Source organism: Mangifera indica, unplaced genomic scaffold (assembly GCF_011075055.1).
Source record: "Mangifera indica cultivar Alphonso unplaced genomic scaffold, CATAS_Mindica_2.1 Un_0078, whole genome shotgun sequence".
In the NCBI taxonomy this organism is placed as follows: domain Eukaryota; kingdom Viridiplantae; phylum Streptophyta; class Magnoliopsida; order Sapindales; family Anacardiaceae; genus Mangifera; species Mangifera indica.
The window spans coordinates 37,721-109,809 of record NW_025401170.1 but is presented as its reverse complement, the minus strand read 5'-3'; the positions used below and the strand labels follow the sequence as shown (position 1 = coordinate 109,809).

General features: G+C 32.1%; 4 protein-coding genes across 4 annotated transcripts; 3 read left to right on the top strand and 1 right to left on the bottom strand.

Annotated features, from left to right (window-relative positions):
• The first annotated feature begins 542 nt into the window (after nucleotides 1-542).
• Nucleotides 543-1,536, top strand: LOC123207444. The gene has a single exon (XM_044624850.1). The coding sequence runs from the start codon at nucleotides 655-657 to the stop codon at nucleotides 1,222-1,224; it is 570 nt and encodes a 189-aa protein (XP_044480785.1). The 5' UTR covers nucleotides 543-654; the 3' UTR covers nucleotides 1,225-1,536.
• A 41,624-nt stretch (nucleotides 1,537-43,160) lies between these two features.
• Nucleotides 43,161-46,595, top strand: LOC123207442 (mucin-5AC-like). The gene is made up of 5 exons (XM_044624846.1): nucleotides 43,161-43,551; nucleotides 43,651-43,762; nucleotides 44,406-44,520; nucleotides 44,778-45,788; nucleotides 46,088-46,595. The coding sequence occupies exons 1-5, from the start codon at nucleotides 43,422-43,424 to the stop codon at nucleotides 46,349-46,351; spliced, it is 1,632 nt and encodes a 543-aa protein (XP_044480781.1). The 5' UTR covers nucleotides 43,161-43,421; the 3' UTR covers nucleotides 46,352-46,595.
• A 4,401-nt stretch (nucleotides 46,596-50,996) lies between these two features.
• Nucleotides 50,997-55,351, top strand: LOC123207448 (putative serine/threonine-protein kinase). The gene is made up of 7 exons (XM_044624855.1): nucleotides 50,997-51,157; nucleotides 51,256-51,358; nucleotides 51,541-51,653; nucleotides 51,741-51,951; nucleotides 52,079-52,316; nucleotides 53,634-53,784; nucleotides 54,704-55,351. Exons 2-7 carry the CDS (start codon nucleotides 51,295-51,297, stop codon nucleotides 54,998-55,000), a joined length of 1,074 nt encoding a protein of 357 aa, XP_044480790.1. The 5' UTR covers nucleotides 50,997-51,157; nucleotides 51,256-51,294; the 3' UTR covers nucleotides 55,001-55,351.
• A 1,551-nt stretch (nucleotides 55,352-56,902) lies between these two features.
• LOC123207447 (clathrin light chain 3-like) lies at nucleotides 56,903-59,785 on the bottom strand. The gene is made up of 3 exons (XM_044624854.1): nucleotides 59,187-59,785; nucleotides 58,203-58,356; nucleotides 56,903-57,478 (listed from the first exon to the last, which is right to left on the bottom strand). Exons 1-3 carry the CDS (start codon nucleotides 59,783-59,785, stop codon nucleotides 57,113-57,115), a joined length of 1,119 nt encoding a protein of 372 aa, XP_044480789.1. The 3' UTR covers nucleotides 56,903-57,112.
• Nucleotides 59,786-72,089: the final 12,304 nt, after the last annotated feature.

Sequence of the window (72,089 nt, the reverse complement as noted above, 5' to 3'; positions counted from 1 at the left end):
GCCTAACCAAGCGCGAATATTAACTCAAATCTTTAATAACTATGAATTTAATTTTGAATTTATTTGAATTAGTTAAAAATATTATTAAAATTTTTTGATAAAGTGAATAATATCACCAAAATAAGATTTAAACCAAATTACAAACTAAAATTTTATTCTTATAAAAAAGATTTAATCTAAATTGAATCACAATATAACTCAATTCAACCAAAGACAGATTCAAGAGAGTTAAAAAAGGTCACTAGACCCTTTATGTTCAAAAAAATATAAATTACCTTTCTTGGGTATAAAAAATAAGTATTTAATATTTGTTTAGAGTTGAAAAATTGGTAATTTAATATATTTAAAATCTCGAAATAATCTCAAAAATTGTATACTAACCTTCTTAAAATTTTATCATTTATTAATTAATTTTTTGCAAATGGGAAATAGTCAAAATAGGAAGATACAAAATCTAGGAAGTTTTTGTCATTAAGGCTTTTATCAAGGGATGCGGTCTTATCAGAAATCTTTTTATAAGAGTGAAAAATCAATGTAAGATCTATGCATTTTCACCTCTCTATATAATGTTTTCCGAGACTTCAAAAACTGGCCTAAAGCTATCTCTTCTCTTCAGAACCAAAGTCAAAACAATTACCCTGCCAATAATTCAAGATGTTTAGTAAGAGCACAGAGGTTTCACAAAATTATTCTATTCAGATAAAGGAAGATGACAAGTTCTTCTCCAGGCTTCTGTCCAAAGAGACCTCCATGGCTAACCCTTCTTTCAGAGTCTATTATGGAGGCGTTGCTGTTGCAGTTCCATTTTTGTGGGAGTCTCAACCAGGCACACCCAAATGTAACAAATTCGGTGAAAAAGCTCTCCCTCCTCTCACACCTCCTCCTTCTTATTATACTTCTAGCCCAAATATTGAACAAAAACCCATCAAGAAACGCCGCTTCAGATCCCTTAGTCTCTTGCATATCTTCTTCCCCAAGATGAATCATAAGAAAACAACCAATAATGTATCATTTTCATCCTCTTCATGCTCGTCTTCATCAACTTTCTCAATGGTGGTTCCTATAACTAGTCCTCTAAGAAAACATCGCCATGCGAGGAGCAAGTTTTCAAGTAGAGGATCATCGTTTGATTCAAGAATTATAGAAGATGAAGAACCAGCTTTTGGATCACCAACTTCACCCCTAAGCTTTAAGCTTCGAGGATGCTATGGAATGGTGAGGTGATTATAAAGTAGCTCTTTTATCATTAGTACTATCTCTCCAGTTTGCCTATGGATCTGGGAAGCGCCTCTCACCTCTCAGATTTCTCAAAGTCTTTGCCTTTTTTTATGTGTGTGTGCGTGTGCCTAGTTTAAGTAATTTACAGAAGGTCTTACTCTGTTTTCTTTGTTTATCTTCAATGGTTAGTGACCTGAACCAGCTGCAGAAGTATTAAAATCTATCTGTGTGCAACTACGTATGATGTTCGTCTACAGAAATCAATATTACTTTTACGTGTATTCAATATCAAGCAATAAAAGATGATTTTAATGGCGAGCCATGGATATATTTTTAAGTTTCTGAAACAAAAACACCATTTATTTGTGATATTGATAGTAGAACATTTAGTTGAGTACTTAATTTCTTTGAAAGGAACCCATTACAAAACTTTCGGCTATTGGTTTTCTCAATGAAATCGTTTAATTTTAATGTATCCTCTTCCCAAGATTTATATTTACAATAATACTTCATCCAGCTAAAAAATTGGAGGCCTTACATTGGATAATATGAAATTAAAACTACTCATATAATTACATATCAATATATAGATTTGAGTCAAGATGAGCTCGAATAGAGTTTGACTTAAACTCAACCTAGCGATAACATTGCTAGACAAAAGAAAAAGAGTTGTCGAAGATAAAGAAAAAGAAGAATTGTCAGAGAGAAAAAAAAATTCATCGGAAAATATTAATTGGTTAATGACTTTTCAGTAAATTGTTGAATTCAACCCCATCAAACTTGAGTTTGACTCATTCAAACCAACCATAAAACTGAGATTATTAATGATTGAACTGTATATTATATTATGTATAAAAAATCTAATTTTCTGTATCATATATCACGTATCATATCATAAGATTTTTTTAATAATAATACAAAATTATGATTATTATGTCATTATCTCATAAATTATTGTACACACCTTGTTAAGTCTAAAATTAAAAATGTTAGAAAAATCTGAAATTTTTTAGATACACTCTATCATATCATCACTTCTTTAAAAGGGTTTATTGATATGTTTTGGTAATATCTATAATATTATTCAGTACACTTACTATATTGTACCGGTAATCTATATATCTTAAAATACATATTATTTTTCTTTTATCTAGGGTTGTACCATCTAATACTGCTCATGTAACAGCATAGTAGGATACTAATGTCCAGTATCAATACTATATTTAATGCAAAAACCAAAAACAGGTAGAAGTTTTGTTTGGAATCTTTTATGGCTCCCTGCCTCCCTTGTCCTCATCCACAAAATAAATTCATCTGTGAACATCTCAGTCTCTGTTACATTAATTAATAAAGTAATTAGATAACTGCAAATAAATGAAAATCCAGCAACCCAATTATAGTAATGGGGAAGTGAAAACAGTCAAAATCTCAAAGATTTGTAGCTTCTTCTGGTTTGTGCGTCCCTAAGATGTGCAAAAAGATCTCATCCTTCTGCTTTTATGAATCAAGAAGAAGCATGAGAAGGCAGCTTTAGCAGAAGACAGACATCGGTGGTTCTCATCTGACTTGCCTAGCTGCTTCACGTGCACATGTATTTATTTAAGGGGGGTCACCACTTCAGATTTAAAGCAACTATGTCTAGCAGGAGAAATTACTGATTCAGTCATCCATCCAATAACCATTATTTTATATTAAAGGTGGATTAGTGTAGACTCAATTCGAATTTAAGTTAAAAGAATTGACTTGTTTTTTAAACTAAATTAACTCAAATTAGAGAAAGTTCAATTAGATCTAACTCATAGGTTAGATAGATGACTCGATTTGATTTGAGTTTAACTTACGACTAATTTGAATTATGTTAAGAAATTGTCAAAATGGTATCATTTTGTTATTATTGGGTAAAATGATATTATTTTATCACTATGTCACGAATCCGAGCCATAAACTTGAGTCATGACTTTGATTTTGAACTTCAGGATTAAACCAAACTTGAGTTACCATTAAATTTTATTTGACAAACTTTAACCAAACTTGAATTAAACTATTTTTTATTTAAGAAAAACTCAAGCCAAAAGTGTCCAAGTTTGGTATATATCCACCCCTAGACAAGGTATATCACTAGACTTAGGATTTACTTTTGCTTGGTGTGGTCATTTCAGGCTTTGAAAGAATTGTCCTACTCAAATTAGTGTTGCTCGTTTAAAGAAAGAAAAATCCTCCCTGTGGGTTTCAATGTATTTATTTCAATGACTCAACTAATTCTAGACTGATAAAACAGTGAAGTTCCAAGGGGGTGGTTGTGATTGATTGCCCATTCTTGGTCATCAAAATGACATTAAACTACAAAAGCATGCATTAAAGATTTACTGATATTTGATACCACATCTGATCTGCCAACAAGAGCAATGAAACTTGAAAATAACGTGGGATTTTTCATGAAAATGTTAAGAGTCTTAAGTTTCTGCCACATTCATGTGCGTTGGAGTAATTGAAATATGTAGTGTGCCTCGTATATTCACTGTTGGTGGGACAATATATGTATCCAAAATTTTGGTGTAAGAGACACTTTTGAATACATAATTAAGTATATAAATGATGTATCATTATGTGATTAGATGTTAATTTATTATTAATTCAAATACATCATCTGTGTATCTAATTGTGTATTTAAAAGTGTATATACATAGTTTTATTGAAAATAAAAAAGATTTGCTAATAGCATTGTAAACACTTCGAGCTTCTTACAGATGTTTTCTCTTATGCCTCAAAAATCTTATATTTATACTGTTAAACTTTTATAATTTATATCTTATGTGATAAATTTATTAGGCCCTCTTAACTTTTAATATTCGCACATATAACCCAACATCAAACTTTGAATATAAAAGATAATTAAAAAATATATAAATTATAATATTTAATCATACTTTATCAAACTGAGCTTGAATCAATAGTTCATATTTCAAGTTTGAGCTTTTTTCTTCTTTAACAATCTTTCTTCTTTTTATGATTTTTCACTTTCTCTTATGATTCATCACTTTTTATTTTTTCTTATGATTTTTCCTTTTTCTAGACAAGTTTTTTATTTCTCCGGGACCCTTCTTCCTCTTCTCTTACACTTTCGAATGATTTTTTTGACAATCTTATCACCAACTCAAGTTAGAGTTTTTAGATTTGAACGAGCTTGGGTCAACCCTATTTGGACTGAGCTTAGTTTAAATCTATCCTTACTTAAAAACAACATAAGAAAAACTTCAATGTTAACCACAAACCTCGTTTGTTACGTATTTCCAATTGAGAGGAGAATCTGAAATTTCAAAACTTTCCTGTAAGGCTGACCTCATTTCTGGATTAAGCAATACACCACGGGCGGGCTGCCATACATTGCCCGGCAATCTGCAGCAATTGGCTTTTATCTGCAGCCCCTTGCTTTGAATCAGTGCAAAGAATTCATGATTGTGGAGTAAAAGAATAATCATCCATTGACCATTTAGGTTAATCTTTCTTAATTAGAACCAAAAGCCAGAAGCATATTTGGAGCCTTTAAAGTCATTTTTATCTTTATTTTAGTTCCAAATGAACGTTAAATAAAAATATTAATTGATGCTCACTTATCCTAAACTCTAAAAAGGTACGTCTTGCCAACCCTTAATTTCATACCCAAGGCTACAAAAGACATACCCCACTCACTTTGCATTGAGATGAGATTTCTTTCTACAGTTTCTCAGCAGGATCCATCTCAATTAATTTTATCATTTAATTTCTTGCACGGGTTGCCGGGCACACTATTATGTAATCACGTTTTACCATCTCCAGTAGTATTGAGGTTAAAATACGCAATCAAATCAAGGATATATTTACCAAATTCAAAAGGATATGGAAAGATTTATTTAATAAAGGTAATTAAATCAAATAAAAGAGGAAGTTAGGACATTAATATTTTTCTTTTCATCCTCAATAGCAAGCCCTAATAAATCATATAAATTCCATTTCCTTTATCGTCACTTCCAAAAGTGGTCATCCCATATAATTTATGAACGATGAAAAACCCATCAACACATGATTTTCACTCATTCTATCTGACCTACGGAGGCTTTATTTATTTGATTAGATACTACTTATCTTTCATTTTTCACATCTTAGACAATTTTTTTTTTTGTAAACCGGGCAATATCATATGTTTTGCTAGTAGAAAGTATATGAATATATATTCATAGTCAATTAAAATAAACATAATTATATATTATATTCCAAGTTTGTTATTGTGATTATATTCAAAGATAACATGGAGATAGAAATTTAAATTCCTTCAGAAATTCCAGCCTAGCTACAATGAGAAAAAGATAGCTTCATTTATGGGTTTGTGAATCAAATATAAAAAGAAATTCATTGATGCACTTTTGCTTCAAAAAAGGGTGGTGAGAATTCATTGCCACCTTTCTTTTCCAAACAACATCCCAAACGTAAACTCTGTTTCATTTTGTGCAGGAAAATGAAATGATTTTACCGTACCTGTATGGCCTCCATCGCCAATTATAATGAGTATTAATATATTATCATATGATTAAGTATTATTTCATTTTGGTCAAAGAACTTATTCCCATGCAAAGTTTAGTGTTTTTCTAGTTTTCACTCATTAATTTTAAAAATCTCAAATGTTCACTTATAGATAGTTAAAATTAATGAAACTTATTAAGTTTCAGTGGTAAAATCATCATTTACTTATTAATATATTGAACTTAATAAAATATTACACATTTTTTCTTTAGGTTTAAAAAAATAACAATTTTTCCTAGAATTAAATTTTAAAAAGTTACATTTTCCCCCCATAGAGTTTCAGTCTTGTCCTTCTTTCTCCGATGATAGGACTCCAACCGAGACTGCCTTCAACCCTTCTTCTCCCTTAGCCATCGACGATGAAGGTTGACAATGAATAAAGCCGATGCATGATGTGAAATTGATGAAGTGAAGAAGCCAACAAAAAGACTCTTTGTCTCTGTAGGCAAATGAAGACGAAAAGTCTCTTTGTCAAATGAAAATCGTCCAATGAAAACACATGACGTCACCTGAAGACCACAACAGAGAGGTTGGGAAGGAGAATGCCAATGGTTGGGAAGTCGTTGTTCATCGGAGAGAGGGAGATCGAAACCTTAAGGGGGGAATTTGTCATTTTTCAAGCCTTGGGTGGGTGGGGAGAAATTGTTAGTTTTTAAACTAAGAGGGAAAATGTGATAATTTTTATTTTTTTAAAAAAGCTTTGCTAAATGATGATTTAACCCCTGACAGTAACTTTAAAAATTAACAAATGAATAAATGTTTAAGATTTTTAAAGTTAATGGGTGTAAATTTGGGAAAACACTAAACTTTGGGCGGGAATAAGTCCTTTGGCCCTCCATTTTAAATTTAAACTCACTCAATCACTTAATGATCATCATTATTGATAGAGTAGTATTATATGTACAAATAATGATATGTTATCATACGTTGAATAGTTTAAAATTAGAGAAAAAATAATATTCAATCATATGGTGATATGTCATTGTTTATGTATAAAATTATGTATATCATTTACACATATAATTTTATTTTTATATATAATTTTATTGAAAAAACCATGTGTTGCATTTTAAGGAAACAATCAAACAAAAGAACAGAAGACACATTAATAAATATAGATGCTTATAACATCAGCAAACTGACATTTCATCAATTAAGAATTCAGATATCAGAGTTTCTACTAAAGTAGGATGCACATCTTTGTGCCTTCATTATAACTTAAGAAAAGATTAAAAGGCAGTTTATATTCAGAGTACTATATTTTTATAGGAATTGGAAAACAGCTTCAGAAAGGAAACTATTTCATTAACATTGTAGCAGAATTGCTTGATATCCCATCAGTGCTTTAATGCTCTCTGAAAACAGTTTCAAGAAGGAAACTTTTTTATGAAGAGTTTTGTACACCATCAGAGCTTTTGAGTATTGAAATTCAAACAGTTTTACTAAAGTGACTTACCTCTTTTTCATTTAAGAAATGACAAAAATCACATCTCTTCATTTTTTGCGACTGATCTCATACATCAGATCATTAACTCTATAAAGTCTTGCTTGTTTAGAAGTCTTTCTTTTAATAATCTGAACCGAGCTTCTATTAATAAGCTCGTTTAAGTATTTTTCTGTAACATGCTCAAATAGAAGGTTGTTGTTGCATTGGACAAAGTTTTCATTCATCGAGAGGTGAGGTAATCTCCCAAATGTAATTTCTTAACCTTCTTAAGAAAAACCAAAGTATATATAAAAGATATGACTTTAGGTGGTGAGGGCGATCGTAATAACTTTTAGAAAAAAACTTTATTGGGAATCACTACTTAGTTTTTACCTTAAATTATCAAATATATTTCTCTATTCAAAATCAATCTTGTTTTTTCTTGAAAGAAGCCCACCTACCACAAGAATTGCTAGGGGTAGACCTCTACAATTTTCCAATGATTTGTTCAGACACGTCCTTCAAGTTTGGAGGATAACAACTATTAGAATCAAATGTCTTTCTACGAAATAGTTCTCATCCCTTTTTTGAAGACAAGGTTTCAAGTATGTGAACATGAATTATTGAGAATGGTATGAATTCAGACACATGCTTTATTTCATGTCATTAACATTACTCTACTATTTCTGTTGTTATCAATAAAGCATGCTCTACATATATCCAAACATCAATTTTCCACACACCATTGAACACAATCATGCAACACTTATCCTTTAAGTGTTCCCTCAATATCATGATCATACTCCTTTCTTCCATTATGTTTTTCTCCAATAGAGTTGATCCAATTGAACAATAAAGTTCTTGTATAATTGTCTTTAGCATATCTTTCTTCAATTATTCTTTCTCTACGGTGATCCAAGCTTGGCAATCAAAATGCTTCTTCACTACATTATCGTTATAAATTTTCCCAACAAGAGTGGTCTTGTCAAGTCCTCTTTCACCACCACCATAATCACTAACCGAATATTGGATATTCTGTTCACTAGCAAATCAATCAGTTTTTCTTTAGTAGGTTCAATACCCACAACCTCAACATCTTCAATAAAAAAATAACCAACCCTAGAGTCATGAGAATAACATGTCTCCCTCCATTGTCAGACCCTTTGATCAATACACATGAAATTGTAGAATTATCTCCTACGTTGTATTTTGACAAATGATGATTTGATATCTTGCATTTTAATGGCAATTCCATGATGGTGATTTGCTTTATAAATGTAACCAATGAGACCTCTGCCATGAGCCATGTTCATTGTTTACTCATCGATGACATCCTTTATCATTAAAGCTTCTTCCCTCAATTGTTCCACCAATGTTTTGACACTTCTAGTGCTCCCCGCTCCTTCTTCTTCTTCTTGTGCAGCTCTTTTATCAGCATCCTTGAGTAAAGATCTGATGCTTTCAAGTTCAAGTTTGATGTCTTCAACTCCTTTTTTCACACTTCCCAGTAAACTGATCTCTTAGACAAGCAAGGGACTCAACATTTGTATTACAGAGATCACTTCAACCTCTGCCATATCTCACCTTTTGTTACTCACTGCATTCGGCAAATAGAAAAGAATGAAATTTGCACTAGCCAATTTGGCCCATCTCACAAAATCCCAGCATGAATTTTACAATTATATATGCATGAAGAAATCAATATACAAATTTCATTGTAGACGTTTTGGGGTCAAAAACACTTCATTTTGACTCTAAAGAAATGGCAGATAAATGAAAAGAAACCAATTCAATACTTACATTTACCAAAGTTTGAAAGGATCCCAGTTGTGTCTATGTTTCTCCAGGCAAGAGGGGATAATATTTTATTGCTTTGTGATATTATAATATCTAATATGCACCCAAAGCCTACCGCAAACTCCTTTCTGCTTGCATATACATAAAATTAAATTGCATTAGCAAGTTGAAGAACTAGAGGGAAATAGTGATGGTGATGGAGATGAAGTAGAGTTGGTTTTCTAAGTGATCAGAGACAGGCATTAATTAATGTATTATTTGCTTTATTAATTCCACATTTAGTATCAGAACCTTATAGTTTGATGACAAAGTGTTTTAAATTTTGGAAATTGTGAATGAAAGATCTTCTTGTTGATAGGGATCTGTAGGGTGTTATTGTGACTGAGAGGCCACCAATCACAACAATTACAACGGGTAATGGAGGAATATGAGATGACAACTTCAACGAAATTTGTGGCAGATCTATAAACATCTAATGGTAACGTGCTTTTAGAATGGGACAAGATGGATAGACTGAATTCCAACTGACCTGATGGACCAGGATACAATCAAGGGCTTACAATTGAAGTTAGAATCCTTATATCTAGGGACGGACTTGGGCCTAACAGACCCAGACCCATCAATTATTCCCAACCCAAACCAATAGAGCCCAAAAGTAAAATATATATATATATATATATTTTCAAAATCACTTCCCATTTTAATAATTATTTCCAACCCAAACCAATATAGCCCACCTCCCATCTCAATAATTTTTCCAAACTCAAACCAATATATAGCCCAAAAGTAAACTTTTTTTTTTTCAAATATGAAATATAACCCAAAAGTAAAAATCACTTTATTATACATTTTTTCGCTTTTCTATTCAATCTTTTAGTCTTATCATCTAGGATTTTGATCTCATGAGTATTATATCAAGTTGATTGATTTGTTATCGTTGCAAGTTATAATATTTTATTTATTTATTTAATAAATTAATTGATTTATTTTAGATTTTCGAAGATGAATGATATGTGGATTTTTTTCCTAATAAATTATATATGTAAAGAAAGATTTTTGTTTGCAATTGTTTGCTACTACAATATTTGATTGATATTTCTGGTATTTATGGGATGAATGATAAGATTCTAATTTGAATTTTATTTAAGCGTAACTATTAGTTGGTTAGTGTTTACGTTTCCTTATAAAATTCTTCAATTAAATGTTTTTAAATTTTATGTCAAACATTCTATAGTTTGCAAACGATGAATCTGTATTAATTGTAAATGACTTTATGTACTTGTCACTACATATTATGTAGGATCAATACTATAATTATATAATTTACTATATGTTTAAGAATTCAATAAAACTATGTATACCTATTTTTGATACACAATTTGTATATACAGATGAGGTGTTATCATGTGATTGGATGTTTCTTTATCATATGATGACACATATTTTAAAATCACTTAATTACATGATGATATATCACTATGTATATGAATTGTATACCAAAAACGGGTACACATAGCATTGCTCTTGAGAATTAGGAAATATATTATGAAATAGACTTTGGCTGTAAAATAAAAAGTACCACATAGATCCAATAACAAGTTTTTACCACTTTACATTTCTTAGAATGAGATGAAAAAAGATCAATTCTATAAGATGCAAATGAAGCTTAATTTTGTTGAGTAATTCCAATATAATAAAAATTGATTAATTTTAAGTGTATTGGTAAGAATAAAGCAAAATTGTCTTCAAAACAAGAATACTATTTGGATTTTTTTATTTTTTAAAGTTCAAAAAATTATTATCAAACCCAAAAAGTTTGGTCAATTTTCAAAAATCCTCTTAAAAGTAGGTGGGGGTAAATTATACAGTTAATAGACTACTAATATTTCTACTAATAAGATAATTTTTACAGTTCACTACTTCACCTGTGTTAAAATTATGATTAAATTATAAATTTATGTAAAATATTTTTTGTATATTTATTTGGTAATTTTTTATTTACAATTATATGGTTTTTTTTTCCTCTCTTCTTAAAAGGTTTTTTCATGTAAAAAATTATTTTTGCTATTATATTTTTCACCTATATTATTTTTTCTACTCAATGTTTGGTATTTTTTTATTTTTAAGGTTTGACTTGTTAATTGACATATAATGGAAGAGCCGTAGAGGCTTCCGCTTATCAAAAGTCCTTGGTCTCCCATTGCTTATATCTAAGTAAGTCTTTGGTGAATTTTCATTGTAAGAATTTATATAATCTTCGTATGCATGAAAGGCTGAGTTTCAATACCCTGATAAATCAATCGCTAATTGTGGATGTTCAACTTACTGATGAACAGGCCACGTTGTTGAATCAACGAATGAAGCATATTGGAGAGGCAGGCTTTTCAAACTTGGTGACTGGAAATATTGTCGAAAGAAATCCTGGTTGCTCAATGGGATTGAGATTTTGTGAACAATGTTTACAAGGAAAAAAAATCGAGTTAACTTTCAGTCCACAGACATGAGGATACCTGAAATTTTGGAATTAATTCACAGCGACGTCTTTGGGCCTACACCAGTTGGTACTACTGGATTTATTTTATGTGAATAAAGTCTGAAGTATTTGACAAGTTTCGTGCGCTAAAAAATCAATTGGATAACAAGATCAAGATCTTGTGAACAAATAATGAGGGAGAATTTTGTCGTGGTAAATTTGAATAATTTTGTGTGGCACTTAGGATTGCAAGGCCAATAAAACTATAAACAGAAACAAATTGTACAAGTTAAGGTGGCGGCTTGTGATGTGATTATTTACTTTTTCTTTCACTTCAAAATCATCTAATCATATGTTACCATGTTAGATTGTATAGCAAAAGGCAAAACTATGCAAGCCTTAGCTGAACGGGTTGTTCAACATCTCAATTAGCCACTTTTTGGAGAACCTGATATGTCTGTTAAATGCGACATATTTATTGTCTGAGTTTCGGGCAGAGGCTACAACAATGGAATGTTAATTGAAGAACCTCTCATCCATATCAATAGTTAAAGACAGGACGCCATTTGAAGCCTTGTATGGGAGAAAACTGAAGCTGTCCCATGTTTGTGTTTTCCTGTGACAACAAATCTGAAAGGTGCAAGTTCATGGGGTTTAAACATGGCATCAAGTGATACAAGCTGCGGAATCCTGTGAGCAGAATCATCATCGACAATAAAGATGTTGCATTTAAAGAGACATAACGATAGATGATGACTCATTGGACGGTTTTGCTGGTGACCTGATGAAGAGAATGTGATGCCACCAAATATGAGGAGGCATCAATATCTTACTTTCTTAGTTTCTTTGAGTGAATATGGTTAGTGATGAACCAAGTAGCACAAAGGAAGCAAGAGCCATAGGATGTTGATCTGTGGGAGCTTACGATGAATGAGTAGATGCATTCACTTGATAAAATTAAGACATGGAGCCTATGTAAATTGTCCAAAGATCAAAAGGCAGTCGGAAGCGCATAAGTGTTCAAACAGAAGCTGCATGCATATGGAAGAAGAAATACAAGGTGAAGGTATACTCAAAAATTATGGATGTTGATTATGGTGAAATTTTTTCATATGTAGCCAAACCAATATCGATCCGATTCATTCTCTCTGTTGTAGTTGTATATGATCTCAAGGTTCAGCAACTAGATGTAAAGAAAACTTTCCTACATGGTGATTTGGAAGAAGAAATTTACATGAGACAACTTGGGGGATAGTTGGCAAAGGAAATGAAAACTTGGTGTATAGATTGAATCAATCTCTCTATGAACTTAAACAATCACTAAGAATGTCGTATAAAAAATTTGATACCCATATTCTTCAACATGGCTTCAACAAACAAATTAATCAAATCTGTCAAAGGTTTGTTGGCTACACAATTTCATATGAAGGATCTTGAAGCTGCGAATTTTATTTTGGGCATGCAAATTATTACAAATCATCAAAACCAAAGACTCTGGTTAAAAGTAAAAGAAGTACAATGAAAAGGTGTTGAAGAAATTCAACATGGCTGATTGTAGGCCTGTGAAGACTCTTATGGCCTTCAGAGCAAAATTATCTTTATATCAATGCCCATAATCTAAAGAAGACATTGAAAAGATGACACATGCACCGTATGTCAATGTTGTAAGAAACATTCCTTTGTCATTTATTAAAGTAGCATACATGGCATTGACATAAGCTAGCAAGCTATGTGGTTTGCAGATTGAGTTTAGAGCTTGGTTTCAACTTTCAAGCTTGATGTGTTGAAGATAGGGTGTGACAATCTATATATGGGCTATTTATTTAGCCAAAAATGAAGATCCATATTTCACGCACAAAACACAACGACATACCATACAACGTCATCAGACAAACAGTAGAATGTGATGGTGTTAGAAAAGGTCAACACAAATAGTGAGCAAGGTAAAATTCTTGACAAAAGTGGTAAGCTTGACAAAGTTTAAATGGTGTGATATTGAGGTTGGTTTTCGTTGTGCGAAATACTCATCAAGTGAGAGATTGTTAGAATTGGCAATCACTTTGTCTGTAAGATAATGTAGATGCACTAAGGGATTTTTTGGATTTATATCGAAAGGTAAAAGCCTTATTCCCCATTGAGTAAGGCCTGTAAGGCAACACCCTCAGACTTGTAAGTGGTTTAAACTTAATCTGTGAAGAACCATATTAGAATTTCTTTTAGGAGTAAAAATCCTAATAGGGTTTCTCTTATAAATTAGAATTTTAGTAGAATTTATCCTACAGATAAAAATCTTAATATACAAATACATTATTTTTTTGTATAAAGGATACAACAATTCATTCATTGTAACGAGAGAGATGAGAAAATATTGAAATAATATTGACTCCAATCAACATATTCCTTGTTATAGGTAAACTAGGATAAATCATCAATACTTTCTCTTTAAATTGGGATAATTTTTCAATGCTTGCCTTTAAAATAAAACAATTGAATAACTGTAGATAAATGAAAAGAAATCAATGCAATACTTCCACTTACCAAATTTTGGAAGGATGACAGTTGCCATACTAAACACATATTTACGATCAAAATGAAGCTATCACCAAAAATTACGCAAGAGTAGCAATATCGTACAAATATTTATTTTGAAAACCCAAGAAAAAACTAAAGTCAGAAGCTTGAGAAATATTCGTTATGAATGGAGAAGATTATAAAGTTTCAGGGTGAAAGAGAGACTAGTTGTTCTTCCTTTGTGCTCTAAATCTTAACTCAAAAACTGCACACTTTTTAAAAACATTTTATTTGTTAGACACCCTAATCATAAAAAACTAAACATAAGTAATATGCCTCTTATTTGACTAGCGTAGCACAAATCAACCTGCTCTATTGTAGAACACACATGCCTACATATCGTATCGACATTACCGTTGGTCACTCCAAGATTGCTTAGCGCAGACCACACTCGCCCTATTTAACTAAGTGAACATGCGAACAAGATCTTAGCTACTACATATACTTAAGGATAATGAGAAGTCTAACCACTGATTTGAATAACCCATTTCTGACTTCATGTCCCTGTTCACTGTTATACAACAATAGCATCAATTAATCTAGAGAAAGCCAAATCAATTATGTTCATATATTCAAGTTTAAAATCCATTCTAGCTACATCATCCTAGTTTCTCTTAAGTACAACTACTTAAAATTACAAGGAGGACAAACCAAATGTTAGTTGCAATTTTTCAATGGTTGGAAACATATTTTACTTTAGAAGAGCCCATTAATTTATATAATAGAGAAAATAGTAGGTTATGGACCCATGGAGAAAGCAAGGATTCTTTATAAAATTTTAAAGATTTGTAGACTTCATGTAGAGTTTCAAATAACTTTCAAAAAAAAATAATTCTATGTTCAATATTTTCACACTTACAGTCATAATATATCTTAGCTAATCATCACATCTCATCTGTCAATTAATAAATTAATACTATAGAAAGAATTTACTTAATTTTAGGATATTAACCTGTTGATTTAATAATTAGGCTGCTTGTTACTTGGACTCTATCTTCAAGAAGTTTCTCAAAATCTTCAGCCGAAAGAAAAGATGGATACTTACTTAGGTAATAAAAATGTCATCTCTCAATTGTGTTATAAGTGGCACATATTTGTGGAATGCGATTAGTGAGCTTCTCCTAGTTGTCATTTTTTATCATGCAATAAACCTCCTTCAACATCATAACAAATACAAGTCTCTTTAGGTTTTTGAGATACTCAATTCCAATTGGAATCTCCTTTAACAATGGGCATGGTTCAATCCACATCTAAGTAAGACTAGGCATTGCACTTTTCTCTATCACCATCTATTTTAGTTCTTCCAAGTTCTTGAGATACCACACTTGGAGCTTTGGAAACCGGCCTTCTAATAAATGCAATTCTTTATCACACTCGCTCACAGAGAGAAAAAACACCAATAAATTAGGCAAAGCTTTAAGTATTCTCACGGAATCATTGGTTCATCTAACCAAATCCAATTGTAATCTCATTGGATTTTCAAGTTTAGAAATTCAAACTGGTAGCTTTTTGATTCTCATAAACAAGTCAAATCACTGAAGACATTGAAGAGGAAATGCCATGGATTTTAGATCAACAATATTTTCTGCATTTCTCAACAATGATACACTTAAGCGTTCAAAGTTTTCCATATTCTTGACGATAGTAAACAAATCATTTAAATCTCTATATGTAACTAGAATGGCCAACTTTCTCAACTACTTTAGCATCCTAAGCTCATTAAGAGCTTCAGAATTTACTTGCACTGCAAGAAATATTTGCAACTCCACCAAAGCCCCATACCCATTTTATATTCTCACTATTGCATGATAAGAACCTTTAGTGTGCAACCGTTGAAATATTAGACAAAACAATTTTTTCAGATTCTTCATCTCAACAGAAAACTTATATATAGGAGTCCATTTCAAATTCATAGTCTTTAAGTTAAAAAGCATACCTATGGAATTGGGAAGTTCTTTCACATTTGTACTTTTCAAACTTAAGTAATGCAAATGAAAAAGCTTTCCCACCCAATCAGGAAGAGAATCTATGGGGGCATTTTCAAAATCAAGCATCTTTAAAAACTTGAAATCAATAAAAAGTGTAGTCATGAACAATTAATGTAATTTTCCTATATTAAAAAGATAAACAAAATGGATCTTTGAGTTTTTTATGCTCTCTAAAAGACCATCTATGCTTTTATGTACTAAAATGCATCGAGTTTTACTAGAGAGTCTCAAATCACTTTCATTTAAGAAACCACAAAAATCATAATCCTTCATTTTTTTGTGAATGATCTCATACATTAGATCATGAACTTTATGACGTTTAGCTTGTCCAGATTCTTTTCTCTTTGAAACCTAAACCAAGCTTCTATCATTAAGCTATTTAAAGTATTCTTCTGCAACATGTTCAGATGGAAGATAGTTGTTGCATTGGACAAAACCTTTAGCTATCCCAAGGCGAATTAATCTCCTAAATGTAATTTTGTAGCCTTTTGGAAACACACCGAAGTATAATAGACATGACTTAAGATGGTGGGGGAGATCACAATAACCTTCAGAAAAAACTTTGTTGCAATCTTTAAAATGGGAATCACTACTTAGTTTTGATCCAAAATTATTAAGTATATTTCTCCATTCAGAAACAATCTTATTTTTTCTTGAAAGAAGTCTGCCTACAAGAATAATTGCTAGGGGTAGACCCTCACATTTTTCAATGATTTGTTTCAATAATTCCGTCAAGTTTGGAGGAAAATAACCATTAGAGCCAAATGTCTTTCGACAAAAAAAGTTCTCATCCCTTCTTTGAAGATAAGGGTTCAAACATGTGAATATGAATGATTGAGAATGAAAAAAATACAGCCACTAATTTATTGCATGTTATTAGCATTACTCTACTGTTTTTGTTGTTATCAAGTAAAACATGCTCTACATCTCTCCAAAATTTAATTTTCCACACGTCATCGAACACAATGATGTAACACTTATCCTTTAATTGTTCCCTTAATATCATGAGTAAGTCCCTTTCCTCCATTTTGTCTGCTTCCATTAGAGTGGACCTTGTTGAGAAGTAAATTTTTTGTATAATTGTCTTTAATAAATCTTTCATTAAGTATTCTTTCCCAACTATGATCCAAGACTGGCAATTAAAATGTTTCTTCATTGCATCATCATTATAAATTTTCCCGATAAGAGTGGTCTTGCCACATCCTCTTTCACCCACCATCGCTATCACTAACCAAATATTGGATGTTCCCTTTCACTAACAAATTAATCAATTTTTCTTTAGCAGATTCAATACCCACAACCTCAGTGTCTTTAATGAAAGAAGAAACAACTATAGAGTCATGAGGGATGACATTTCTCCATCCACTGTCTGACCCTTGATCAAGTTCCCTAAAGTTGTAGAATTCTCATTTTCATTATATTTTGCCAAGTGATAATTTGATATCTTTTATCTCAATGGCAATTCCATGACGAAGTTTCAACATCTTTATGAAATAGCAAGCCTTATGAATGTAACCAATGAGACCTCTGCCATAAGAAATTCTTGTTGCTTTCATTGTGTACTCATAAATGACATCTTCAATCTAGAAAGCTTTTTCCCTCACTTGTTTCACCCAAGTTTTGACACCTTCATTGCTTCTTCCTTTTGTGCAGCTTTTTTGTCAACATCTTTGAGTAAAGATGCGATACTCTCCAATTCACACTTGATTTCTTTAACTCCTTGTTTCGCACTTCCTGGCAAAACATTTATATATAAACAAAATATTCCTAGAAAAATATTTTTTTCCTTGACGAAAACATTTGTCTATAAACAAAACAAAATATTTATGTAACTTACAAAAAGATTTATATATAAACAAAACAAATTATTCATATAACTTATGAAAACATTTATATATACAAAAATGAAGTATTCATATAACTTGCGAATTTATGTATAAACAAAACAAACTATTTACATAGCTTATAAAAACATTTATATACACACAAAACGAAATATTTATTTAACTTACGAAAGTATTTATATATAAATAAAATGAAATATTTATATAAGTTACAAAAACTTGGTCGCAAACTAAATAAGGCCTTGTATGATCTTAAACAAGCTCCTAGAGCCTATTTTGAAAAGTTCAAATCTGCTTTATTGTGCTAGGGCTTTCTTCCTTCTGTGGTTGACACCAATCTATTCATCTATAGGTCTTGTCAAGTTATTTTCTATGCATTGGTTTATGTGGATGATATTTTGTTAATTGGTAATAATACTGCTCTTATTAAAACACTTATTTCCCACCTAAATAGTTAGTCTGCGTTGAAAGACTTAGGCCCCTTACATTTTTTCCTTCGTCTTGAAATCACCAGAATTACTAATGGTCTACATCTGTGTCAAACCAACTATGCTAGGGTTATCTTCATTAAAGCCAACATGCAAGAGTCCAAACCTTGTTTCACTCTGTTTACTATTGACTAAAATTTATTCTTAGAAGATAGTGAAATATTTGATCAACCCTCTCTATTTAGAAGTCTTATAGGAGCATGACAATAACTTACACTAACAAGACTTGATATCTCCTACTCTATCAATAAACTTAGTCGATTTCTTCAAAATCCTACGCAACTACAATGGAAAGCCTATAAATGTGTGCTAAGGTGCATTAAGGGTACATTGAACCATGGTATGTTATTTCATAAAAATTCCAACCTTCAACTAGAGTGTTACTTAGACTCTAATTAGGCCAATAATATTCAAGATAAGAAATTTACAACTAGCTATTGTCTATTCTTTGGCACCAATCAGATTCAATGGTGTTCCAAGAAGCAAAAAGTTATTGTTTTATCATCCACTGAAGTTGAATATAGAACATTAACACACACAACCGTAAAAGTTGCCTAGATTAAAACATTATTCACTGAACTTGGACTTGAGTTTCTCCAACCTCTTATTATTTGGTGTGATAATCAAAGTGCAAATGCATTATCATCTAACCCTATTTTTCATGTTAGGACCAAACATATTAAGATAGATGCTCACTGTATTTGGACCAAGTGACTACAAAGAATGTGGTAATTCAATATGTGCCTACAAAACACTAGAAAGCTGACATCTTCACTAAGGCATTGTCTGCTCACAGGTTTGAATATCTTAAAAATATCCTGAATAAATGAGGTAATGATTAGTGGCTAATGTCCAATTTTTGAATAGTTTGATGTGCATTACATGTGGTCTATACATTGTGTGGCTATTTTGTCATCATATGGTTGTTTGGTGTTTGTTTGATTGAAATTCATCATACTCATGGCTAGTTGGTTTTTGCTCACTATTTCTCCACTGCGCTCTCTAATTTCTTTTGATCTTCCCACAAGTGGCCTTTTTCTTCTGTTGATCTTATTCTTCTACTCTTCAACTTTTTATTTTTTCAAATGCTTGTGCTTGCCTATATTTAGTTAGTGAATGTGTAAAGTGAGCAATAACAATGGTGAGATCTCTAACTGGATAATTGCATAAATGATTTACATGATTGTCTTGGTAAATATATGGTTGATATAATAGTGACTGAACTCAATAGGAGTCGTTGGGATAGTGTTTGCATTCATTAGAGATTAGTGTATTGTGTTGGTTTTTTTTTTTTTTTTGTTCATCTTGCTAATGGAATTTGCATGTAGAACTGTTATTGTGGTAATATCCTCTTTGGTTTGAACAATATCGTTTGGCTTGCTGAGAACTTTGAGATCATGGTTTGCCATCTTCACTACTCTTTCTCTCTTTCAGTTTTGCTACCTATTCTTGCCATTTCCTTAATGAGTATGCTAATTTTATCTATGATCTTACACATAGGTATTCCCTTGGAGTTGTGGTTACTAATTTGTTGGATTTGCCAGTATTTACTACTCACTAATTTGACTTTGCCTCACAAATGTTCTTTTTTTTTTTTGGTTATTAATTTGGTGGATATACTAATGTTCACTACTCACTAACTTGTTTTACTATTCTATCATTATATCTATTATTGATAGCCAATCTCAGGTAAATTAGGTATGATTCCATTGCTCTTTTGTTATAGTTTGTTCTAGTAAAAGAAAAAAAAAAAGAGGAAAGAAAAAAAAAACAAAAAAGAAAAAACGAAAAGAAAAGAAAATAAAAAGAAAGGACGAATAAAAAGAGAAGAGAGAAAAAAAAAAAGAGATAAAAACAGGAGAAAAAAATAAAGAGAAAGTATCTATAGCTGTGTATGTGCACCAAAATCTATTGAATTGTTATTGAGCTCTAACTCATATTTGTTAATGGAAGAATAGAAAGATTGAAATCTAAGAAAAGTTACTGAAACTTAGAGAATGTCATGTTTACGAGGGAATGTTAATATGTGTAAATGAGAGTATGATAATTTCGAACTATATAACACTTAGTTGAGAGCTGAAAAGTGCCAAGACCTGGAGAAGCTCAAGTTTATGGGGGAATGTTAATACACATGGATGAGAATGACAGTTTTTAAATTGTATAGCATTGCTTTGTCATTTGGAAATAATGATGTCCTTAGTTGTGTTAGGCAACAGTTAAGGGATCGATTGTATCTTTGCCACCTAACAGTATAAGTAGCCCATATTAGGGGATATTAATTAAAATAGGCAGCCGCATTCCCGCATAAACCTTTTTCGGCAACAATTTTTACGTTTTACTTTTATAAGCAAACTGTTTTTTTCATTCCAAAAATACCCGTCGTCTAATTTCCCAATGTTATCGTAACATTTCGCCTTTTAATTGCTTACCTTTCACGAAAAGCATTAAGATTAAATTATTTGTAATGAATAAAATTTATAAATTAAAAGACAGATTAATTTTTTATAAAATTATTGATTCTTATATATCGAAAATGGTACGTTTTTCTCTAAAGTATATGTAATGAATAAAATTTATAAATTGAAAAACAGATTAATTTTTTATAAAATAATTGATTCTTATATATAAAAAATAGTACCTTTTTTTCTAAATTATCTGTAATGAATAAAATTTATAAATTGAAAAACAAAATAATTTTTTATAAAATAATTGATTCTTTTATATCGAAAATAATGGATATATCGAAAACGGTATGTTTTTTCTTGAAACGGTGCATTTTCTTCTCAAACAGGTTACGTGAAGAGATGCAGGAATTTGGAAAGGGGTGCAGGAAGGGAATGGGTGCGTTAAGAGGTGTGCAAATTTGAGAAAGGGTGCAAAAATTTGGAAAGGGGTGTGGGCACGAGAATCTAGAAAAGGGTGCAAAAATTTGGAAAGGGGTGTGGGACTTTCTGAAAGGGTACGACAAGCATTGCGGGTGCATGGAAGGGTGTGACAATTGCTGAAAGGGTGCGTGGAAGGTGTGGCAATTGCGGAAAGGGTGCGACAATTACGAAAAGGGTCTGGGAATTGCTAAAAAGGTGCAGAAGGGTACTTGGAAGGTGTGACAATTACAAAAAAGGTGTGACAGCTTCTGAAAAGGTGCGACAGTTTTTGAAAGGGTATGGGAGTTTCTGAAAAGGTGCAACAAGCGTGGCAGGTAGGGCTGGATTCAAGACGAGGTGAGCTCGGCTCGCAGCCAGCTCGAGCTTGGCTCGGTTTATATATGGGTGACTCGAGTTCGACTCGAGCTCAGCTCGGCTCAGCTCGAGTTTGGCTCGTTTTCGGTTTGGCTTGGCTCGGTCAGTTCAACTCGTTTTTCATTATCAAAACGACATCGTTTTTAATATATATTGATCAAAATAACGTCGTTTTATATAAAAAATTTTTAAAAAAAATCTATCAAGCCGAGTAGAGCTCGACTCATTTCAGACTCCAGCTAAGCCGAGCTGAGCTCGAGCTTAAGCTGGCTCGACTCGAGTCCAGCCCTAGTGGTGGGTGCGTTGCAAGGTGCGTGGAAGGTGCGACAATTGTGGAAAAGGTGTGACAGTTTCTAAAAAGGTGTGGGAATTGCTGAAATGGTGCAATAAGCATGCGTGGAAGGTGCGACAATTGCGAAAAGGGTGCGACAGCTTCTGAAAGGGTACAACAGTTTCTGAAAAGGTGCAGGAATTACTGAAAGAGAGTGGTAGTTTCTGAAAAGGTGTGATAGCTTCTGAAAGGATGTGACAATTGCACAAAGGGTGCAAGAGTTTCTAAAAGGGTGTAAAAAGGTGCGTGAAAGGTGTAGCAATTGCGAAAAGGGTGCAACAGCTTCTGAAAGGGTGCGACAGTTTCTAAAAGGGTGCGACAGTTTCTAAAAGGGTGCGAGAATTTCTGAAAGGGTGCGGGAATTGCTGAAAGGGTGCGACAAGCATGGCAGGTGCGTTGTAGGGTGTGTGGATTACTGAAAGGGTGCGACAAGCGTTACGGGTGCATGGAAGGGTGCAACAATTAATGAAAGGGTGCATGGAAGATGTGACAATTACTAAAAGGGTGTGACAACTTCTGAAAGGGTACGACAGCTTTTGAAAGTGTGTGACAACTTCTGAAAGGGTGCGAGAATTATTGAAAGGGTGCAACAAGCGTTACGGGTGTGTGGAAAGGTACGGTAATTTCTGAAAGGGTGCCTGGAAGTGTACGACAACTCACAGTAGGGCGCGTGGCACAGTACATTGAGTGAGAAAATTATCCCTAAGTTTTCGTAATAACTGTCATATTGCAAATCAAAACGACAACTAAACCAGAAAGATTGACAATCTCGCCAAAACCAAAATTCCTTACACTTGATTTACTATCAGGAAACCATCGTCGAAAAACTACGACAATGTCGTTCGAGTCATCTTAGGTACATATTTATTGTTAACATTGATTCGACTTTGGCACATTAGATAAGATTTAGGTTTTCATTTCGTTAGATGTATGTATGTATGTCGATTGGTTGATTATAGTTTATATGATGCGATTGATTTTGCCAGTTTGACTGTGTTGGTTTTGGATATGTGATTTTGTCAGATTTATTGCGTTGGTTCATCGTTATGGGAAGAGGAGATGTTAACACATTCACGCACTCAGACCATCATTGACACCTTCCTAACCATTGTCATTCGTATGCACCTCATAACATTTTCCCACACCATTTCACGTATCGACTCACCCCTTAGCAGTTCCACACACCCTTCACTCATCCACGCACCTCTTAACACTTTGTCGCACTCGTTCACACCTTCTCGCACCTTTTCCCGCACCCCTTCACACTTTCCCGCACTCCTTTACACTTCCACGCACCCTTTAACATTTTGCCGCACCACTTTGCACTTCCGCGCACCCCCTAACATTTTCCCGCACCCCTTCACACTCCCACGCACCCTTTAACATTTTCCCGCACCCTTTTGCACTTTCTCGCACCCATTCACACTTTCCCACACTCGTTCACATATTTTCTCACATGTTTGCAATTTGTTGGATTATATTAATTGTATTACCTTAACCTTTTAACATTTTCCTTATTTTTTAAACATGTTTATGGCTTTTTAGGAAATTGGAGTTAATAAACGTCTTGGGGAAAGGAGGTATAACAACAGTCATTATTTTTTTGTGAAGTAAAAAGTTAGAGGTCAAGTGGAAACTGTCAAAGAAATCATGTTATTTTGGGCGATTTTTAAAGATGGAGACTTTGAAACATAGCTCTAGTTTATTGCATTCTGTGCTATTTCGACAAATCAACAAAGGAGTGATGGGAGAGGAATTATGGTTTCGGCTTAATGGGGTGGGGTGGACTACAGATTTGACCCTGTTGAATTTGCTCTCATAACAGGATTAAAATTCAGTAGGGAAATGGTTAAGAGCAAGGTTATCAGAAAATCACAATTGAAATCTCAGTATTTTACGGGTAAAAAAGTTGTTACCTATGGTGATCTAGCAGCAGTATTTAAAGAAAGAGTATGAGTAGACAATGATCAGAATGCCATTAAAATATCTACCCTATATCTACTTCATTTTATATTGTTGGGATCAGACAATAGAAAAATTATTTCAGAGCACATTTTAAGTATTGTTGATGATTGGGATACTTTTAACTCATATCCCTAGGGTACTCTTGTTTGGAGGATGACCGTTAAATCTTTAGGTGAGGCTTTACTAAAACAATATAATAAAATTTCTAAATTGTATCCACCGAATTCAAAAGATATCCCAACATTAACTTATAGGATACGAGGATGTACCTTAGCATTTCAGGTAATATTAACTTTTTTTTAATATTTCATAAATATATACTTTTGCTTATTTTATTTATTTACAGTATATGCATTTTTTGAATGACAGATTTGGATATATGAGACACTTAATAATTTGGAAAGTTTTGTGATTTGTAAATCGGTGAAGAGAATCCCTCAAATGTTGAGGTGGAGAAGTTTAGAAGGTCCAAGCTGGGAGGAGATGGATCGTATTTTGAACTCTTCTAAAGTAAGTTATTATGCTTTTCAACATTATTTATTGTTAGTTGACCCTAAACTTCTCTTAATAAACCTGATTTGAATATCTTCAGGATGTTGTCACCTCTTGTATGATTGCATCCAAAGTTGAGAGACAATCACCGTATTACGAAGATGTTATGGATGACATTGATGATCCAGAAGAATCTAATTCTACTTATATCATTGTAACATCTCTTCCAGACATCCTACCTGGTATAACATCTCCTTTAGATATCCTACCAACACCTGTAAGTTGGAATACTTCTGTTCGTAGGCGACAGAGTACATTTGTAAGTAGTCATGTGTCATCAGTTATACAGCCACCTGAACGTAGTGCTTTTACATCATCGCCTCAACTGACTGAAAAAACACATACTTACAATATTCCAAGTGCATCTACCCAAATAGATGAAGATAAATTTGATAGACTTCAAGAGCTTCTATAAGGGTTCATACAAAAAGTTCATGAACAACTTGGAAACATCGATGAATGACAAACACTACATGAAGCACATCAAGCATCCATGGAAGCCAAGTTGACAGAGCTTCAACATACGTACCATGCAAACCCAACAAGCCCAATAGAAATGGTATGTCTTTAAACTATATTCTGACATATTATATTTTTGAATAATTGAATAAAAATTGACAAGTGTGTTGTTTTTTATTTTTAGGATGAGCCAACAGAAGTATTGTTTCAGTATTTTGATTAGTTTGATGCGGTTATCCAACAAACAACGGATGTCATGAATGAAACTCAATCAGAGCACCATTCCATTACTCGGAGGACATTACGCGGAAGGATAATGAAGAAGGGTAAAGTACTTCGGAGCCTATATGCTGATCCTTTCAAACATCGTCGTGCACGGGTGGTGTATCAACCATCCTGTTTAGAGGAAGCAAAAAATAATATGTTTGAATATTTGCAATGGTACAAGGACCCTCCAGAACCGAGTTTGGGCAACACTTATTTATATGGACCATGTGATAAAATTAAGTGGTGGAAGCTATTATGTGAAGATAACAAATGACTACTGGATCAAATATATTAATCTTTAAAAGACAAAAGTTACATTATTTTTACATTATATTTTTATTTTATAATGTTTTCTCACTTGTAATATTATTTTACTTTTCAATATATTGATAGTTATTTAGTGGTATTACGACACACATTTCCATCAGCTAAATGGACTTGTGTGGAAACTTCTTTTGATGAGTGGTTACCGCATATAATAAAAGAACGAGAAAATTATGGATTAGATAATTATCAATGGTCACAATTATTATTAGATCCGATCGAAGGGATAAATGATCCAGACTTACATAGAGGTTATATCTCATGGGCTGACATTGATCGGGTTTGTATCATTTAAATTGATATTTATATATTATTTTGGTAAGTATATTAGAAAAAAAATTGATTGATGGTAATGAATTTATTGCATTACAAGTTTATATTCCGATCAATTATGAATCTCAACATCGGGCATGCGGTGAATTGGACCTAAATGCGTGGACTTTGACGATGTATGACTCATCGAAGGCATTTTTTGACTCTACAGAGAGGTTCCTGGAGGCTATGAAACGTTATTCTTATCTTCCGTTTATTATTAGTGCGATCAACTATTAGGAGTTACAGGGTCTTGAGCCAAAGTTAGAGTCATTGATCATTACGAGATGTGTGGATGTACCACAACAAGGCACTGCCTCCAGTGATTGCGAGATATTCTCATTATATATTTTAGAGTATCTCGCCACTAGCAAGAGATTAAATTTTAGGGCAAAAAAAGCTTCCTATATGCGTTGCATTCTTGCATCCAAAATATGGAAGCATGGCGGGAATTCACTCTTTTCCTGATTTTTCTTATTATATATAAACTTATGAATATTCTTATTTTTTTGCATAGTATGTAAATTTTATATATTTATTTTGTATTGATTGGTTAAGGTGTATTAAGGTTTAGTTGTATGCATGGGTTGATTAATTGCATTTCAGGTAATTTATATTGCATATTTTGATTGATATGTTGATGTGGTTGGAGTTTGGGTTGACGGATATGTATATAGTGCAGTTTCTTTGGATTTGGTACATACAGGTTGGGAATTGTTGAAATTACAGAAGAGATGCTACCGAAATTTTTACATAATAGTGTAAATGATTGTTTCAATGATTCTGTTAATTTGCTAAATTTGTATTCCTAATCTTTATTGACAAAGTAATGAATTATTTTCAGGATGAGAATAACGAAAAGGGAAAAAAATAACAGGCCAAACGGTGCGGTTTATTTTCTGCTGAAGAAATAGAATTTGCAATCATTCACAAGACATTTAACATATATACCATATGCGCAAAAGCAGTTTAATATACCCATTCAATATTATCTGAATTTATATTCTTCTTGAAAAATTTATACCTGCTGAAGATATTGTAGCCTCAGTTAAAGGATTTGTACAAATTAAACGTGTGTGCCTTTTTTGATGACATCTGCTGCATTCAACTTGATGTATTCCTTCTCCTTCTGACGGTCTTCTATTATGTTCTAAGGGACGACCAGAACATCGCTGTTGCATTTGTGGTGGATTAATTATACGGATTTCTTCAAGTTACACCCATTCGGAAGAATCACTCAAAGGTTCAACAATTTCCCGATAAACAGCTTTCCAATATTCAGTTGAGTAATATTTATTTACCTAAGGATAACAATTTGAGAGGTTTTGAAATCTGGCAATTGTCGCAACATGTGTGCATGCTATTTGTGATACTTGAAATTTTTTACAACTGCATTCTTTTGTTGCAAGATTAACTATAGCGATAGGTCTACCGAAATTATGCACTTCATATCTATCAATGGTTATTGGTTTGACAATCATATTAGTTAATTTGCGAATATAATTGGCTAACTTTTTTTCAGTCCATGGAGTCAGAGGATGAGTGCAAGTATCTGAAAGATATTATAACCATTGAAAAATTAGAAAATATTGAATTGATGGTTTGTACCTGTCATATTGCAAAGAGTAACAAATATATGGTGGTTTGTACCTGCCATATTGCGACGAGTATAAAATCATTTTTGTAAGGTCGAACGTAGGAATTCAATGAGCATCACCACTGGCAATTTACGTGCATGTCGTGCCAAAATATTAAACGATTCAGTAATATTTGTGGTCATAACGTTATATCGGATACCAAGAAAGTGAGCACAAGCCCATCGTGCATAGTCAATTCCTCCCAAATAAGTAGTTGTAGTGGGGTTTTCAACTTTAATCATATGCAAAACCTCCTTAAAATCTTCTGTTCGATAAGCCTTCGTCGCTCTCCAAAATAATCCCTTTATATATTTTGTTTACTTGTACTGAGCACGCATATTTCCTTTTATATGATGGTTACACCAGCCATGATGCGCATTTGAAAACACTTCTCTCACAGAATGAGTGATGACATGGTTTCTGTTTGAGATGATTACTAGATTTGTGAGATCGCCGATACATCTGTGTAATGCTCGGAGAAACAAGGTCCAAGTCATCATTTCTTCCCTTTCGCCAACTCCGAAAGCAATTGGATAAATTTGATTATTTTCGTCCTTGCCCACAACAATAAAAAGTGTACCCAAATATCGACCTTTCAGGAATGCCCTATCAATACAAATAACATGACGACAATATTCACAGAATGCTCTAATAGAGCATCCTAAAGATATGAAAACAAATTAGAAGCGATTATCCGAATCAGTTTCAATTTGTGTAATAGTACCAAGGTTTTGTTGTTGAAGGTTATAACAAAATATCGGTAATAATCTAATCTCGTTTAATGCCCAATTCTTTGCACGTCAAGCTTGTGCATAAGATATATCAATTTGAAATCTATCTGCCATAAATGTTATAATTTCTTTCGACCTATACACACGGTCACCAGCAGTAAATAAGGTCTGTAAGATTTTTTCAAGTGCCCTTTTACCTACTTGCCTATGGTGAGGTCTTATGATATCGCGAGGACAAGTATGTGTTCCTAATTTATGTAACACAAATATATTGCTATTACTTAACTTAACCCCTCCCGCTTTCCATTTGCATTGTTGATGTAAACACTTTATATCCCATCTCTTCTTATTTGAGCTCGAGACCTTGAATTGATAACCATTTTCTATTGCATCTCTATATAATGTATCTTTTAAAACTTGTTTAGATGTAAACTAGTCTGTCACTTTGAATTTGTCGTCTGATGGTGCAACAGTATGAACTTCAATTCCTTCATTTTCAACATCTCTATAGGGTTTTGGACCACCAAAAAATGGATTCAACTATGATGTATTGAAGCAATGTCAACTAAACTTTCAGGTGCTGTCACTGACGTACCAACCTTTACATCATCAACAACATCATCACACATTTTAGCACCATTATAATCTCTATCGCCCTCATTATCACAACCACAATATTCATCTTCTTCTTGAAGGTTAATATCATTTCTTGGTAAATCATCTGTTTGATAACAGCCTTCACGTGTACCCCATATTGGTTCTGGGCCTCTTTCATCATGTGTCAAATCTTGAGAAAAAATATTCCAACCAATATCGTTCTCAATACCATATATATTTATTCTACTACTTCCTGGTACACTTTTTGGTTGTGTATATATGTTATCCATGGAATGAACTTTAGTTGATGGATTTTGTTGAATCCCTTGATGAATCTCTTTATGAATCTCTCGATCTGGTTGTAAATATTGCTGATAATTATCTCGAAATTCATTTTGCTGTAAAACCACTTCAAGAAAAAAGGGAGACTTTTTGCGAGACTTACATAGTTGCATCATCATTCAGATATCGTAATCATCTTTCAATAAATAAGGCGAATCGCTAAACTTTGTTAGATTTGGCATATAAATCTTAATTTCATTAAAACTTTGATTGATACTTAAACGAGAACATACTCCTTCCATAAATCCTTTGTAATTGATTCTTCTATTGACCGAAAATAATTTTTGAAATCCACCGATATATTTGAGGTTATTACCCTCTTTGTTGTGCCATTCTCCACCGAATCCAAGCATAAACATCACTCCTACCATTCTTTCTTGTTGAGTTGTATATGAATTGTATCTCTAAATTAGGAAGGATATAATTAGAGATAATTAAGGATATAGTTAGGGATAATTAAGGAGAATGATATAATTAGGGATAATTAAGGATATAGTTAGGGATAATTAAGGAGATTGTATCTTAGTAAAACTAGGATTTAGAAATGCATATAAGTATTGATGTAAATTCTCTTTTCAATATAGAATATTTTTCTCAAGGTTATTTCATATGGTATCAGAGCCAATTTAGGCTTTTAAAATTTTTCCAGTAACCTTGGTTTATTTTCGAGCGAACTTTTCAGGCGTTCTTTTTTTACCACCGTGTTTCTGTCCTTTTCCAGCCAGTGGCCGTGTCTACACCATTGTGATCGGTACGACTTCACCGACAGTCCCCTGAAGAGATAGCCGACATCCGTTGATTCACGCACCGTCACGCGCCGAACAGACGTCTGACTACCTCCATCGTCGATCTGTTTCTCTGATGAGCGTGCATCAACACCACCTCTTCCAGTCCTCTCAGAAGACACCGACGAGTCTGTCTATGGTGACTTCGTCGTCATCGATCATCAGAATCGACATCACGCTCTGACTGTTTTTGTCTCGAATCATCATTTTTGATCTGCTTTCTCGGTGCGCGTTAGGTTACACTACTGGCACTGTTGAACTCGGAATATTCCGACGAGTAATCTCTTCGCTGTCCGTCGCCGGAACAGTCCCACAGTGTTGATTTTGTTAATTTTCTTTTATTAATGGCCAGTGAAGGATCTTCAAAATTAGGTGCATTTAGTCCATTTCTCTCCCTTCCTAATATTACTACTGAAAAATTATTAGGAAGTATTAATTATACGTCATGGGCTGCATCTATAGAGTTATGGTTTACAGGACAAGGTTTAGAAGACCATTTGACCATTTGAGCTACTGATTTGACAGAAACTGATATAAATAAAGGTAGCTGGGTCAAAACTGATGCGTTATTGTGTAGTCTGTTATGGAAATCTATTGATCCATCTTTCTACCCTATTTACAAAGCTTATAGAACATGTGTTGATATTTGGAATCAAGCCAAATTGCTTTACACTAATGATGTTCAACGGTTATATTCGGTTGTATCTAATATGGTTAATTTGAAACAACAAGATATGAGTATACCAGACTTTCTGGGGCGGATGTCATCTTTGAAAGTTGAATTTAATGCTATTTTACCCGTCGGGAAGAGTGTAGCTGAGGATTTAGCACAATGTGACAAGTTTTTTATGATCTTAACTCTCACTGCAATTAATCCAGATCTTGCTCCTGTTAGAGATCAAATCTTAGGAAGTGCAACCATTCCAACATTGGATGATGTATTTGCTCATCTGCTCAGAGTTTCCTCTACCACAGGACCCACTGTTACAGATTTTGCTGCCCTAGTCTCTCGATCTCTAAACCACTCTAGAGAGTCAAGTGATCGTGGGAGTAGAAGTGGTCGTCCAAGATGCAATTACTGTAATAGATGGGGGCATACTCGCGACAAATGTTATAAGCTACATGGGAGACCTACACACAATGTCAATGTTGCACAATCAGTCCCTCAATTAGCTCCTTTTGATCATCATTCAGAGATTTCATCAAGACAGTCTCAATCAGTTCCTCAGTTAGTTACTCTCACTGGAACTGATTATGAAGAATACCTTCAGTACCAGGCGACGAAACAATCATCTCAATCCTCTGTTGCTTCCTTTGCCTAGTCTGGTAATTCGATTGCTTGCCTATCACAATCCTCCACTCTAGGACCTTAGGTCCTAGATTCAGGTGCCTCAGATCATATTTCTGGTAACTCTAGTTTATTTTCACATTTTAATCATTCCAAATCTTTTTCTTCTGTCACACTAGCGGATGGCACAAAATCTATAGTTAAAGTCGTAGGACATGCTAATCCATTACCAAATCTCTCTTTAAATTCGGTTCTTTATCTTCCTAATTGTCCATTTAATCTCGTTTCTGTTAGTAAATTAACACGAGCCTTGAATTGTTCCATTACATTTACTAATGATGCCTTTGTTATACAGGATCGAAGTTCGGGCAAGACGATTGGCACAGGATGTGAGTCACAAGGGCTTTATCACTTATCCCTTCCTTCTTCCGTTGCTTGCACTGCTATTGAATCTCCAACTCTTCTTCATAATCGTTTGGGACATCCTAGTTTCTCCAAGCTTCAGAAGATGGTCCCTCATTTATCTAGTTTGTCATCTCTTGAGTGTGAGTCTTGTCAACTTGGGAAGCAGTCTCGCAGTTCCTTCCCAAGGCGTGTCAATAATCGAGCTTCGTCTCCTTTTGAGTTAGTTCACTCTGATGTGTGGGGTCCTTGTCGAGTCAAGTCTACTTTAAATTTTCAATATTTTGTGACATTCATTGATGATTATTCGCGTTGCACGTGGATATTTTTAATGAAAAGTCGATCTGAGTTATTTTCTCATTTTCAGTCATTTTGTGCCGAAGTTAAAACACAATTTAATTCTTCTATACGCACATTACGTAGTGATAATGCGCGTGAATATTTTTCCACTTCTTTCACAAATTTCATGTCTTCTCAAAGGATTCTTCACCAGTCTTCTTGTGTTTACTCCCCACAACAAAATGAGGTTGCTGAGCGTAAAAATAGACACCTCATTGAAACAACTCGTAAATTATTATTACATTCACATGCTCCTCTACCTTTTTGGGCTGATGCAGTTCTCACTGCTTGCTATCTCATTAATCGGATGCCCTCCTCAGTATTGCAAAATCATATTCCACATTCAATTCTCTTCCCTACTCGCCCTTTATACACTATCCCTTCACGTGTCTTTGGTTACACATGTTTTGTACATAACCTTTCCCCAGGTCTTGATAAACTATCTGCTCGGTCTATCAAATGTATATTTCTTGGTTACTCTCGTCTCTAGAAAAGTTATAAATGTTACTCTCCTACGACACGTCGTTACTTTATATCTACTAGTGTTACTTTTTTTGAGTCTTCTCCTTACTTTTTTTCATCTGAAACTTAATCTCCTATCCCTGAGAGTCTTCCGTTACCTACCTTTATTCCTACTTTCGATGTTCATCCTACAGTCGTCCCACAGTCTATCCTCCTATAAGATTTAGCACCTATTTCCCCGATTATTGACTCTCCTACAGGTACTGATATCACTTCTATTGCTCTAACGGCTCATGTTGACTCACTTCCTGCTGCCACATCTAGCCCGGCTAAGGTCCTACATCCTGATGACCAATTTCCTATTGCTATCCGTAAAGCTGTAAGATCCTCTCGTAATCCTCATCCTATTTATACTTTTCTTAGTTATCACCGTTTATCCTCACCATATTATGCCTTTGTGTCCTCTTTATCCTCCATTTCAGTTCCTAAATCTATTCATGAGGCTCTTTCTGATCCAGGTTGGAGGCAAGCAATGGTGGATGAAATGACTGCGTTACATCATAATGGTACTTGGGAATTGGTGAAATTAGCTCCGGGTCATTCCACTATCGGCTGTCGTTGGGTTTACACAGTCAAGACTGGTCCTACTAGTACTATTGATCGTCTCAAAGCCTGGTTGGTCGCTAAAGGTTATACTCAGGTCTATGGTTTGGATTATGGTGACACATTTTCTCCAGTGGCTAAGATGTCCTCCGTTCGGTTATTCTTATCTATGGTTGTCATTCGTCATTGGCCCTTGTTTCAGTTAGACATCAAAAATGCCTTTCTTCATGGTGAGCTTCAAGAGGAGATATATATGGAGCAACCGCCTGGTTTTGTTGCTCAGGGGGAGTCTGATTTGGTTTGTAAACTTCGACGCTCACTATATGGCTTAAAACAATCTCCACGTGCCTGGTTTAGACGTTTTAGTACAGTTATTCAAGAATTTGGTATGACTCGATGTGAGTCGGATCATTCTGTATTTTACAGACACACGTCGCGAGGAAAGTGCATTTATCTGGTTGTTTATGTCGACGATATTGTTATCACTGGCGATGATCATGAGGGTATCGATCAATTAAAACAACATCTATTTAATCATTTCCAGACCAAAGACTTGGGAACACTTAAATACTTTCTTGGGATAGAAGTTGCTCAGTCTAAGACAGGTATTATTATCTCTCAGAGGAAGTATGCTTTGGATATTTTGGAGGAGACTGGGATGTTAAATTGTAAACCTATTGATTCTCTTATGGACCCTAATACTAGACTTGTGCCAGGACAGGGGGAGCCACTTGTAGACCCTGGAAAATATCGGAGGTTAGTAGGTAAACTCAACTATTTGACTATCACAAGACCAGATATCTCTTTTCCAGTTAGTGTTGTTAGTCAATTCCTTCAGTCTCCATGCGATTCTCATTGGCATGCAGCTATTCGGATCCTGAGATACATTAAGAAAGCACCAAGAAAAGGATTACTCTATGAAGATAAAGGTCATACTCAGATTGTTGGATATTCTGATGTTGATTGGGCAGGATCTCCGTCTGATAGGCGCTCGACTTCTGGATATTGTATTCTTGTTGGTGGTAACTTGGTTTCATGGAAAAGTAAAAAGCAAGATGTTGTGGCTAGATCAAGTGCAGAGGCAGAATATCGCGCTATGGCATTGGCTACTTGTGAGCTTGTATGGTTGAAACAATTGGTTCAAGAGTTGAAATTTGCAGATATATCACAAATGAAGCTATTGTGTGATAACCAAGCAGCACTTCATATTGCTTCTAATCCAGTATTCCATGAGAGAACGAAACATATAGAAATAGATTGTCACTTCATTCGAGAAAAGATTTTATCAGGGTGTATAACTACCAACCATGTTAGCTCTATTGATCAGCTTGCAGATATCCTTACTAAGTCTCTTAGGAGTCCTCGTATTGAATTCATTTGTAACAAGCTTGGTGCATATGATTTGTATGCTCCAGCTTGAGGGGGAGTGTTGAGTTGTATATGAATTGTATCTCTAAATTAGGAAGGATATAATTAGAGATAATTAAGGATATAGTTAGGGATAATTAAGGAGATTGTATCTTAGTAAAACTAGGATTTAGAAATGCATATAAGTATTAATGTAAATTCTCTTTTCAATATAGAATATTTTTTTCAAGGTTATTTCATATTTCTGATGGATGAATTCAAGAACAAAAAGGTGAGATTGGAGTTATAACGCAGATTTGGATTATTAAAAATAAGTGAAGAAATAAAGAGATTTTTGTGAAATAACAATAAAGATTTCTTTCTGGAGGAAGTAAATAATCGTAGTTTTATTAATATTGCAGTAAATATTTTCATCTGCCGCAAATCTACCCTAACTAAATATTAATGAAGAATTGAATTCTCTTCTTATTAAAATTAATCATTAAATTCTTTTAAATTTTCTTAATAAAGGGTTTTCATTAAAGATGATAAGTTGTGCATGCATGCACATGTCCACACATTAGGGTTTCCACGCACTCGTTAGATTATAATGCAATGCACCCATCCACGCGTCGCCGCACCCGTTGCCACACCCTTTTAGCAATTCCCGCACCTTCCACTCACCCGCAATGCTTACCGCACCCTTTCAAAAATTTTCGTACCCTTTCAGCAATTCCCGCACCCTTTTAGCACTTGCCACACCTTTTCAGAAACTGTCGCACCCTTTCAGAAATTATCGCACTCTTTCAGCAAATGTCGCACCCTTTCAACACTTGTCGCACCCTTTCCGCAATTGCCACACCTTCCACACACCCGAAATGCTTGTCGCACCCTTTCAGAAATTCCTGCACCCCTTTCCAAATTCCCGCACCTGCACCCCTTTCCAAATTATCGACCTTTTTTGCACCCTTTCTCAAATTTTCGCACCTCTTAAAGCACCAATTCCCTTCCCGCACCCCTTTCCAAATTCCTGCATCTCTTCACTGCAACCTGTTTGAAAAGAAAATGCACCGTTTCAAGAAAAACGTACTGTTTTCGATATATCCATTATTTTCGATATATAAAAATCAATTATTTTATAAAAATTTAATCTGTTTTTTAATTTATAAATTTTATTCATTACAGATAATTTAAAGAAAAACGTATTATTTTTAATATATCCATTATTTTCGATATATAAGAATTTTAATTTATAAATTTTATTCATTACAGGTAATTTAATCTTAATGCTTTTCGTGAAAGGTAATCAATTAATCGGAGAAAGGCAAGCGTTGCATTTGAGAAATTAGACGAGGGGTATTTTTGGAATGAAAAAAACGGTTTGCTTAAAAATGTAAAACGTAAAAATTGTTACCGAAAAAGGTTTGGCGGGAATGCTGTTGTCTATTTTAATTAATATCCGCCCATATTAGCTACATTTCACACGAATTATTCAATTTTAATAAAAAAGTTTCTCTTTCCCTAATTCTAGAGCCTTCTATTTTCTCTCTCCCTCTCTTTTTCCTCTCGATCGTCTTCTATAATTTAGGGTTTTGTTTTCTTGTTTCAACCTTGATTTTTAGTCTAAAATCGTCTTTTCACAAACCCAGGTCTTCTACTATTATATATTGATCTTTATCGTCAATTTACCTAAATAATTATGTTGTTGGCATGCTGAAAACATCATCTACATTGAAATATTGTTTTATTAACAATCAAAACGACGCTATCATTCAACAGACGCCAAGCAATAGCAAAAATTATTCATGAAAATATGGACTATAAGGATTTTCGTTGAAGATATAAACTGGAAAAGAAGCTTCCTAGAAATAAAGAAAAAGAATTTGAATGTTTGCCTGATGCAGACTTTCAGTTTTCCCTACATATCACAAATAGTTTTGATCTGCGAATGGTTTTAGAATGATTTCGCATCAAATTCTCGAAATTTAGTTGCGAGTGACTTAATAACATTGATTCATCTGAAATAATAGTTATGCAGCCCTCAATAAGGAACTCTTGGTTATAAGATTCGACAAACTTAAATCAAAGTTAAACCTAAATATTTAATGATTATTGTAGTTTTAAGATTGAACACTAAATTTGAATCTTTTTAGTCCTTTAATTAGTTTGTTGTGCTGCAATAAGTGTCAATAATTTTTTTTCTATTTAATTTTTCATATGGTTTATCCAGATAATTTTATAGAATAATGTTTGATATATCGAATTATAGGGATTGATTAATACATAATTAATTATATAAATAATATATTATTTTATAATTACATAATTTTAAATTAATAATAAAATTAATTTAAAGTATGCACGTAGAAGTATGCACTATAACTCAGTTTCATACTTTGCTTTCACGATTCAAAGTATGCACGTAGAAGTCTTGTTTCTGGCACTAGCCCAACGCTACAAAAGCATATTATTTTTATAACTCAGCAAAACTATGTATTTTATCTTAAATTTTTTTTCTGCTTCACAACTCTAATTGGTGTTGTTACTGATTTTCTATTTTCGCTGCACAAACTGAATAACTAAAAAAAATAAAGGGTTAAAGGAGTTATTTCCACCAAAAGATCACTTTTTTTTTTCCAAGTTTTTGTTTTATTATTTTTTAAAATTTTAAATATTCATTCGTTGATCAAATTTTGTTGTAAAAATGAAAATATTATTTAACTAAAAATATTTTAAAAAACAAAACTATATTATATCTCTTTTTAATTCTCTTTTTAATTTAAAAATTTAATAATTTTTTTTATTTAAGATTTAAATATTGATAATTTTTTTCAAGAGTTTTTTCTTCACTCTAGCAATAATCTCTTTTTTTGTTATCGATGTTTTCTCTTCCTCTCAATTATCATCCGATTATCTTTATCTTCAACAAAAATAAAATGAAATTGTTTTTGTCTAAAAAACAAAAATAATAAATTTTTATATTTTTGATAGAAATCATAAATTATTTTTATCTTTGACAAAAATGACAAGACAACAAATACAAGGATGCTGAGAAAAAAAAAACGCCTTCATAAAAACAATTTTTTCATATCTAGGCTAGATTGACCAATGGTGCATGTCAAATCAATTCTACCAGCCGGTCAAGTCGGGTTTTAAAACATTGGTTTTAGTTTCCAAAGAAGGGGTGTGACACTCCACATTTTTCTTTCATCCCCTGTGCCAATAGTAAACTCTGTACTGTACCACTCCAACTCGCAGGAAGGCCCTGATTTACCAAATAATGAAACAAGTTATATGATGTTATGGACGGAAGTTGTCCCTGAGAACAACCAAATTACCCAACATATGTGGTGCACTTTCAATATCACCAAGTTGGAAAATCAGATTATGTCGTAAGCCCAAATCATAAAATCTAACTTTTATTGGAAGATTTGTTTACCCAATTCACAAAATTAAAACTTAATTAATATTCACCCGCTGAAATTTTTTCAAATTTGTTCTTTCACTTTCACGTGTAATTGTGGAATTACTTGCAAGAGATAACCCTCCCTGACCTCATAAGAATGAAAATTTCAATGCATATTTGATGTACTTTTTCCAAAGAAATCCGTGACATCAAGCGTAAAAATTTTTTTATCACTTTAACGTGACACCCACATGCTCATAAAACATACAACATTTACACTTTCCTCATGACAAGACACTATAATTTATTAGGCTGATGGACTATTTCAATTAGGCGAAAAATGAGGTGGAAAGACTTGTTCCCTGAGGTTGCGGTGTAATCTTAAACCCCTGTTCACCCAGTTTTAAAAACTAAAAGTTTTATGTATGATTAAAATTTTATTAAAAGTTTTATTTAAAATTAAAAATAAAGTAGGTATTTAATAAAATAATTTTAAAAAATAAAATTTTATTATTTTTGTTTAGTTTAAAAATTTAATATTTCTCTCTATCTAAAGTTTAAAAAATAATAATTTTATAGTTAATATTTTGAAACTATGACCAGAGATAACAAAGTTCATTATCTTTAATTACGTTCATTCTCCCATCGCGGTTATCTCTCTTTGTTGACTTGTTCTCACCTATCAATTAAAATGATTAACTCTAATAAAAACTAAATCATCTTTATCAGAGGATATCACTAGTATTGATAGGTGATAATTGTTTCAAAACTTTAGAGGTGATATTGTTATTCTTCAAATTTTAGATAAAGAGAAATTTTTAAATTTTTAAATTAAAGAGGGAAATTTTAATTTTTTAATTAAATAATAATTCTATTGTTAACATTAATTAAGTTTTTAAGCAGGATATTTCTCGTAAGATTTTAAATTTGAAAAAAATAGAAGAAGATAAGTTTGAGATAACACTTAACCTTGGGTGGTAACAAGTGTTTTAGCCTTTCAAGTACCGGCTAGCAGCTGGCCCTGTATAACAAAGCACACGCTCCAAGACTAGAACCGTTGGACAGGAAGAAAACAAACACCATGCCCCCAGCGGCCCAACTACTATTTGCCTACCACCACCTCCACCATATTAAAATATGGTATAAAATAAACTTTTCAATCTCAAAGAACGAAAGACTATTGTTTCAGGTGAAGTTAGGGTGGGAAATAGTTATTGGCCTAATTTATAATAGAAAATATTAATTTACTTCATAAAATGCTTTGTCGTCAATGTTATAAACAGGGGTAGGTATCAACAAAGTAGTTTAGTTTCGAAAGTCATATCAATTTAGTTTGAGTTTAATTTATGGTTAAATTTGAATCAAAATAATGTTATTTAATAAATGATGTTATTTTACCCATTATCAATGAGTAACAAATTCAATTCATAAATTAAAGTTTCGAACTTCAAATATTAGGAATAAATCGAACTTAAACTATTTTTAACTTTAACTTCACAAACATGAGTCGAACTTGAGTTATTCTATTTTTTATTTGAATTAAACTGAAGTCAAATAATGTTTGATCTTAACTCAGTTTGTATGGACCCCTAGTTATAAATTTGATATTTATACTTAGTGTAACACAAAATTGAAATTCCAACATTTACAACATGTAGGTAAGTTTGAGATGACATAAATAATGGGGCATAGGCACATGGGCGTTTGGTTTGAGGTAATATTTGATTATATGGTAATTAATTTTTTATTATTAACTTCATCAAAAGTAATATGATTGGTAATATAGGGATAATTTGATTAAGTAATGCTACATCTATAGCCTTGAAGGGGAGGTTCGACAAGCTGGGTTCTTTGTCACAAAAAAAATGTTATATGTGCAAATAAATTGTATAAATTTATTTATACAACCCTAATGTGGTAATATCAAATTGAATGAATATGAAGTGAGAAAAAAAAAAAATCATATCACTAAATCACAAGTTGCCACTTTTATGCCTTAATTGTATGCATAGTTTTTATTCAAGGGCCAAAAGAGTTATTCCCACTTAGGGGGCATTTGGTTGAAGTTTTTTAAGATTACTTTAGTAATCTATCTTTTATTCGTTTGTTTGGTTTATCAGTAATAAAAAATTACAGTAATCTTCTATTACCAATACTGACGTAACATGTAATATAGGTAGTAATCTGATTACCACATTTACCTTAGGTATTTAAAGATTACTAAGGTAATATTGAGTTTATTATAATTATATTATTATTTATTAAATTTTTTAGATAAAAATAAATTTATTTTTAATTAATATGACAAATAATATAAAAAATATTTAAAAATAATTATATTCAAGGGCATTTAAGTAAAATAATTTACTAGTAATCTTTTATTACCTTTAACCAAACACAATAATTATTTATACCTACCAAATTTTATCAAACGTAGTAATTATTTATACCTAGTAATCTTCTAAGTAATCTATCTTCAAGGTAATCTTTCTATTTTGGTAATAAAACATTACTCAAATCAAACGCCCCCTTAGGGTTTAGTATATTGCTAAATTCCCACATATAACTTTTGGAAAACCTAAATGTCCACTTCTCATCTCACTTCTATTGAATTTTTTTTTTAAGTGTAAAGGGTAAAAACCTTCATGTAATGATTTTATTTTAAAAAAATAAAAACTTATCCCCTTTTCTCACCTTACATTTTCATAATTTAGAGTTTACACCACTCCTCTCAAAATTCAAAACATTGCAATTATACCTCCACAAAATATATTGTCTTTTTTTGATGACCGTTCTTTTGTGTAATTCATTTTGACATGTCATCAACCATACCCTGACACCCTCTCCCTCCTTGGTGGTTTTTGAACACACAAACTTTGTTGAAAATTGACCAAAACAAGAGAGAGATTCAACTTGATTTCTCATCATCATTGACCTCTCCTTCGATGGTAAATGATAATGCAACAATCTCCTTCCTCTGATTAGTCGAATTGAAGCGAAAGGGAGCATTGATTCTTTGAATTGAAGACAAGGTCGAAACCTTAATTCATGTATTTTACATTGATTCGATCAATGATGGCTTTATGTTCAACCTTCGTCATTTGTTTGTCGATTTGAGAGTGAAAAAGCATAGATGGAACGAAGAAGGGTGTCAAAAAGTGAGCGACAAACAAAGAAGAGAAAGGGAAGCTGAAGGTTTCAATAGTATGGGATGATAGTTCATGAGTAAAAAATATGGGGGGTTAGCTGTAAGGTTTCAAAAGTGTAAATATGAAACCTTAAAAACGAGGGGAAAATCTTAAGAGGAATTTCAAATCTAAAGTGGGAAAATGGGATAAGGTTTATTTTTTAAATAAAATCATTAAATGATATTTTTATCTTTTATACTAACAACAAAATTTAGCAGAAATTAGATAATAAATAAATATTTGAGTTTTCAAAAAATTACAAGTAAAAATTTGATAATACACTAAACTTTAAATAAGAATAAGTTTTTTAGTCTTTTATTCAATTTAATTACTACTTTCACATTAGTTGTTAAAAGTTTATAAAAAATATTTTATTATAAATATATTTTTACTTAATTTTTAGATTAAAATATTTTTATTTTTAATTAATATAAAAACTAATATAAAGATTATGTAGAAAAATATAAATTTATTCCAATTCTCACTTTTCCTGTGATAGGTTGATAATTTTTTATTATTATTTTTTAATTTTCTTACCATGAAAATAATATACATGTGAGTAAATAAAAACTTATTTGACTGAAAATTTGGTGTAAAATTAATTTCCTCCGAAAAAAAATAAATAAAAATGAGACCAATCAATGAATTCGGCTGTCACTTATTTGATGTGATGGAACTATCCAAAAATGGACGCCTCAACTAGAGTCGTCAGTTCAGTCAGCACCAAATTTAAACCACACGATTATCGAGGCTCACTTACTCTATTTAACAGGCAGCGTTGGATTAAGAGTCTTCCATCTTTAAAAATCCAACCGTTCACATTTAAATCTCACCATCTTTTAAGGTCCAAGTTTGAATTTTTTTCTCACACTGCCCCTCATGCAATTGTGCGCATGAGAGGAATGTTTTGTCTAATCTTCAGCGTCTATTTATAAATGCAGAGGCCAAAAAATTTATTTCCATCCCAGGTTTATTGAACTCTCAAATTAATACGGGTTAAATATTAAAAATTTAAATTTTTATATGTATATAATTAAAATTAATAGAATTAATTAGTTTAAAAAATAAAATTATCATTTAATTAATAATATATTAAAAGTAATAAAACTTTATCAATTACACTCTTTAGTTTAAAAAATTAATAATTTTTTAAAATTTAAATATTAAAATATTGTATTTTTTCTCTGTTGGGTTTTCATTTATCCGATAAAGTTCCTCTGGCATTCTCTCCCTTCGATAGCCTTCTTCCCTTTCTCTAGTCGTGGTTGGCTTCATCATTGTCTTTGTCTGATAACCTTCTCCCTTTTTTTTGGTTGTGTTTGTCTTTAACTCTGATTAAGATACCCATGATCAGAGAAGGGGGAAAAAGTCATTGGAGGGAGAGAAAATTGTTGGAGGAACTTCACCTGAGAATAGAAACCCAATATAGGAGAAATGTAATATTTTAAAATTTAATACTAAATAAAAATTGTTAATTTTTTAAACCATAGATAAAATAAATAAAAATTTATTATTTTTAATATATTATTGATTAAATGATAATTTTATCTCTAAAATTAATTAATTATATTAATTTTAATTATCTATATGTGAGAGTTTAAATTTATAATATTTAATAAGTATTAGTACGAAGATTCACAAATCTTAGGTTAACCTAATATAAAATTACCATTACTTACATTTCCATTAATAAAATACAATAAAAATATTATTATGGGCGGAACTTGACCATACCTCCTTGGTAAGCTTGGTTTAGGGTTTATCTTGATTATATTAAACTTGAGTTAAAATAATTTTAGCTTGAGTTTAAATGATATCGACTCAAATTTAATGAAGTATCAGAAAGTTGTTAATAAATTTATTTTATTAACTTTTTTTCTTGTTTTTTAACAAATTTTCTTCTTTTTTTTTTTTAACATTTTCAGCATTTTTTGTTAATAATTTTATTATTTATTTGAATTAAATTTTTTAAATTTGAATTAATTAGTGTAACTTAGTTTAACTTGAATTTACTGTTACCTGAAAACTATATGTAAATTTTAATTTTATATATATATGTAAATAAAATATTTTATTGAGAAAATAAAATTAGAAAGTTGAATTTATTTTTTGAATTTCAAACTAGCATCAAACAAAATGGCATTCTCGTGAATAAGCATATGTTTCAGGTCAATTAGCTGGAATGTACACAGCCAAAGTTTCAAAATTCGCCATGTCGATCATTTCGCAGCGTCGACTCGTCGCCATATACGAACCAACTCCTGAAGTCCCTGCTCCTCCCCCAATCAATCTCCTTCAACGCAAACGTTGCACTTGTCTTCTTCAACGGTTTCTATTTGCATTTCTTTTGACCGACAATTCTCTGGATCATTTGCTCTGGCTCCAGATCTACGCCTTTCTCTTTTGGTATCTTTATATTTCTATTTGAAAGTAAATAGTAATAAGAGTTTAGCAGAATATTCAGCTGGAAGAAGAAAATCGAGATGGTGATGAAAGAAAGAGATGAAGAGCTTGCTTTGTTTCTTGAAATGAGAAGGCGCGAGAACGAGAAAAGTAATTTTCTTCTTCTTCTTCCCAACTCCGAAGGCATCAATAGTAACAGCACTCCTCTAGGTACGGTGTCGTTTTAGCTTCCTTGTTAGATTTTGACTTTTGAAGATCATCATGCTAGTTTTAATATGATCAAGTGTTTGTTTATGTTGTATTCGCCAGCACATAATAATGGAGGATCTCCCATATCCAGGATTGTGTCGTCCGTTCCGACTAGGAAGACCGCTGCTGAGAATTTCTTGAACTCGGAGAATGATAAATCCGATTATGATTGGTATTGTTTCTGTGAATAATTTCATACTTTTGTGCTGAATAGTATATTGATTAATTCATAATACTGTAATTATATGTGAGAAAAGGGAAGAGTCAACGATGTTAGAAAAAAAAGATGAAGACTTTCTTTTTAAGAAAAAAACTTTGGTGAATAATGTCACATATAAATTTACACTCTTTCTCCTCCATTTTATTATCACTATGATTTTTTTTAATATGTCGCTAAATCATTGAAAAACTAAATTTCAATAGGAAAATCGAAATATCATAGTTTAATACCCGTGTGTTGTTATCTCTATTAGAAATGAATGTGATGGATCTAACGGTGCAAGCCTGTGAGTTTCTTCATCAATGATTAGGCTGTAATTCTAAATTTTGCATAGGATACCTTTATTCTTTTGATGATTCTTCTATGAATTTGTCACAATCCAATCTCTCGGTTTATGTTATAACAATAGCGAGTAAAGCTGGGTTTTTACGGATTTGATTGTTTGACAAAAATTGAATTCTGATACATGCATATGGGGTGGGTTTGACTCTTTTTGTGATTGTAAAGGGTTGTGTTAATATTGTATTTTCATGATAATTTTTGGCAAAGATTGCCCTTTTAGTTTGATACTAATGCTAAATTATTCTGCATTCAGGCTTCTTACACCACCCACTACCCCACTGTTTCCTTCTTTGGAGATGGAACTGCAGAAAAATAAAATGAGTCAAATGGGGATGCCTAATGCTCGTCCAACTGCTTTGAAAACAAGGGTAAAAACCTTTGCTGTTTTACTGGTTGTTTTCGTGCCTTGCCAATTAGTGCTATCAGCTTGTCCATCTGTTGCTCTACCGCTATAAAGTTATTTAATCAACCTCTGTATCTGATCACGTTTGCATATTTAATAAGATTTATTTACTTATAAAGTTCTAGTGATATATGGAATTGTCTTTTTTTGTTGTACGAGACTAGAAAATTGTTGTTTACTACTTGCCATAGCTTGTAAATTCATGGTACCTTGCGATTTCAGCTACCTAATCTTCAGGAAGAACCTGCTTCAAGGAGTAATGTAGCATCAAAGAATCTGACCAAGCCATCTGGACTTAACTCTTGTACTGGCAGCAGGAGGCCGTCACCATCTGGTGGTCGAACTTCTACTACTAGAGTTGCAACATCAACAGGGCGGCCAACTTTATCCACAACAGCTAAGCCTTCAAGACCTTCAACTCCTACTTCAAGGGCCACCTTGCCTTCCTTTAAACCTGCTGCTCCTGAAGTGAGATCCTCAACTCCTACTAGATCCACTGTTCGCTTTACGACACCAACTGCTAGGCCAACTGTAGCAGCTCCTAAACCAGTGCCAAGATCAGCAACTCCAACTCCTAGATCAACATCAAGATCAGCAACTCCAACTCATCGATCAACATCAAGATCAGCAACACCAACGTGTCGGCCATCAACCCCTTCAAATGCACCTATTGTATCTACTCCTGTTCAATCTACTTCAGTGTCAAAGTCAGGTTCCATGACTTCAAAGAATCTTGTTCCATCACGCGGCACTTCTCCAACCGTAAAATCTAGGCCATGGAAACCTTCAGAGATGCCTGGTTTCTCACTTGATGCTCCACCAAATCTAAAGACATCATTGCCTCAACGACCAGCTTCGGCTTCTCGGGGCAGACCAGGGGCACAGAGTGCTCAATCATCTTCTATTGATGCTAATTCTATAGGAAGACGCAGACAGCAGTCTTGCTCTCCATCTAGAGTAAGGACTTCAAACGTTAGTGCCTATGGTAGTGGCAGTTCCATTCCTTTCGAGCGTAAGGCAAATGCCAGTAGTGATGATGGCGTGAATCCAGTACGGATGGGAACCAAAATGGTGGAAAGAGTGGTGAACATGAGGAAACTGGCACCACCAAAGCAAGATAACAATGGCTCCAGCCATAGTAATTCTGCTGGCAAATCGTCCTCATCCCTTGACAGCTCTGGCTTTGGAAGAGCACTTTCAAAAACATCCCTTGATATGGCTTTACGACATATGGTATGCTTTCTTCGTTGCATTTCTCATAACTATAAACTAATTCTAGCTTGGGTTGATAATTGGATCAATAGAATAATATACATTGTTTGCTTGCAACCAAAGATAATCTGAATCTTGATGAAAAGACATAATTCTTAGACCTATATATCAGATGATATCCATTGCAATAGGTTCTTTATTGTGTTGTTTTTAGTTTTTTTTTTCCCATGATTCTGCCTATGTGCTACTTACTAAACGCATTTCATTTTTCCGGATGTAACTCTGCAAACAAACTGATTTTGGCTTTTCTCGATGTGCAGGATATAAGAAAAAGCATTCAAGGTAATCTACGGCCTATAATGGCGAAGATTCCAGCTTCGTCTATTATTAGTGTGAGATCCAGTTCCACAAAAAGCACGACAATCAGTGTTTCAGATTCACCTCTTGCCACAAGGAGCAATGCTAGCTCCGAACCCAGTGTGAACAACAATTCCTTCTGTGTTGATGATATTGAAATGGAATGCAGCAAGGATTGTGGAAGTGAGAGAGGAGATTCATCTCCTGCAGGCCACCATGGCAGGTAAAGCATTTCTGCATGTTATCTATAGGTGGTAACCTCAACCAGCCTAATGCTTAAGAAACAGCCCGTTTCTAGAGCAATCAATGTGTATGGCGACTTTACTTTTTGTCAAATTTGTTAAGAGAGTCTGCAGTTGCATATACTATTTCCGATATATTGCTATGGTACAATACCCATCAGTTAGATCCTGATGAAATGGATCGTAATATGAAGGGTTTCGAGTAATTAAAATTATTTACTTGAGGTGATGACTGTTGTATGAGAATTGCGATTATTGGAAATTGATAAGCTCCGGCCTTCACATGTTCTGCAGAATTTGTAACAGTCAAAGGTCAGAAATTCAAAACACATTCAAAGGTCAAAGCAGAAGTGTTTTGTTCTTCAAGATTTCTTATTTTTCATAGGGCCAAAGGACTTATTCCTCTTTCTCCTCTCCCCCTGCCACAAAGTATGTTTTCCCAATTTTTCCCTCTTTAACTTTGAAAATCTCAATTACCTACCTATAATTAGTTAAAGTTAAAATCGTTATTTTATCTATAATATAAAAAATAAAGTAAAATATAATTTACTTGTTCTTTCTTAAACTTTAAAAAATAAAATATTTCTTCTACTCAAGTTTTAAAAAATGATAGTTCTCTCTTAGGATTTATTTTCCAAATCTCCGATGCTATCTTCGACATCATTGTCGATGACCTCTCTCTCTCTCGAAGCTTTCTTTGTCTCCAATGATCTCTCTTCACTTAGCTAGACTCTCGATCGACATTCAATGAAGCTTCAGAGACGACAGGAGACGAAGTTCTTTTTCTTTCTAGACATTTACGAAGTTTCCTGTCTTCGTCTTTCCAGACCGAATTTGTGTTGACTGGCATTTCAAAGGAGGGAAGAGAGATTGTCGGAGCATAGTGATGCGTTAGAAAAGCTTCGTCAATGACGATGGCGTCGAGGATTGGAAACTAAACCCTAGGAGGGAGAATGCCATTTTTTAAAACTTGGCTTAGAGGGGAAATGATTAGTTTTTAGGGTTTAAAGGGAGAAAAAGATAAAATTTTAAAGAGTTAGGGTTTTGTTAAGTTTAACTATCCATGAGTGGGTAAATGAGATTTTTAAAATTAATGGGAGAAAACTTGAGATAACAATATACTTTGGGTGGAAAATAGTTCTTTCGCCTTTTCATAGACATACAATATTTTGAGACCATTAAAGGGGTCAGAGAAGTTCCCAAATTAAATAAACGTTAAAAAAATATTCAACCAAATAGAGCTACGGCTTGGTGATATGTTGTGTAGATTTTTTAAGTAGAATTATAGTCTAGTGATATATAATGCATTAATCGTGGTTCTAAAACCCGGAGTAGACTAATTGGCTCAATTGGTTTGATTGAGACCCAAAAACAGTAGTAGTTTTGGATGACAATTCAATAGGTTTATTCATTGAATCGCTTTGATGAATGGCAAAATCACTTTCATTTTATATAATTTTGATCGTTGAACAAAATAAAAATTAAAAAATACAAAAGAGCTTTTAATCGGTTCACTAATCTGATCATTAATTAACCAATTCGATTGTTGGTTGAATTGTATCGTGCATTCCTTCCTAATGATATCATAAGATAGTAATTTAACTGGTTTGATTGTAGATCAGATTCCATAATATTTTACATGAATTATTTTAATTTGTTTTGGTGGGTGGGTGGGTGTCATAATGTGAATCGAGTCAACATTTTCAACAACAACAGTAATAAAACACTGTAGCAATGATGAGAAGCAAGTCGAATTCCTATCCTACGAAAACCAATTGATTCCTTCCTTCCTGCCTGCACTATCTATTAATTGAGCTTGTCTTGTCACGCATGATTGACGGTGTATCAACTGAATTATTCTTTTTATTTATTTTTTTTCCCATTTGGCTGGCAACATCTAACGTGAAGATTCAATTATAAATATATTAATATTTGAATAATCTTATCTAGGATTGTAATTGATTTGAATTTGAATTTAAATTGAATAAGATAATGATTTTATTTGTTTTTATAAGATAAATTAAGTTTTAATTTATCAAAATATTTGAATTTAAATTAATTTAAATATTAAAAATTAAATTATTTTTAAATTGAGTTCAAGATTAATTTTCATAAATGTCGCAAATGATTCTTTTATATTTAAATTAATGTGTAAATGATATTTTTTTTAATCCAAGATTTGGTCTGAAAACACTTTTCCACTTTTAGTTTGCATAATTGTCATCCTCCCACCTAAAATCAAACTCTGTTAAAAAAAATTAATAATATAAAAATAAAATAGTAATTTTAATATAAAAATAATAAATTTTTATAAGACTCAAACGTTTTAAACATGATAATTTAACTCTTAAAAAACACAGTTACATTTTATTTAATTATTTAGATGTTTAATTGTCATTTTTGAAACTATTAGGGTCCAAAAGATCCCCAAATTTTTTTAAAATTTCAAATAACCCCATAAAAATTTCATAAGACCCATGATATTTTCACAAATTTTAATTTACCCCTAATAAATGATTATATGACAAGATGGAAGTGAAAGGATAAAAAGAATTTTATATAATTTAATGATTTAAAAGATTATTTTAATTTTTATTAATTAAGGTTATAAGATAATTTTGAAAAATAAAATTATAGAGATAAGACAGTATTTTACTCCCTAATACTATTATTTTATTAACACAATTCAAGTTTTAGATGAAAAATTGTTATTTACGCTTGATTTTTGGTGAAAAAATATTATTTATATTAACTAGAGGTGGAAAAGTTTTTAAGACTAAATCTTGGGTGATAAAATATATTTTACTCTAAAGTAATCTCAAATTGAACTTTATTTAGATTCAACCAAGATCTATTAATAATAATTATAGGTCTAGTTAGTATATTTCGAATTTATCTGTCTAACTAATATGAATGAGACCTCTGATTACCAAAAAAATTATTAGTAATATCTAGTGGCTACATATATAATATGAAAATAGAGTAAAAATTCTATTCATTGGATTCTATTTTATTTGATCAAAGAGTTTAAAGAAATAATTTAAGGGTTTTTTTATTGTCAATGTCAAAAAAAAAATTATTCACAGAAGAGAAAATTAATAGTTAAAAGATCAATCAAAGTCAAAAGACAAATAGACATTCCAACAATAGTGTGAATGGGGAAATTGAAATTTTTACATTAAATGGTCGGTTCATACAAATTTGTCACACTTTTCAAACATCAATCATTTATATTACAAAGATTATATAATATTTAAATTACCTTTATCTTCAACTTTGGGTAAAGGTAAGGTTGGCAAAGTCGCTGAGTTGGCTGTGATCTCCCCAACTTATTATTTTACAGATACACAATTCACATTTGAGTTTATTTTTAATTTTTAGACTAAAACCCCTTTAAATCTTAGAGCTAACTAAAAAAATTCGATCATTAACAATCAACAATTTATAATTTGAATTTATTCTTGATATTTTTATGTAGAGAAAAAAAAATTGTTCATAAGATAAGATAGAAATATAAGAGCTTTTTGTGTATTTAAACAGTAATCTTATACGGATTTTACACTTTAGTCAAATACAAGAATATTTTAGAAAGTTTTTAAAATTTTATGATATAAATATTTAAATTGCAAAAAATATGATAAATTTGTATAACCACATCTGTAAAGTGGCAAAATTTTGAATTTCCCATGTGAATGTGTTGACTTCTTTCTTTATTGACTAATACCCGAAGTTCCATTTTGACATTTCATTGTGTAATAATAATTAAAATATTTTATAAATTCTCAGTTATTAATATTTTTCTAATTTTTTTTAGTTAATATATTATTTATGGAACTTAAGAACATTTCCATATAACTTAAACAAAAATTCAATTAATCATTTATTTTTTTGGGTTATTTTTACTAGAAATATGTTCTTTCAAGGTAATTTTTTTGACTAATATAAATACCGAAATTAGGTGTGATTCATTCCAAACTTAAATTGTAGTTCAAATTGAAATGGTTTAAATTGAAGTCGAATAATTAGAGTTCAATACATGTTGACTTCAAACTACTCTCTACTTTACGTGAGCAAAGTTCGAGTAAACTTTGTTTAAGTTTGATTCGAATATATCTCATATGCAAGAAATGAAAAAAGAAGATGATAGAGTTATATTCGATTTGAGTTGTTTAAACTTGAATTTAGATCGTAATAAAACAAATCAAATTTAAACTAAATATTAGACTTGTTTTCATAAACAAATAAAGTTTGAGTTAGATTGAATATTCAAATTTAAGTTGACTTAAATTATATTTAAAACTAAATTATTTTTAGTTTGAATTTAAATTTCAATTAATTAACTTCAAATTGACTATTTTAAATTAAACGGATATAGAGTTAAACCCTGTTTTGATTCGATTCCAACCCCAGGAGAGGTCCAAAATTTTGAATGAAAGAAGCATATTTGTAACGTAAGATCAGAGACTTGGAAAAAGACAGAGTATAATTAAGGATTGCAGTGTCTTTCCTTGGCCCTTTCGTACAGGAAATTAAACTATGCTATTGTGTTGTCCCTATCATTTCACATATATTTTTTACCTTATTTATTTCTTGTTGATGGCAAACAGAGACTTCCCAAAAAAAGGAACACAGTGGAACAATTCCAATTATAAGTTTAGACCATATTGTATGGTCTAAAATGGATCTTTCTAACACTCAATCTTTGCTTTCTGACTCTATAGATTTCTTTCCCATTTTCAGAAACGGTAGCGTGTCTGCTAACAGAGTTTCTAAAACGCACTCATCACTCGGGTTAGGTTTTAATTTGTAGTGTTTGTTTGTTACTCTTATGAAAATTTTGCGTTTGAATCTGATTTTGCTAATCAATGTATATGTTTTGATCACTTTAGAGATGTGGGTTTGAAGGGTTTGGCTGTTTAGGATCGGCAATGGATTTTAGTTGCTTTGGTGTCTTTGAATCCTGCAAGAAAGACACTCAAAAACAGGTACAAGGTGAGATAATTTAGAGTGATCATATTTCGTGTTATTAATTCTTTGATTTTTTTTTAATTAAAATAATTTCAATTGATGTTGAGATGTTTTAACTTAATTTTGTTTATCTCTAAATTTCTGTTGGATTGAATTATCGTGGCTTACAAGGTTCTGTCAATTCATTTTGTATATATCCTGGTTAGGGATCTCCACCAACAATGTAAAGGTCTTTTCTTACAATTCACTGCGATTAGCAACTGGAGACTTCCATCCATCTAACAAAATCGGTGGAGGTGGTTTTGGAGTTGTTTACAGGGTGAGAGAGATGAACCATGTTCTATTTTGTTCAAAATTTTGTTCGAAGCCGAAAAGTCATGAATTTTTTTCTTTTTTATTATTGCAGGGAGTTTTCAAAGATGGTACCCAAGTAGCCACCAAGTGTCTTTCTGCAGAGTCTAAACAAGGAACGGATGAGTTCTTGACAGAGATCAAAATGATATCAAATACTCGACATCCTAATCTTGTTGAGCTCGTTGGTTGTTGTGTTGAGAACAATAATAGGATATTGGTGTATGCATATCTGGAGAATAACAGCCTTGCAAGAGTTTTGTTAGGTGAGTGTTGCCTTTCTTCTGATTTGGGGTCTTTTGTAGAGCCTATAAAAGTTGTTGCAACAGTTCAGGATTCAGGTGAGCTTTCAAGTTTCTAGGATTATCTAATGTCAAATATTTGTTATTTCAGGTTCAAAAAGTGAACGTATTGCTTTGGACTGGCCTACGAGAGCTAATATTTGCCTTGGTACAGCCTCTGGTCTTGCATATCTTCATGAGGAAGCTGAACCACATATTGTCCACAGAGATATTAAAGCTAGTAATATACTTCTTGATGGCAACTTTCAACCTAAAATTGGAGATTTTGGGCTGGCAAAACTTTTTCCTGACAATGTCACACATGTTAGTACCCGAGTGGCAGGAACAATGTAAGCATGACATTATTGGATTTCACTTTATCATTGAGCTGCCTTGGCTATTTATCTCCATGAAAGTTTGTAATATAGCTGCTTTAAGTGTTTTTTAATATTCTTGGATGGTTATTTTATCATTTTGAATCCTCTCTGCTGTGAGCCTATAACATTTACGGATACAAGTGGTTACGCTCCAGATTCAAAATTTAGCAGGTGTCACTTAAGGGGTCTTGTAAATAATTCCAAAGAAAGTAATTAATAAAAAATTCAATTGAATGTCTATACTTGTGCAGTCTGTCTTATTGTTGTGAAGATAGCTTTTCAAATTAAAATCAATGCTGTGCTTTGTATATATCCAGAATCCATTAAAAGGCACTATTTTTTCCAATTTTATGAATAATATTGTTGAATATTCAGATTTGTTGTTAAGCTTTTAACAAAGCTGCTTCAATGAGGTTGCTTGAAAATTTTGCAGTTGTCTTGTAGTCATGGATGACTTTGCACTTATGATATTTAACCAACCCTTCAAACAGATATTGAGTGCTTGTACATAACCTGAATCACCAGCTAAATTAATGAACATAAGATGGTTAAGAGCTTGTAAAAGATGTGAGCAACTAATAACTGATTGAAGTGAAAAATTTTAACTGTAGACTATGGAGGTGCAGCTGAGAGAAGTAGATCCCAATTTATAGAAATCTGTTAAGCCCCGGGGTAATTTAGGAATTTATTAAAATTAGGATTATTACAATCAGAGCCCAATTTGGATTTAAATTGAATAAATAATATTAACAATTAGGATTACATTAGAAGTCCACTCAGGATTCAGATTGAATATATGATATTATTAATTAGGATTGGGAGTCCTTTAGGGTTAGATTTTTAATTCAATAAATAGTAAGGTTTTGGGAGGATGAGGATCAAAATTAGGGAATCTAAATTCCAAGAGGTGGAGCACGGCCAGTGATCTGTTGTTGGAGCACCGGAGATATTAGGTTTCCAATCCTAATCAGTATCCATTCAATAATATATTCAATTCAGTTTATATAAATTCCATTAATTTTAATTCAATTCAACAAGTACATGCAGGGGATTGCAACAAAATCTCTCTTATAATTTGGGATGAGGATCCCATGAGAGAAAGGGAATGGGACTGGTAAAATGTGATATGGAGCATCTTCTTGTTTCAAACCCTTTGAATTTTCTTGTTCTCATTTTTTGTATAGTTCTTGTCATTCATGTTGTAACATATTCCTACGACCTGTTCATTCAGTGGACTTCTGCTGGCTATTTTTTCTGCTTCTTGGCCTCTTAGTAATGTTCTTTCTGCAGGGGATATTTGGCCCCAGAGTATGCTCTCTTAGGACAACTTACAAAGAAGGCAGATGTATACAGTTTCGGGGTTCTTTTACTTGAAATAATTAGCGGTACTAGTAGCAGTAAGGCAGCATTTGGACAGGATTTTTTGCTTCTTGTTGAATGGGTATGTCTCTAAACTTTATTCAATATTTACATTATTTCACTATTGTTACTTGCTGCAGTTTGTGATAAATTATTTTCAAGTCCCAGGTTGACTGTATCAAGATATGCTGGCATTGATGGCCCACTGAATGTACCTTGGTGATAAATCTGATCATGAAAAGTATTTAAGCATAAAAGAAACCACTTTGACATCGAACAGGATTTGATGTGCTCTATCTAATAAATTGCATTCAGACTATATATTTGACTTTTCTTTCATCCGCATCAGTTGATGTTAGCATCTCATTTTAATTCATGTTTGAAAATTTTTGATATCTTGTGGAAGAGGTTGACTTAGTGTCTATATCTTTTAATCTTCCCAAGTCAATGGATGATGGAGATGTTTTGCCCTCATTAGGGCTGCAATCAAGTTGAGCAGAATGTTGTTTGGCTTCAAGCTGGGAAGTTGCAAGTTTGATGTCGAGCTTGAGATAGGAACAACTAGCTTGAGCTCAACTCAAAAAATTATAGTTGAAACACATAATTTATATATTTATCAATTATCCCAAAGTTAGTGAGTAAAATTTTAAGTGTAAATGCGAGATTTTGAACTTTTAGGGGTTTATTGATATTTGATTTGTAGCTTGCCTTGTTTGCAGCCCCAGCCCTTCTGATTATTTTCATCCTTAGTACAACATTGGAGATAGTCAAGCATGTAGTCTTGTTAGATTCTTTGAACTAATGTCTCATTGTTTATCGATCAAGAATTCAGCTGTTGAATATATTTTGTGGATACTAAAGATTGTCCTTTCATTCTGAAAAGTTGGTCAAGTTTTGTTTTTTTTTTGTCCACTTGATTTTCCCAAAGTTTACATTTGTTTGATAAACTAAATGCAAATTGCAATAATCTTTTGATGACTGAAATTTGAATGCAATTGCAGACATGGAAACTAAGAGAACAAGGCAGGCTTCTGGAAATTGTCGACCCAGAACTGATTCAATATCCAGAAAATGAGGTGTTGCGTTTCATCAAGGTTGCTCTTTTTTGCACTCAAGCTGGTGCCAATCAAAGGCCCTCAATGAAGCAAGTAGTAGAGATGCTTTCCAAAGAAGTGAACCTTAATGAAAAGCTGCTGACACAACCCGGTGTCCACAAGTTTAAAAACTCTCAACACTTTGGTAGTAGCTCGGAGGAGACTTCTGAATACAAAAAAGCCAAGCAATATGTATATTCTTAGTTGCATGGTACCCTCAACTCAACTCATTCAGTTTCTTGGATCTCATTGTTGTCAGTTTTTTAACCACTTGATGTGTGTGTGTGTGTGTGTGTATGTATATATATTTGGCCCCATAGTCTTTAATTACAGGGATACATAGAATTTTAACTCAAAATTTAGGTGGGTGAGAGAAAGATGAGTCTTTAGCACATTTATACCTATAAATTTATACATCTCAAGTATGGAGTTGGTATTTCATTTGATTGTACCAAAGCGAAATACTTTGTGTACAAATGATGGATACTAACAGATATAAACAAATTGATGTGATATTATGAAATTAGATAATATAATTGTTTATTTTATATCTAATTCAAACTCATGTAATTGCATTAAACATGATAGTTTGTTTGTATTTATTTTAACATTTACATTTTGTACATCAAATATTACTGTTTTCTCTTTATTGTATTGTATATTTTGAATAGGATAATACTATGTGTACTTATAATGAATACTGATAATGATTTATTAGCTTGTGATTGGGTATTATTTTTTTTATTAATTTAAAATTACTTAATAATATAATAACACGATATCATTGATATATATTCAATCAGATGGTAATATATTATCATTAGTATTCAAATTGGCACATATAGTTTTATTATTTTAAATTATAGTTATCAGTATGCTAAAATACATAATACAACATGATATATATGTAAAATGATATATATTATGAGCTGTATTGAATTAATACAATATAGTGGATTTATTGTACGATATGATATATATTACGATATGAATATATATATTTTTTTAGAGAAAATCATGGTATAATAGAAGTGTGTATAAAAAATTTTAAATTTTAAAAAATGTTTGTGATATTTTTTAAATTAATAACATATCAATTGGATTTTTTATTATTTTATTTTTTAAAAATTATATCATACGATACAATATAATGTTTAATATATGATACAAAAAATTTAATTTTTAATATGCGATATGATACGTGATTGACTACTATGTTTGGAATAACTTTACTCTTGCATATTTTATATCCTTAATTTTGTATACCAAATCGTATGGATCTAATGTTGTCCGATGAAATCACAAAACTATATCCACGTCATGCTATTTGTCGGAATATAATGTTAAAAAATAATGTCACTAATAAATATTTTCTTTGACAAAATTTATTATCTAATTTAGGCAGGAGATTATTTTTCGTTCAAAGTTTGTTGAAATGGGAAGTTTCTAACTCTTAGGGTTCGTTTGGTTTCAGGGATTGAAAGATTATTTTGATAATCTATCTTTTATTACTTATATTATTTTATTCGATTTATCAGTAATAAAAAATTACAGTAATCTTTTATTATCAATATTGACGTGACAAATAATATAGGTAATAATCTTATTATCACCTTCATCTTAGATATTAAAAGATTATCAAAATAATTTTAATTTTATTATAATTATATTATTATTTATTAATTTTTTGAGATAAAAATAAATTTATTTAAAATTAATATAACAAATAATATAAAAAATATTTAAAAATAATTATATTCAATGACATTTAAATAAATTTTTCTATTACCTTTAATCAAACACAATAATTATTTATACCTATCAAATTTTATTAAACATAATAATTATTTATATCTATTAATTTTTTATACCCATTAATTATATCAAATTTGGGCCACGCTGGGCATTCAGGCTTCAGCATAGGAAGCGAAAGGTGATTATAACACTCTGCTCCTACAGTGTGAATTGCCTGGGCAAAGCTCTCTATTTCCCCAAGAACTATGGCATGCTACTCATCAATTCTAATTACATAAAAGCCAAGGACAATTGTTTTAAGGCGGAGACAAAAAAAAAAAAAAAAAAAAAAAAAAAAAAAGACGAAACAAATTAGCTAGAAAAAGCACATCCTAACATCAGCAAAATTGATACAGGAAAAACAAATTTTTCTGCAAGAAAAATGCCACATGCCTCAACTAGCACATCAGAAAGACTGACTTCCAGACATTAACAAAGTTCAATATCATGCCAGAGAAACATCTCTGGACCATGGAAAATTACTTTTCACATAAGCAGATTCAGCTGGCAGTATGTTATCTATCAAGCTGCAGCTACAGCATCAGGAGTAGTGGTGGCTGCGGCTGCAGGCTTCAGGGGAGCAGCAGCAGCAGCAGGAGTACCTGTTTTAGCTTCCCTTTTAGGTTCTGAAGGTGGCGGTGGTTTGGGCTTCATGTGAGCAGGAGGATTATGCTTGAGCTTTGTAAGTATTTGTCGCAGCCTTGAGCAGTCCGTTGCCTTTCCAGGCTTAGGTCCCTGAATCACAACAATGGACGGCTTCTTCTTATCCTGATCTTTCTTCCCCCTTTTCTCTATAGCTGGCACCTCATAGGGAATGAGTTCTGCAATTGCCTTCCAGCAGTTCTTTAAAGCCTCAGCATGAAACTTCTCACGATTTGCCAAAAACAGCTGACATATTATATCCAGGCACTTAAATTAGGGTAGGTAAGATTTGCAAAGTAGATGGACACTTCCATACTAGATCTGTGTCAAGTAATTAGTGTACCTGAATAATTAATACTTTTAATCCCAAAAACACATAACCAAATGATTCTTAGTTTTGCAGATACTTTTTTCACTTCAGGTCCTATTCTTCTCAGTTAGCTTAATTGTAGCACCCTAGTCTTTATAATATGCAAATCAAAAATAAAGAAAAGAGACCAATTTACACTGTAGAACTGCCTAAGTACATCAGGTTTTATTAACTTCTTAGCATGCTTTCTACGATACAATGCCAGAGTTATCAGCACATTCCTGTCGCCTAAAAATTAAACTTCCAATCTAGGCACAAAATTCCTTTTGTGCCATGTACATTTTCAAAATATACAAATGCGTGACTGGGAAGAGAGGGAGATCAAATCAAGGAACTAACATTCATATTTATAGACATGGTAGTTTGGGATATAAGGATTATGTTCACATCTGCCCTAAATATAGGGAAATTATTTCTCAAAGTAGTGGGAAAGACAGCAGTTTGAGTGTCTGATGAATATTTGGATTAAAGTATTTTTTTAAGATTATTGACAACCAAAGTCTGTCTTAACATATACTATTAGAGCACATTGTGATTGACGACATTAACCTTTACTGAAAAAAAAAATAAACACCTTCATAGTGTCCAGTCTTATCTCACCTTCTCCTTCTCCCTGTTAGAATCTTTGTTTTTCTCCATACCAAGGGCTCGCTTCTTATAGAACTCAATTTTGTACTGCTCTGCTTCCTCAATAATTTCTTGTAGCATTTCTTTCTCCTTCTTCTCCTTCTCCTCAAGTCTTATTGCATTTTGTCTGCATATCCCCAAAACCAATTACACCAAAAATCAGCGCAGATCATACTTGCACAGAAACAAATGCACATAATTAATTTAAAAAGTAGGTAGTTAATAAAAAGTTAAAAGTTTAGCTTGCTCGAAATTTAATGATATTAAACCAACAGTAACCACTATGATATTGATTCGGTAACCTTGCAATGTAAGAAAAAAAGAAAAATTAATTTTCAATGATCGATTCGACCATTAGGGAGATCTAAAAGTAGCCACTGTTGGCCTACAATGTTCCTGGAACAGCAAGGTAACACTTACCCTGTATCCAATAAGGACATACTAACAGTATAATATAGTTTAATATTTAATTATGAAACTAAATCGGTGCCCATAATATATATACATAATCTTATGTTTTAATTTTTTTTTTTTTATAACGAGAAAGCCCATTCGAATTGGCTTGCCATTATTATGGACCGAACCAAACACACGAGGTAGGACAAACCCGGATCCAGTGACCAAACCCACAACGACTAGATAAGTTAATACTTTCTTATATATAAATTTTCCTTTTTTCCTACTCAAGTTAACCCCTTGCAGGTAATATAATGATTCACATAATAACTCAGAGCATTAATAACAGAAGCATATTATCAGAACATTAAAAATAAGAAATTATTAATGTAAAATGAAATAATTTAAGGAATATTATCTTTCAACAACATGTTGAAACCATGAACTTGACCTCAATTTTATGAACAAAACACCATAATCCAAGGCTCATGTACACCTAGAACTCCGTGAAAACAGTATTAAAGTGTCGACAAAATTATGTAAGTGAAGTCGCTGGCTCACCTACGCCACTCTCTGAGAGCAAAGCCCTCCTCTGCTGGCATCTCAGCCGGTGGTGGCAAGATCGAACCGTCCACTCCACCTAGACCTCCATGAAAACTCTTACCGTTTTGCTCAGACGAGAAAGTTGAGAATCCAAGACCGGACGAGTAGATTGAAGGTGGCGATGGAGTATCCGGCACTGGATTCGAAGAAAAAAATTTTTCTCCGACGCTGTACGATTGGCTAGTGAAGACTGGTGATGAGTCACCGGCAAATTCCTTGATGGAGTCGGCATCGAAGTTAGAAAAAGATGAGGGAAATCGTTGTGAAGAAAGGCGAGGTTCGTAGCCGATGTAGCCGTCGTCATCAAAGGGACGAGTCGAACCGCTGAGTTGTGACTCGTCACCGAAAGATCCAGTGATCGAGGACATGGCTGCGACCTTGACACTTGATGATCTCTCCGCCAAATGTTTCGTTGAGGACTGAAGAATAAAATTACTTACTGTCTTTTCAAGGAAAATTCCAGGTGAATAACGTGGTGCATGCAAAATCACCGCTACCACAAACGTGTCAGACTCTAATTGAGTTAATTGCTGTGCTAACGAATGATGTATCGACATATCATCAAGTAGCATGGAAAATACTATTTCTGATATTTAACTAATTTAGACAGCGCCACCTTTTCCTTATCTGTCCCCACTACCTGGAATATTCATCATCAATTGCGTGACAGGAGGTTCCACGACCTGGAATCTTATGGCATGAGAGATGTTTGGGTGTGATCGAGGGACAGTCTTCTGATGGACACGATTCGTCCTGATGCGATGAAAATGATCGGCCGCGGATTGAGGGAGAAAATTAAGGTAAATTTTTCAATTTTTAAATATTTTTTTAAATAATAAATTTACTCTTAATTTTTATTTAAATTTTTATAATTTAAGGATGAGAATTTGAAAAATAAATCAAACATGCGTGAAAATGTTTCCTTTGGCCCTTGATTTAACTATAAATATTTTGAATCCTGTTAATATTAGTTATTTCCAAAAGTACCCCTGTGATCAAATGTTGCAACGATATTAATTTTATAATATTTCATGCATTAATTTATGTAAAAATTATCAAAAATAAAAAAAGAACCACAAAAAAAAGAGAAAAACCATTAGATGACTTACTAAATTTGAGTCCACTTAACTTGAATTTGAACTAAAGTTATTTTAATTTGAATTTGAATTTAATTAATTTAAACAAAATATTAAACTAACTTAATTTCCATCGAACCTTAATGGAATTATTTAATTGTTGAGCTTAAGCATAATTTCCAAGTAATTTGCCCCAAAAATCGAATCATTTAGGCAAATGATTCATTCATGTGGGTGGAGAATTGGTTAACAAAATTAATGTTTTTGACCTCTTTTTAGTACCTTTGTATTCCTAGAAATTGGATTATATTTAGGGATGACAACGGAAAAGGATGGGGAGGGGATATCAATCCCTATCCTTGTTTTCGTCTTTGTAGAGGATCTAAATCCTCGTTCTTGTTACGAGTATGATAAAAATTCTCTATCATCTCTTTATGAAGAAAAATCTCCTCTCTGTTCTCATACCCATTTTTGTTGGGAAAAATCTCCTCTTTTTATCATCTAAACACAATATAAATAATTAAATAATAAAATTAATCAACCCATTATTTCAAATGTCACAACTATCATATATTAACTACATTAATATGTACAATAAAAATATAAATAAATTTGAAAAATATAAATTATCTAAAACTATAAGGATATGTTAATATTTTAAAATTTTTTTATTAATATAAAGGGGCGAGGATGAGGACGGGGACTAGGACGGGGATAGGGGCGAGGGTGAGGTGGGGACTGGGTAAGGCGAAGAAGGGACATATGTATCATTATCTCCTATTACGAGAATATTTTTTGTCTCCGTATCCATCCCTATCCTCGTCATTTTTTTTTCCTATTTTTATTAGAGAATTCTCTTCCTATTATGGCCAGAGATAGATTTGGATTGAAATTACTATTTGTAACACCCGTAGGTATGCTAAAGGGCATATCCGTCTTTTGTCTTTGTACATGTATAATTATTAGAAAATAATTAATACATATAAAATAGTTGACACAACCGTGTGGGGAGGCCACATGCACATGTGTGTTGCAAAAAGGGCAAACTTGTCTTTTCCTGTTTGTTGCTTCATATTTGACTAAGTTTGGGTGATATGCATGCTCGTGCATCATCAACAGATTTGAATTTGAGAGAAGGATGTGTTTGGCGATGGCTTTGGAACATGGCTTTAATCATGCAATGACACACACGTCTGTGTATCACTATTTGAAATGAAAATAAAGACAATCGCAAATATGTTTGGCTCATTTTTTCCCTAATATTCTTTAGCAAAATAGAGAGATTAAGGGAGCTTTTTTTAGCCTTGAAGTAGTGGATGCGGGGAGTAATCTTGGGAGGACCGATCAAGCCACTTGAAAAAGGCGTAGGCATTATCAGAAGAAAGGTAAGTAATGTGATCCTCCACCTAAGATTTTATTTTGATGGTTTTGCAAATCCTAGTGTTTATTTTGTCTAAGTTAGTGTGTAATTGTTAGATTACCATGACAGTTTGATTATGATTGTGTGTGTAATGAATGACATGAAGTAGTTGTGTTATGTTAGGTGATTCAAGTGAATAGGGTGATATAAATGACATTATTATGTTAGGGTCTAGAAGTAATGATGTTTAGTAATTTAAATATGTTTGTTGATCATATTAGAATCAGAGTTTTCATTGACAAGTGGTGCAACATGGATTTTTCGTGTAAGAAATTCATAGGGTAGATTACTGTTATTTTAAAGGTTTGATTCATGCGGATTGTGTTGGAATTGTTGAATGAGTTAGAATAGTTTCATGATTTTCGATTCATGGATGTTGTGAGAAAATGATAGTAGTGCTAGTCGACTATTCTAGATACTTAAGGATAGGTTTTCGATGGTTGCAATCTATCATTACAAGCAAAATAGAAATCTGGGAATTTAGTGATGCACAAACATGTGTCACTTGACACACGATTGTGTGTGTTCGGGGAAAATTCTTCCTGTGTAGTTCAAGGCCATAGGGGTGTAAAATTGGGGTTGGATACACGCCTGTGTGGTATAGGACAGATGGTCGTGTATCCTATCCTAATTGACATGCCCGTGTGCAATTCATGCAAGGTCATGTGATAAGAGTGAGAATACAGTTGTGTACTTTTGGAAAATTTGAGAATAAGAACATGAGAGGTTAATAGGAAAAATAAGGACTTCAAATATAAGAATGAGTTTATAAATGACTAAATTACCTGTAAAAGCGATGAGTATGAGGAAAGTCAACGGACAGGCCCTAACGAAGGTTGTTGATGATGAGAATCATTATGGGTGTACCGAACTGTATGAATGGTAACATGTTTCTTGATTGGAGAGATTTCAAGTAAAAAATGGGGAACGATGTACTTTACTAGTATGAACAACTGAACTGTGTGTAGAATGGAAGTGAAAGCAGGGCTAATATTTATATATGATCTTGATATCCTTAGATAATTATGCACTGACGACACACATCATAGCATTTGAGATGTATATGCGATGGTAGGAAAGGTTTGGGGTCTCACTACTCTTTGATATGATATCCTTAGCCCAAACCGGATTGATATGTGTATAACGTACACCTTATGAATGACATTCAAGATGTCACTTGCTTTTACTATACGTTTGAGATGTCAACATACATCATTTGACACTACTCATCTAGATGACCTTGCCACTAGTAATGGGCGGTGGGAGTCGAGATAATCCATATGAACATCTGGAATGCTAGAAAAACATCATTAAAACCTCAAATTGAGAAATAAAGAACACTTATAAATTATTGGATATGCATATGTGTATTACCTACTTACTGAGTGTGTTTCACTCATGTGTTCTGTTTGTGTGGTTTTACAGATAGAGTTTTGGGGTAGCAAGGGAGCCATCGAGTCAACTTATAGTGGAACATGAAGGCAAGGGTGATTTTGTCATTTTCATTATGATAGGATGTTTTATGTATTTTGAATTATTCATTTCTGTTTATGCATATTCAATATGTAATTTGGACTTTTTTGGATTTATATAATTGAACTTTCATATAAAATTAATACACTTTTGAGATTTGTGAGATTTTCATTAATAAATTATATTTGATAGTATTTCTCCGCATGTAAAATTTTAGTTTGATACGTCTTTTCGAATATTAAAAACTGGGTTTTATACCATCTTTAATTATATTAAGTGGCCATATGGGTGTCCTATTAAAAGGACACCGGTAATTTATATTAAAAAAGATATGTTCGAGTGGGATAATTTTTCATTATAAAGATGAAAAGATTATTTAATTAAAATAAATTAATAATACGTATAAATAAATTAATACATATAATTAATATATCTGGTTGATAATAATAAACAATATTAATATTAATATATTAATATATTTAAATATATTTAATATATTAAATTAAAATAACAATATAATAATAAAATATTACATTTTATATAAATATAAATATGAATATATATATATATATATATATATATATATATATATATATATATATATATATATATATATATATATATATATATATATATATATATATATATATATATAAAATTAATTAATTGAAAGAGAAAGATGAAAGCAAGATCAAAATATATTCGATTGAGGAACGGAGAACAAAGGTAGAGAGAAGTATTTTTGTCACTTTGTGTGTTATTGCATCAAATAAAGGAGAAATATACCATAATACAAAGGGAGGGGATGCCTCATATAGACATCCTTCACCGCCTAAGGTAAGACAAATTTTGTCTAATTGTACTTCATGCAATAAGGGCAGCCCTCCAAACATTAAGTGTATTGGTATTTTAGTCTTTAATATACACTTCATAAAATTATTAAGCCACCAAAATATTTAATGCATTCGCACATCAAACTTGCTTACGTGATGAAAAATCCACTATATATATAACACTTTCTTTCAGAGTTTTACCATTTAAAAATAATTACATTAATTTTGTTAAGAAAAAACTCAATAAGATAAAAATAAAAGTAGATGAATATAATTATTAAATGCTCTGTAAAGTGAGGTTAAATGTGTTTAAATTATCTTATTAAAAATCTTACTAGGAAAACTCAATAGGATAAAATCTAGTGAAGGAAAAAATAGTACAATTCACATTTTGTTCAATGTGTGACACACTTAAATAATTTGCTCCCTTTGATAAATGCTTCTTCTGATGAATGTATCCCCTAATTATAGTGAGATTAATTTGGTTGCCTGTTGAGTAACTGTATACCGATGTTATACACTAACTTTTTAAATATTGATGTTAGTAATATCTTTGTGAACAAATTTGTAATCACTAGATCGTATTTGCTTGATATCAATCATTTGGCTCTACTAGAACTCATGAATGTAAAAGAACTTCGGTGAAATATATTTGGTTCTATCTCGTTTAATGTATCCTTCTCTAATTTGTGCAATACACGTTGCATTGTTTTCATATAATATAGAAGGAGTGTCTGTTGTAGAAGGAAAATTGCATATATTTCGAATGTGATGGATAATAGACTTTAACCATATGCATTATCAGCTAGCTTTATGGAGAGTTAAAATCTTTGAATGATTTGAAAATGTTGCAACCAAAGTCTGTTTGATGGATTATCAGGATATTGTTGTGTCATTATAAATAAAAACATATTACATTTGTGAATGAGCCTTATAGGGTTTAAAAAGATAATCAACATCTGCATATTCAATCAAACTAGGATTTTTAGGGATTTGATATAATAAAATAATTTCAAATCTTTAGTTCCACATAGGTAATGAAATATATGCTAGATTTTGTTCCAATGGTGATAGATTGGTTTAGAGCTAAATCGGGTCAATAAATTCCTCGGTTTAGTGTATTGGGCCAAATATAATGGGCTCTAATGGCATTAAGATATAGTACTTCAAGAGCAAGTATCTTTTCATCTTCTTCTTTAGAATGAAATGAGTCATTTTTCGAATCGAAAGACCGAACAACCATTGGGGTGCTTAAAAGATAAACCTTATCCATATCAAAGCATTTTAAAAAGTTTTTAATATACTCTGATTGACGGATAAGTATTCCATTTGAATTATGTTCAATTTACAGACCGAGACAATATTTTGTTTTCCTTAGATCCTTTATTTCAAATTCCTTTTTTAGATATTCAATAATTTTTGAGAGCTTTTCAGGAGTTTCAATTAAATTCACGTTATCAACATAAACTGTTACAATGACAAATCCCAATTTTGAAATTTTGATAAAGACACATGGACATATAGAGTCATTCACATAACCTTCTCTTTTCAATTATTCACTACGGTGATTGTACCATATTCTTTTATATTGTTTTAATTTATATAATGATATTTGCAGCTGGATTTAGCACATGCTTTTTGGATTAACCCTTTTTACTTTGGGTAATTTATATCCTTCAGGGAGTTTCATATAAATTTTAATATTTAAATTTTCATACAAATAAGCAGTAACTACGTCTACTATACGCATTTCTAGTCTTTTAAATACTGTTAAACTGATTAAATATTTAAATATGATTATATCCATCACAAATATATATGTTTCATCAAAGTCTATACATGGTCTTTGGAAAAAACCTTAGGGCTATAAGCTTTGCTTTATATCTAGTAATCTCATTTTTCTCATTTCTTTTTCTCAAAAATACCTATTTATATCCAATGAGTTGAACGTCTTTAGGTGTTGGTACTACAGATCCAAACACTTGACGTTCTGCAAGTGAAACTAATTCTACTCAAATTGCTTTTTCCTATTTAGATCAATCATGTCTTTGTCTATACATAACTATAGTACATGGTTCAAAATCATCATCATTCATAATTCCAGTAGCTATTGCGAATGAAAATACATCATATGTATTTTTATTTTCTTGTATTTCAATAGCTACTGCGAATATGAATTTACGGTTTCACATCTCTCTTATCTAAACATAATTTATAGAGGTTTCTGTATTTTTATTTTCTTATATTTCAGGAGTTTGTTTCACTTCCAGGTTTTAGTTTCTTCAAAGACCATATTCTTTTATGGAGAAATATCAACGAGTGTAGACTCTTCAATTATTTCAGGATTATCATATTGATATCTGTTTGGTTCTTTGCCTTTTTTTTTAGGCCAAAAGACTATTTCCCACCCAAGGTATGCTGCAATCTCAAGTTTCCACTCTTTATCTTTGATAATACCAAATATCCACCCATGAGTAGTTAAAATTAACGGAACCCTAACCCTTTGAAATTTTATCTCTTTTTGCCCCCTTAAGCTTTAAAAACTAAAAGTTTCCCCTAGCCTAAGTTTTAAAAAATAACAGTTTCACCCTAGGGTTTTGTTTTGAAATCTTCGATGACATCTTCGACTCCATTGCTGACGGTCTTTCCCTCCTGAAACATCCTCTCCTTCCGGCGATCTCCTTCCGGCGATCTCTTTCCTCCCATTTGGACGTCTGATTAGCGTCGAAGAAGCCTTGGAAGACAAAGAACTTCGTCAAGGAATGTGTCTTTAATTTGATTATTTATGTTAACATTTTAGCAAAAACAACATTTCGAGTGACAATAAACAAACATGAGACCATCAAACAGATACATCAATTAAAACAATAAAATAACGAAATGACCCATTTGGTGGATGAATGAGTCCACATATGTCCCTTTGAATCATTGTAGAAATGAAGGGGTTCAACTCCAATTTTGGAAGGAGATTGTCTGATTATTAATTTGTGTTGCGAATAGGTGGTGCATAATTTTTCTCTAGACAATAAAATCTTGTGATTCTTTAGTGTATGTCCATGCCCAAATATAAAGACTTTTATATCAGAGAACTTTTGGTTTGATATTGTGTAGGTTTCAATTGCCTTTATGATTGTATAATACAATCCAGATGATAAAACAAACAACTTTTCTAGTACGTGCCTTTTTCCGGAGGCATTATTGGTGATACATAGATATTTTGCACTATTTTCATTCATGGTTTCAATCTGATAACTATTATTTCTTATATCTTAAAAACTCAATAGATTTCTTCTGGATCTACTTGAATATAATGTATCATTAATGCTTAATTTGGTCCCATTTTTTGGTAAAATTGTGACTCTTTTAGAGTATTCAATCAGATGTATTGATCTTGATATAGTATTTACTTTAGCCTCAATTGGTGATAAAATTAAGAAGAATTTCTTTAAGTATTGTGTGCGTTGTTAAATTATCTACCAGACACATATTTTTATCACTAAGTTTTGAAGTTAACACTTTAATTTTAGACTTCATTTCCTTTCATTTTAAAATTTACATTACTCATTACAAATTTAAAAGGAAGAAATATATAGTACTAATTACACAACATAATATATATGGTTTCTTAATCTTGAAGGAATTTTAAAATGTCAAAATTCTCTAGATCGATAGGATTTGGATTATCAACACAATTTGATTCGATCTTTTTGTTATTATTTTTGATAGATGCTTAGTATAAATCCATCAAATACCTAGGTGTATAATAGATATACGACCAATGACCTTTAGAACCACATCTATATATTTACTTTCTTGATTTTGTAGTTTATTCTGTATCATTTTTTTTCTATCTTATTTTACTTCATCTTTGGTCCATTTATGATGGTGAGATTTTCTATTATGCCACCTTTAGATCAAAACTTATTTCGTCTAGGACCTCATCTGTGCCCATGATAACTACTACTGGTAGTTGCATTTATTTTAGGGAAAGACGCAGTGCCAGTAAGGCGTGTCTAATGGGTTCTTAATAACAATTCATTATTCTACTTAGCCACAAGCAAACAAGATATTAATTCAGAATATTTTTAAAAATTTTTTTTTTTGATGTTGCTATTGTAGGACAATATCTGATGGATGAAATGTGAAAAAAGTTTTCTCTAACATATTTTTTTAGTTATTTGTTTCTCACATAATTTCATTCGGGAAACTATTATGAACATTATAGAGTTATATTCACTTATAGATTTAAAATCTCGTAAACGTAAATGAGTTCATTCATTTTGTGCCATTGGCAATGCCGTTGACTTTTGATGATCAAATATTTCTTTTAGGTTTCTCCATAACTATAGTGGATTCATAATATCTACATATTCTACTCGTAATCTTTCATGGATGTGGTGATGAAGGAAAATAGTAGCTTTGGATTTATCTTGTTAGGATGCTTTATTTTCTTCTTTTATTGTTTCTCTAAGGCTCATAGAGTCTAAATGGAAAACCTTGTCCAGGGTCATTCAGTATAATTTTCTCCATCCAATCGAAGGGCAGCATGTTGAAGTTTTACGAGGTTTGTCATTTTCATCAATTGTAAGTTGATAAAAGTAATAAAAATTAGTGATATGATGAAAAAAAAATTATGTTAGAACTTCAGGTTCATATTTGTCTTATATTCATAAAACTTTTGGTTTGGTAATTAATATTAAGAATATTATAGTATATAAAACTTAAACTATATTTCAGACTGCTATTTCATATTATGAGATATAGTTATAATGAATACTTTGATGAAACTTAGGACTTCGAGTCCATATATATTCTCACGATTTTGTAAACTTCGGTTTACAAATTGGATATAATTATTATAACATAAATAAATATTCTAATGATATTTAGAGCTTCAGACTCATATTCATGATTTTATAAATTTCAAGTTACAAATAATATTTGGTACTTTGGGTCCAGATTCATGATTTTGTAAACTTCGGATTACAAATTAGATATAATTATAAATAAAAAATTAAATAGAAGAATAATAATAATTAAAATATCAATAGTTTGTATTTTGTAAATATGATAATATCATAATTGAGATATTCATATTTGTAATATACAAATATAATAATGACATAATTAAAATATTATTAATATTATGATATATCTAAGTGATTCGAACTAATAATGCGTTATAAATATAATTATTTGGAAGAGAAAGATGAAAGCAAAATTAAAGTATATTTGACTGGAACGGAGATCAAAGGTAGAGAGAAATGTTTTTATCACAGTGTGTATTATTGCATCAAATAAAGGAAAAATATGTCATAATACAAAAGGAGGGGATGATTTATGTAGACATCCCCCACCGCCTAAGAGAAGAAAAATCTTGTCTAATTGTATTTCATACAATAAAGGCAGCCCTCCAAACATTAAATGTATTGGCATTTTAGTCTTTAATTTACCCTTCATAAAATTATTAAGCCACCAAAATATTTAATGCATTCCCACATCAAACTTGCTTACATGGTGGAAAATCCACCATGTATATAACAATGTAACAATACACACACATATGTATATATATATATGTGTGTGTGTGTGAGAGAGAGAGAGAGAGAGATTATTCACTAATAGTTGTCACAACGATCAGTAACCCCAATTAAGTTCGGGTCTTTAAACCACTATTATAAACTTATAGCTTAGAGATGATAGTTTGAGTCTGAATTTAGGGTCACTAACCTTCCTCGCCCTAATGAGGAGGGGATTCTTTGATAGAAACAGGGACGATGACGAAAAATATCCCCACAATTGGAGACAGTGATACATGTGTCTTCTCCCTATCCTATTTGGTTTTCGTCCCCATCCCTATCCCCATCCCCATCCCCATCTCCATCCCCATCCCTGTCTCCATCCTTACCCCCTTATATTAATATCTTTACTTAAAAGACTACCATATCTTTATAGTTTTAGATTATTTATGTTTTTTTTTCAAATTTATTTATATTTTTATTGTGTATATTAAGGTGGTTAATATATGATATCTATAACATTTGAAATAGTGAGTTAGTTTTAATTTTAGTTAATGTTGTTACTTAATATATGTATGTTGTGTTGTGTTTAGAGGGTATGATGATGAGATTTTTTCTAACAGGGAGGGATTTTTTTTATAGGAATGAGATGGGAAATCCTTTTCATTCTCGTAACAGGGACAAAAATTGATATCTCCTGTGAGGACGAGGATGAGGATTGAAATCCCCTCCCCGCCCTTCCCTGTTGCCATCTTTACAACACCCCATTATTATAAACAGTAAATGCTTTAAATATTGGCTCAAATTTATTTTAAGAAAAAATTATATTTAACTTTCAAGTTTTTTAAGGATATATTAAAACTCGTATAATTTATATATTTATTAATTATCTATTTATTAATAATTAAAAATAAAATTTTAATAATATAAATATAAGATTTAAAAATTTTGAAAATGTATTGATGTTAATTAAGTGGTGACCTTGCAAGTTTATCATATCGATTAATATTAAACTTGAACTCATCTTAAAGACCAAGCTCAGATGATGTGACCTTAAGCTTAGATAGAGAATTGCCATTTATTGGCGAGTAGGTTGAGTCATTTGCAAAAGAAAGGTCAGTTCTGTCTAGACATGTCAAATAGGTCATATTGATCTGAGATATGACTACAAATCTCAATCTAAAAGAGCATGACTCGTTACTGTAGCAGGTCATACCTAGCCCATTAGCCTTTTAGGTTGTGCCATGACTCAGTATTATCCATACCATAAAAATAATTGAAATAATTAAACAACTTGTAGCCAACAGCCCAACGACTACTAGAATGACCAGTAGTCGTTAGGTTTTAAAATTTTTTTATTTTTTCTCTATATAAACCCCCCTCTCCCATTCTTTAAACCACACATATCCAACATAATTTCTCAATCTCTTATTCAAATTCAACATTTTCTACTTTCAATCCCTTTCAAATTCAACATTTTCTTTATTCAATTTTAATATTTCAATTTCAATCTAAATTTCTCTCTATATTTTATTCATTCAATTTTTGTATTAATTTTTTTGTGTTTGGTTTTTTAATAAAAAATAAATTTAAAAAATTAATTACTTAAATTTATTAACATAAATTTTCTTCTAAATTAATACAATCGAAGATTGTAAATTATAAGTTAATCCTTCAAATCACATTTTGTTTATATTTTTAAATGATGTAAAATTATTTTCTATTACTAATTATCGTATCCAATTAAAGAAAACTTTTTATTTTATTGATGCCTCCACAATGTGTAGGAAAGTGAAGAAAAAAAATATGGCAAAGATAACATGCATGTAACAAAGATGCAAGAATCATCACTGTGCAAGTATAAATGGAGAGGGTGGAATTTTTACCTACTTCAAGCTTGAGTATTTGATGTAGAATGATGGATGATAGCTCCACACTTGTTAGGCCTCCAAAGGAATTCACCAAACCAAGCTAAGTCCTCTCGACCAAACGTTTAGAGAGAACGAAAAAAAGGATTTTAGTGAGAGTAATGATTTTTAGTTCAAATGAAGTTCAAAAGCCAAAATGAACTAAAATGTTACTTTATATAATGGTAACTTAGTTAGCGAATATCTAACTGTTTGCTTAGCCCTTGTAAATTCTCAATTCAAAATATGACCATGCATGTATATTATACATATACTGTAACTACCTTAATTTTATTTCATAAACACCTTAGCTTTTAAAGTGTTATTTTATACTCATATAACACTTTATATGATGTAATCTTTATTACCCTTCGGAAGGTACTAGCTAACTTCAGATAATCAATCCTCACTCTCCAAAATGTTAGTTTATTGGTGTGACTCTATAGGTTCACTATGATATAATCGTGAGTCATTTTTCGAATAATTTGAAAAACATGTTCAAAACTCAATGACTATGGTAAATATCTAGTAATGTGCCAATGCTCCAAAACCACGTTGAAGAAACGCTCCATCGAACCTAATTTTCCAATTGCATGTTTCATGTGTAGGTAAGATCCTTCCGTTGTCTAATCT

Coding starts and splice junctions, on each gene's coding strand:
- LOC123207444 (XM_044624850.1), top strand. CDS start 655: ATGTTTAGTAAGAGCACAGAGGTTTCACAAAATTATTCTATTCAGATA.
- LOC123207442 (XM_044624846.1), top strand. CDS start 43,422: ATGGTGATGAAAGAAAGAGATGAAGAGCTTGCTTTGTTTCTTGAAATG. Junction 43,552..43,650: donor TAGTAACAGCACTCCTCTAG/GTACGGTGTCGT, acceptor TGTATTCGCCAG/CACATAATAATGGAGGATCT. Junction 44,521..44,777: donor CAACTGCTTTGAAAACAAGG/GTAAAAACCTTT, acceptor TTGCGATTTCAG/CTACCTAATCTTCAGGAAGA.
- LOC123207448 (XM_044624855.1), top strand. CDS start 51,295: ATGGATTTTAGTTGCTTTGGTGTCTTTGAATCCTGCAAGAAAGACACT. Junction 51,654..51,740: donor GTTTTGGAGTTGTTTACAGG/GTGAGAGAGATG, acceptor TTATTATTGCAG/GGAGTTTTCAAAGATGGTAC. Junction 51,952..52,078: donor CCTTGCAAGAGTTTTGTTAG/GTGAGTGTTGCC, acceptor TTGTTATTTCAG/GTTCAAAAAGTGAACGTATT.
- LOC123207447 (XM_044624854.1), bottom strand. CDS start 59,785: ATGTCGATACATCATTCGTTAGCACAGCAATTAACTCAATTAGAGTCT. Junction 58,357..59,186: donor GCTCTCAGAGAGTGGCGTAG/GTGAGCCAGCGA, acceptor GGGGATATGCAG/ACAAAATGCAATAAGACTTG. Junction 57,479..58,202: donor CTAACAGGGAGAAGGAGAAG/GTGAGATAAGAC, acceptor ATAATATGTCAG/CTGTTTTTGGCAAATCGTGA.